Source organism: Abramis brama (assembly GCF_963993115.1).
Source record: "Abramis brama genome assembly, chromosome: 3".
Classification (NCBI taxonomy): Eukaryota; Metazoa; Chordata; class Actinopteri; order Cypriniformes; family Leuciscidae; genus Abramis; species Abramis brama.
Genome location: NC_139965.1, coordinates 26,618,548 through 26,690,636, shown reverse-complemented (window position 1 = coordinate 26,690,636; position 72,089 = coordinate 26,618,548). Strand labels below are relative to the sequence as shown.

The following is a 72,089-nucleotide window of genomic DNA, read 5'->3' as shown; positions in this document are numbered from 1 at the left end:
GAAGTCTTGCACATCAGTTGTTTTGATGCTATAAAATGTCAGTCAGCTACTTTGATTTCTTTGGTGTAAATGCCATGCACTCCTAGAGAACATCAATACTGACAAAGAATCAAAACTGTTCAAGACATGACAGATAAAATCATTATCAGTATGGGTATTATTATAACAATGCAATACTATTTTCTCCTACAGAAATTCAAGACACCTTGGAAGAAATTTTTCACGTCCATGCCTGTCTATGCAATCATTGTGGCCAACTTCTGCAGGAGTTGGACCTTCTACTTGCTGCTCATCAGCCAGCCTGCATACTTTGAGGAGGTGTTTGGCTTTGAGATTAGCAAGGTAATTTCAGTTTACCTTTTAAATTGCATGTATTTAAATTGGTATTTGTATTATACAAAATGCATGATTGATTAAAAAATTAACAATGACTTAATCAGCGATTGGATCAAAATGGCTAGCCTTTGTATCTAAGTTGCATATGATTTTTGACTATAATTCCATTGTATATCAGTAAATGGGTGACCTTTGTCATTCCCTAAGGTCTGAAATAGGTTGATGAATTATTCATTGTGAATAGTTCATGATGAATTATTCATTAATCATTTATTGGTGATTTAAGTCTGTGCTTGCATCTCATTTTGCTCATTTTCTCACTTCCTACAGTTAAACCTGCAATCATGTCTTTGCATTGTAGAATTAACATACTAATTAATAGTGATGCCTTGCATATTACAGTAATGTTGCATGTCAATTTATTGTTTTGTTTTTTTATCCAGTATGCGTAATTGTGTAATGTAATTAACTATTTCATAATGGTTGTGACCATGTAAATTTAAGTAAAATCTAGTCTTTGCTCAATTTGATTGTAGATTAGACTTTGGACTTTTCTCTCTTTTCTGTGGTGGAACCACATCTTTGGTCAGTTGGTCAATGGCTAATGCTTTCATTCTGCAGTGTGTTTTCAATAAGATGCTTCTGAGCCTGACGGCTGCTGTCTTATTCAGGTTGGCATGCTGTCAGCCCTGCCCCATCTGGTGATGACCATTATCGTACCCATTGGAGGACAGTTAGCTGATTACCTTCGCGCCAAAAACATCCTGTCAACTACAACAGTTCGGAAGATCATGAACTGCGGAGGTGAGTGGAGCCTATTGCAGAATTCTTATTGTTCCTATTGCAGCCATATGGCTGAATTTTGGTTAAATCCATGTGAACTAGGAATGTTAAATGAGAATTTTTCATCAACCTAAATATTTCACACTTTTACCCTTTCTGCATTTCCTCTAAATTTATTTTTAATGTCATTTATTTGTCTATTTTAGCTTAGTGAATTGTTTTTATCTTTCACAGGCTTTGGGATGGAGGCCACTCTATTATTGGTTGTTGGTTACTCACACAGTAAAGGGGTGGCCATTTCATTCCTTGTGTTGGCTGTCGGCTTCAGTGGATTTGCAATATCAGGCAAGTCTTTGGGGAAACAATATGTCTGATTTAATAATTTCCCATGCAAACCTGCCGTTTATACACAACAATAACAAGAAAAAGCAGCAATAAAAAGCAACCATACGCAGCCAGGGAAGACTGCAAATAATGCCTTATTTTTAACAAAATACCATTGTTCTCCTTTTATCACTCAAACACACTCTTCCTCCACTGCAGCTTGGAAGGAATAAGTGGTTTTGCTGGACTTTTTAAATAATTCATACACACTGTCCCCTGAGAGCAGCCTCGCAGGCAGCACATCCAGACAGAGCACTCAATGAGGGAGGGCCTCCGCTCTACAAGATGGCGTATCTTTCTATTTTTAGTCTGTATCTCCAACATCATGTTAGAGATACTGAGAAAATGTGCACTCGTCTTGATACAGAACAGTATAGAACAGAAACGGAGTGTTTGAAAATATCTTTCTGTAATGTTGTTTGTTGCAGTGTTATTTTAGTATCACTGATATACTAACCTATTATTGTTTTTTGTTCATATTTCTTTTTAAATGTCTATATAGCTTTATTTAATTGTAGTTATTTTAGTACTTCACAAAAATGAGAAATATTGGAAACTAGCTGAAATAAATTTAATGTTTTTTTTAATTAATTTGATTTCAGTTAATGTTTATTTTAATGTAATGAAAATATTTTTTAATGGTTTTAGTTTTAATGATAATATCCCTGGTTTGTTGTTATTAACGCAGTGCCAAATATAGAAAAAATATAATTATTTACAGTTATTTCACTATTCGTAAGATGTTAATAAAATGTAAACCTCTGTTGTCCATCAGGTTTCAATGTCAATCATTTAGACATCGCTCCTCGCTATGCCAGTATCCTCATGGGAATCTCTAATGGAGTGGGAACTCTGTCAGGAATGGTGTGTCCTCTTATAGTGGGTGCCATGACCAAACACAAGGTAAGACCTCTTTGAATTGTCAGGACTTTCCTTTGAATTCTAGTGTTTGGATATAGTACTGTGAAATATACATGATATTGTGATATTTAAAAAATGATTTTTTAGATCTTTCTCCATATTCATTGTCAAAAATACTCAGATATAACTGCATGTTTATTTCATGTGTTATTCTTGCAGCTCCCAGGATGAGTTTCTTAATGTCAATGAATACTTGACAACTCTTTTATCCTTTCAGACCCGAGAAGAGTGGCAGTATGTGTTCCTTATCGCTTCCATGGTGCATTATGGAGGTGTAATCTTCTATGGCATCTTCGCCTCGGGGGAGAAGCAGTCGTGGGCAGATCCGGAGCAGACCAGTGAAGAGAAGTGTGGTTTCATTGATGAAGATGAGCTGGCTGAGGAAACAGGGGACATCAACCAGAGCTACAGTGCCCTGGGAGGTCCAGCCAAGACCTACGGGGCCACCACGCAGTTGAACGGAGGATGGGCAGAAGGATGGGATAAACGAGAGGTGTTTGTACAGGATGGTGCGGAAGAAGAGGGTTACGGATACAGGCAGGGTGGGGATTACTCCTAGACCTTGCAAATACACACTATGACACACACACACACAGACATACACAAACATAAACATACAGTGGCGCAAAAAAGTATTCAAAAAAACGACGCAAGTCACAGTTGAAAACGTGTAAATTCCATTGCATTAAATTGCAAGATATCGAACCAAGTGCAATCTGCAACAAATCAGTGTCCATTTGAAGTGTCTTCATAAATATATAGATATATGTAGTTATATATAAATAATGTATATGATATATCGTTATATCATCAAACCTAAAAAACTTGTTTTTGTAAGAAAAAATTAGCTAATGTAATGACATTTATACATTTTAACTATGACTTAAACATCCAGATACTTTTTGAGCCACTCTACATACAGCACAGTATAAAAATATATGATAGATTTTGTAGTGTCTGTGAGCCCTGAAAAAAGATTATCGAGTAACATATACAAAACTCTAAGAATTGTTGTTTGCACAAATTGAAATGATCAAATCCTACATTTAAATATGGATTTAAATGTATCAATTATACAAAGGGGAAATTACATATCAAAATTGGCTGACTGTAAATGTTCTATGTATTAAAAAGTAGAGTAACTTCATTTCAAGTGCAATCGTGCGTCACAAGTTTTTCACCCTATTATTCTGAGCCTTTGCAACATAGAGAAGCCTTTAGAGTTAGTCAGCCAATTGGCTTCCAGAACTAAGGCTCAGATAATGAATCTCATCCATGGAGAAAAACTGCTATAGAGAATTCCAACCAAGCAACAGGTTTACACTGTCTTTTTTCTGATTGCACTAAGGGAGCTGTACAATGTCATTTAACAGCACACAAAGTGAGTGTTTATATCTCATGATGTGTTACTTGTCCATCGTATAATTCATGTTTCTGAGAGATTAAAGAGGACTTTGGTCTTTGACACTGCAGAGAAAAAAGCACAGTTGTTTAGATGACATAAAAGCAACAAAAAATGTTTCTCAAGCTCAGCAGGTTGTTTCAATTGGATGGTGCTGTTCTATTTGGTGTAATAGATAAAACTTGGGAAGGGGTTCGATTTTAGATCATTGGAAATGCCTGGGAACATTATCGCAAAAGCTACAAAAAGCGAAAGCACAGGGTGTCAAAACTACGGACTCTTTAAATTCCATTCCATTCTTTTAACTCCATGCCATTTTGACATCTGTGAATGTTAGTTATGCATGGGTTAAAATTGTTTTTGTAAATGTTGTTTTTTATTTTACTATAACTATGTTCTTTTGCTTTACAAAACTGTTACTGACGTGTCAATTTCTTTGCACAATTAACCAAAGGTAACCTGTAGTGTGGGATTTTAGCTGGGATGGGGGAAACGTGTCCATTGGGAAAACAAGGGAGAACCTGTCTAAGGGCTGACACAGTCCTAGCAGCAGGTAATAACCATATTCAATGTACAAAGCAATAAAGCCATGGTAACAGTTACTTAGCAGTCACTTCACCCAAAAATATGTAACAAGTTAGCACTGTAATCATTTTGGTTTAAATGTTTTGTGATGACAATTAAAAAAAAAAAAAAGATTAAACAATTACTTACTGTTAAAGTATATAAATATATATATGAAAATATATTTAGATTTAGTAAGAGTCCAGTGCAACTCTCTTTGAGAGTTTGTGTGCTGGACCCACTCACCAGAAGAGAATGATTCTTAAGTGTCACCTGCAGCTGCTTCCCGGCCGGGCGAAGGTCTTACCGGGGTCCTCAGCTCCGCAGGTGGCCGCACCTCTGTAGTCGTCCTGTATGGTTGCCAGTGGTTGCTTTTTGAGAGTATGTTGTTGTCGGGTATCTTTTACGTTAATCCTCTCTTTTTGTCCTTCCCCATTGTTTCTGGTCTGTGTTTTGTCTGTGGCTAGAGAAGCGCTCCCTTGCTCCCCTCTTCCCTCTTTCTCCTTGCATTTTCCCAATACTGTTGCAATATTCAGTGACACAAGGATTGTGTGTAAAGGTATTCAAATATCTTCAAAAATGACAGTAATTTGCCTGATGATTTTGAGGTACCTTATTCTTGTTTCCTGCCTATTGAGTAAAGTGTGGATATATGGCTTCCTTTTGCTGTGTTACTGTAAATGGAGAGGTTTGTTGATGTGAAATTGAAATGCTCTATATAGCCTTTTTTTATATAAAATTATAACAAAATTGTACTCGCCTGTGTTGTTTTACTGGGATTCCAATAACCTTTGGTGGCCAAAGATTCCCTGTTTAAAACTGGGGACAATTTACTGCCAATATGTTATTGTCTGATTACAGTCATCAAGCACAATGTACTTTGTCCACCTGTTGTGTGTCTGCATGTTGGTAAATCATATCTAAGTTTTTAGCCCCAACATTGGTTATCTGTCACCCATATAGCATCTGTGTCCTTTCCCTGCTCTAGTAAAATCAATGTAAGGGCCCCTCGAGATCAGCAAAACCTATTGAGCACACAAACCTCCTAATGGAGGCTGGAAGGAGGGGCTGCACTTAGAAGCTGTTTAGAGGATGTGTTCAGAAAACCCACTGCCCTCCGAAATACAATGTTGTGTATCGTTAGCAAACAAATAAAAAAGCGTTTGTAAAAAAAAATTAATGAATATTTTTAATAGCATGAATTCATTAAATCTAGAATTTCATAATTTGGAGCATCCAGTGCCAAGTTCAAACATCTGAACTTTAACAAAAGTATGGTCTAAGATTAAGCTGCAGAGCATAGATATGGTCAGTTTAAGTCTGTTTGAGCCTATGCCAGTACTTTCAGCATCATTCCTCTGATTCAGACACATCCGCATCCCTGCAGGACACCACACAGTAAGAGAGGTGCAAATGAGACACTCGCCTGCCAGACACGCGCAGACCATGTCCTTCACACTAGCTTTAGAGGTAGTGACCTTAGCAGTATTTTTTGTCTTGGTGTAGGATATTCATTCTATCTATCTATCTATCTATCTATCTATCTATCTATCTATCTATCTATCTATCTATCTATCTATCTATCTATCTATCTATCTATCTATCTATCTATCTATCTATCTATCTATCTATCTATCTACCTACCTATCTATCTATCTATCTATCTATCTATCTACCTATCTATCTATCATATTGAAGTATGCATTATATTTGTAGACTTACGAGCTTCATATGCTCAGATGTCACAAATATCCTCCACAACCTGGAACACAGCCGAGTGGCCCTGTGCATTCACTACAGCAGTCAAAGCCAAGCTACAGTCCCGCTGGAGGAAACCCTCACAGTCTGGACTATGTCCAGCTTTGCCCTTTCTGGTATACATTGTGTAAATCAGTTACTAATTGGATAACCTTTCTTTCAGCAGCTGATTTACAATATCAGATTGACTGAAGAAACACGTTCACACTCTGGTGAACGTAATTGAAAGCTTGTCAATTGAGTGTGGATGTGTAATTGCTCCGAGTGAGGTTTTGTCCAAATGCCACAAAACAAAGATGCAGAGGTTACTATTTTCACTGAAATATTGATTTAAAGCACGCATTCCAAGGTGAAGACTTTAATAACAGCACAATAGTAATATTTAGTTACTTTTATAATAATATACTGTGTTCATTTATTTTAATACTTCAATAATAATAATATTTCACAATGGTTTAATGAATAATAGTACATTTTTAAAATATGAATGAATCAAATATGAAAATCATACCCAAGAATAAAGTAACTAGTCTTCCTTTTGACAAATCATTTGTAAGCAGGTTTCATGTCGAGCTATTGCTTTTGCTAATTAGACAACCACAATGAGACATCACTTGTGACCCTATTACATGTGTTTACTCTGGTTCTCTCAGCCGTAACCGTCATGGATGTCCAGCACAGATCGCAGTCCACGCCCTCCTCACTTAGTGTTCATTCAAGCTTCTCTGTTCTAATGTCACACTGAGAATAAATACAAGAACGTGCACAGACTGGCATAATATCTTAATATTAGCATTTGTAAATACTTATTTAGAAGTAAACATGAACCCATGTGTGTTTTTGCTTGTGTGTGTGTGTGTGTTTTTGTTGGTGGGTGGGGGCGGGCGTGCATCCACGATTGGGGGGCAGGTGTTACAGTGGTCTCTTGGGATGTGGAGGGGTGGTGTAGTGAGACTGGAATCACTCTTTGATGACAGGGGCCTGTATGAGGACCCTGAAGACTCGCCTCAACCCATAAATATCCCCTGATCCCCTCATGGACCCGGGGCAGGCGACTGGTTGGCGCATACAGTGTTTCGTTCTCCACTGGGAGAAGGAGGGAGAGGTGAGGGTAGATGTCTATGTAATCCATCTCATGTGTGAGGGGGAAAAACAGTGAATGAATGAGCTCTCATATTAAACCGAATAAGTCCCTTCCCCCACTGGCCCAGCTCTCAGTATCCTCATCAATTATTCCACAGTCATTAAAATCTCGTCTATCCCAGCAGAGGAACATATAAGCGAATGGAAAGGAATTTTTATGTAGTTGTTGTTTAAGTGGCAAGTGATATGTGGTGATGTGTACCACTATCTCAAACCCTATAGACAAGTGTAATGTTCAATTCAACATATACATTTTAAAAAGCGGAGGGAGAATCTGGGCTTTCTCCCTCAGCTCCCCCTTTAGAAACCACCTGACTGCAGGAGTGTGTGTGTGTTTGTCTATAGCCTTGGGTGGGTCTTTGCGTCAGTACTGCATACTGACGTCTCATATTCAATTCCTGTGATCAAGATTCACATCATGTTCAGGTGCTGGAAGAGGAAATCTCGTGGGCGGGGGAAGTCTTGATATAGAAAGGGGAAGCCATTACAGTTGCTGAAGGAATTCAGCAGATCATGGACATGAATATCTGCTGCTGTGCATAATTCAACAGATACATCTGTTGAATCCTGTTACAGAATTATCAACATTTTTAACGCACTATTTTTTAAATCATTTTAATGCATCGCATGAGGAGTCTTGTAGCATTAGCAAGACTGAAAGATCATGAATGATCCTGTTTCTATCACTCTATTCCGCAAAGTACATAATCAGGAAATTAGGGATAGTAAAAAAAAAAAAAGGGGGTTTTCTGGGCAATAATGATAAGATGATAAATATATTTTTATATTATGGCTGAAACTGATAAGCAGTCATTTTTTTAATACTATTTCTGTCTAATTAAATAAAAAATAAAGCACTAAAATCAATTGCGATGAGCGGATTTAGGCATTGTAACAACATACAGTTTAAAAAAAGAATATTCATTTTGACAATAATTATTGTTAAAGATTGCATTTAACACTAGTGTTTTTAAAGATTCATTTAAGTGAGTATTAGGTGACTGCAAATGTACAGTAATATAAATGTACAAATAGGGGAAATGACCATGCACAATTAAATATCAAATTTCAATCGTTACCAAAAAACTCCCCCTCTGACTCGATCAGCCATTAACTGATGTGCATCTCTATACGCAGCGGCGCTCCTCGCCAGCATCTGAATGACAGAGAGGAGAGAGAGCGACTGAGGGACTCAGGGGAGAAGCCTGACCTTTAAACAGAGCTGGCTACCAGTCCACAATGAGACATGCGTCCCACAGAGGTGCAAGACACAGTGGAGACAGCGCATAAGAAATGGGCACTGTGTTGTGTATATCAGTTAACTATATTTAATGCAATACTAACACCTTATGTATGTTTTTAAACATTTTGTGGAATTCTTTATTGTTTTGAAGCGCTGTAAAACTGCAAAATGCTCAACAAATATTTTCCCCACTAAAGCAAATATTCATTTTTATTGTTATAGGCCTATTCAAAACATGAGAACTTTTCCTCATACAAATGACAGAATTACAAAAAAATGAACGACAGAGGGAGGGAATTAGCAATCAATTAGTGGAGTCATTCTTTGTGTGTGGTGGTGGGTATGAATGTGTGTGTGTGTGTGTGTGTGTGTGTGTGAGTGTGTGTGTCAATGCTGCCAGACTGGGCTTTATTTACTCAGCTCTCACAATACCCCTTCACCAGATGGGAACCAACAGAGTGAGGGGGGAAAGAGAGAGGAAAAGAGACAGAGAGAGAGAGAGGAAACAGAGGGAAAGAGAGAAGTGGGAGGTGTGTGCCCCATACTCAGAGCCATGAGGACTCCTTTGTTCCTCATCAGACCCCTATTGCAGCATGGCAGGGTGACACGGGCTGGCTGTAAAATCTCATTAAAAGAAAGAGAGAGAGAGACAGGCCTCAAGAGGGCTTGAGATCCCATTAAGACGTCGACACACAGACTTCAGTCATAAAGCGCCGTGGACTCCTGTCAACATGCATGTGCAAAAACATCAGAGAAAAGAGAGTGATTTTTATTAAGAACAAAACACAGAAAAACTGAAAATGATCTCCAAGAGAGAGCAGAGCATTATGAAAGAATGAATAAAGAATTAAATAAATACCTAAATTAATCAAAGAAAAAAACAGAAGATTTGTATATGTTGTAGCTGTGCTAAAGATCTATATACGTATATATGATCTAAATATTTTGAAATAAATAGTTATATTACGTAGATTATATAAATACAAATATTATACCAATCATGTTTCGTATACATATATATATATATATATATATATATGTATACGAAACATGATTGGTACCCACATGTACACATGGTGGCCTGACTCCCCAATGCACCTCATGGGCCTGATTATTGATTTCACTCCTGTTGTGTAGACACCTCCTCTGTAGATTTGATTAGTCACACAGAGGTGACAGAGGGGAAGTAAAGCTCTTAGGTTAGAGAGAGATGACAGAGAGAAAGAAAGAAGATGAGAAGACAGCTTAAAAATGGTGGAGAAACAGGAAAAAAAGGTGCAAACGTTCCTCTGATGGGTGATTTTTGAAATAATGATAATCTGAGATTATTTTTGTGCTTAAATGAATCTCCACATTTTTCTTCATTTGAATATGCCGTCGTAATACATTCAAAGCTTTAATATGTTTTGCGGGAAGTGAGAGATCACATTATGATACCTGCTGGTTTTTCAGGTTTGATGTCATCATTAATTTCTTCATGGCACCTTGCTGTCTAATGCACTGATGAACTGACTAACTGCTTTCTTACTAATGTGTCTTTTAACTGCTGTGATAAAAAACACACACATAAAACATATTTCTTTACATCACATTTTCCCGTGTGTTTGTGCTTATGCAGGTTTCACAGTGAAAGAGTGTTAAATCACACGCGCTGTAAAAAACTAAAAGTGAAAATAAAATCGATTCCTTGTGCGAACACAAATCTTAGAAGGCTCTCGGGAGAGTGCTTGTCCTTAACACTCCTCTTTTAGTTAACAGTCACATGGAATAAAGAAAATTCTGCAGAGACCATCCAGCTATGTTTAGACATTACAATTAAGTAAACTAATTCTACTGTATGATCTGGAGTAAGTGCAGAGGTGTGGGCTGTGTTTGTTTTGCCCTGCACTCCCAGGACAGATATTTAGTCTAAGCAGATTTTAAATAGGTTTAATTGGAAATTACTGTTTATTTTTATAGGCCCATCAATTCCGAATTAATTTCTGGCTTCACATTGATGCTTTAAAATTAAACCATGAAAGTTAACTACTGGTCCATCCAACTAATCAGACCACATTACGCTTTTCGGAAGAAAGGGCTTTATAGAGGCTTTATAAGACTGGGAAGAGAGGTGATGCCACAATGTAAAATATTTGAAAAATAATGTTGTTGTTTTTATTCATTCAAGCATGAAAACCTATTCTAGTAGACCCAAAAAACAAAATCAAAACTTTCAAAAAAGGGCATAATATAGGTCCCTTTTAAAAAAAGGTTTGTCTGTCCAAAATGAATCCTGACAGAGAAAACTGTACCCCTGATGTCCTTTTTGACATTCACATACGCATTTATCCATTCGTCATTTTACCTATAGGTGACTCACACACCGCAGCATGGTCTGATCGAGGTGATGCGGCTGGTGACTCATTAGCACACACATGCTCTCACTCGGTACCCAGCGTTTAATACACTGCTCTACACCTCCGTTCCCGTTTCTACCTTCTATTGTTTTGATCATTGGATAATCATCTTTCCATTCCAATATTGTGTGCACAAATGTTCACAGCACTCTGCCATACTGTCTGTCACTCATTCCTTTGGTCGAAACAGCGCTTTCTAGACAATTATTTCAGTATACAGCAGTCTGGATGAACCAGCTAACTGTCACTCAAGTGGGCAGAACAACAGAAGAGGTAAGGCTATATGAGACAGAATGAGTGATGCAGAAAGACTGGAAGAGAGAGGAGAAGAAGAACTGCTTAACTGATCAGTAGCTGTCCATGTTCCACTGATTTATTTTTAACACGACACACAGGCCCGGATACATACTACTGAGACTTAGACTGACAGACAGGATATGTCTATGCAGGTCTACCTGTATATGCAGGTGCATGTTTGTGTCTTTGTGTGCGTCCTAGATCCTGTTGGTCTTGTGATTCCCAGGACAGAACAGACAGACACACTTCTGAAACAGATACAAAGTATTCAATTGATTGCTGGAATTATTTTAACATCCTTTAAGTCTATTTAAGAAGACATCAAAGGTTTGAATGAACAAGATCATGTATTTGAATGTTTCAAAAAAGGAATAGTTGTCTCTGTATGTCCATGTGATGAGTCATCCTGAACCTGGAGACACTTACACCTGTTTCCTCAGCTACAGCACCCAAGAGATGTAGCCGTCCCCTGCAGATTCAATGAACAAATCAAGGTCAGACAGAGAGCTGTAGTAGAACTCACACACTTGCTTGCATGGACTGGAAGAGAAGTATACAGCTGCTACAATAATGACAGTTCGAGTATGGATGTGTGTGCGCGTGGGTTTGTGTGTGTTAAACTTTGAGTAGTGTTATATCAAATTCATGCAGGAGAGAAATAGTTCCTCCATTTACCCCCTCCCTCAAGGTTACTATTCTGAAATGTGAGATTTTGACGCACATTGTGACGTAGTCGTCACTGGGGCATTCTAGCCCCACCCACCAACTCTACCTGAACCAATGAAATTCCATATGCTCTCTCTTCCTAAATGCGGTCCCATCAACACCACGGAATGGCTGCAGCAACACTGAGCACTATATCGTACCACACAAACATCTATTCCAAAAACCTGCATCGATAGCTAGAGAGAGAGAGAGAGAGAGAGAGACAGACAGAGAGACAGACAGACAGACAGACAGATAGATAGATAGATAGATAGATAGATAGATAGATAGATAGATAGATAGATAGAACTGAAAAAGGGTGAATATGAAAGAGATGGAGAGATAATTTCCATTTGTCATTGTTTGAGATGCTTTATGCTATTTCCAAACAGAACATCCGTCTGGCCTTGGCTCTCTCCTCCTCATTCTTTTCTCTCTGAATCTTTAGAGAGGAGAGAAGGTTGCCATAGTGACAGAGATGCTTATAGTAAAGAAGGAATGTGGTTGTCATGGAATATTCTGTAAAATAGGAGAAAATCAATGAATTATTGAAACTGTGCAAGAACACAAACACGAGGCAATGAAAAGAGAGAAAGAAAGTAGGCAGAGAGAACATTCTGTTCAAATCAATAATAACAAAATGCAAGCATTTGTTTTGTTTAGCTTGAGTGTTTGTTATATTAAAACATTGACCAGCTCCAGTGTTTGGACATTGTTACAGACCTGATGATGTGGATGAGTGAAAGCTGATAACGCACTGATGGATAGTTCTCCATCATGTGTTAATTACATTACAACAGCTACACTTGATCCCATCACCGCTCACAAGTAATCTTATTATTGTACACTACACTTGCAGAGCGAGAGCGAGAGCGTGAGCGAAAGAGAGAGAAAGTCGAGGGATCATAAGAATATGTTCTCGTGTTTCTGTCTTGTAGTTTCCAATGCAGATCTATCTAGCACAAACTAAACTAAAATTAGATCTATCAGATATCATTAGTATTACCATTCACGCTACTGAAATATAAATCTGATAAAAGAGATACGGATTCGCCTCTCAATGGTCTTGAAACCCACAGCCACAGGAATACTGCAGCACCACCTAGTGACGACTTTATGAATAAATCGCGTGAGGCTCCTCTTCTGTACAACTGCTTGATATAGCTACGTCTACTGTATTTATTTCAGAGTATGTCCTAAGGAAAATACAAAAAAAAAAAAATATACAAAAAAAAAAAATATATATATAGCCTATATATACTTTATAGCCTATACAACTTCATGATTTGTATTCTCATAATTATAAAGCAGTAGCTATAACTAGCCTACTACACGCGAAACAAAAACTCAAGTGACAAATATGTGGAAGAAACTGTAAACTACAGTTTCAAGATATGATGTGAACCAAATAAGTGAACTAATGGAACATTTTACAGCAGTCACTCTATTAACTTCACGTCCTCTGCAGCAGTGTACAATATGACAGCTGCAGTACAGTAATTACTGCAGTCTCACCCTGAGGCCATTGACCCGGATGTTGAGTTGACACTTTATGAACAGTGACTGCAAGGAAGCAATAGGCCTACTATAATTAAATCTGTACCTTTTTTTTTAGTAAATTAAGACATAGCACTTACCTGCTGCGCGACTGTCTGTGTGTTGTGTAATTAACTATTTTCCTCTCTTCGTTCTGTTTTCATCCTTGTTTTTAAGGTAGTTTTTGTTCTCCAAAGCACAAATGGAGGAAATGACTGAATTATGGAATTACTGACTTATTCATATGTAGATATGTTGAGAGCATGACACATCATGAATCTTTATCGAGCAGAAAGACTAATGCTGTGGGACAAAGAAAGAACTCCAATTAGTGATGGGCCCATCTGATGCTGAACGGGCCCCACAGACCCCAGGGACCAATTTGGACAGGCACGTGCCTGGTGGTGTTCGCTGGGTTCCCGCGTGTCTATCCAAACACCAGACGCGTTCCTTGGTTGTCCAGGAAACACACAATCCCGCCATCTGTCACGGTCTTGCGCAGTGATCCCTGTCGTGTAACTGCGACGCTCTAACTAGGGAGAACACACATTTATTTATTACCCACCATTAACAACAGAGTGGGCGGAAAACAAAATCTTTGACACGCCCTTTCAGGTCTAAAACACACCTTTCAAAACCTGGGTCCTATCTAATGGATTAGCTATAAATTAATGGTTTAATTTCAAAACATCAACACAGAAATTAATTCGGAATTTATGGGCCTTTCAAAATAAAGGCCTCGCAATTTCGCAATATCAGCATTTCCACAACAAACATTTCAAATTAAACATTATTTAAAATCTGCTTAGACCTGCAAAAACAAGCGCTCTCTGCATTTAATCGATGAATAGAACAGAACTTAAGTGATGCAAACTCATCCTCCATAACATTAGCCTACATTTCTGAAATATGAACATTACTTGGACACAGTCACCTCTGATAACAGATCTAAATTGTAATGTAGACACATACATTTTCTGTAAAGCTGTTTCGAAACGATATGTACAGTATTGTGAAAAGCGATAAATGTGAATTAAATAGCCTACATCATTTTAACATTTTACAGCAAAGATTGTAGATGATAGATGAGTAGCTAGTAACGCCATCTGCTGGTAACGCAAGTAGGCTAAATGAGTGCTCGTGGTTTTGGATACAAGCATATTGGTTTAATCAACCGAGAGTAGGCTATGCTTACAGGGTATGTTTGATGGTAAGATAACCTTGCTTTCTGGAATACACCCCAGGAGATGGAGTTTCCCTGTCTTTTTTATTCAATCAAACATACTGCGTTTGAGAGTAAAACTAATTATTTTATAATTAAAAAAAAATTAAAAGATTGCAAAAAAGTATTCTTAAGGCTCAAAAATAAAGAAGTTGATTATTATTTGCAGTGCATGTAAATCTTTGAAAACCTTTATTTTCTTTGTGCATTTCGAACACTTTTCATCACAAACGCACAAATTTTGCTCTCTTTTCTGCAGTATTTTTTGCGGGTCTAAATCTTTTGCTTGCGAGTTGAAAAGCTTTGCTTGCGAATGAAGCTGTGTCTCAGTGGGCGGTCTCTACCAACCAGGACGAGGAGGCCCTTTTCTATTGGTCATCCTGGATCGAAGTGACAGGTTGACCACGCCCACTATCTTTTTCCCGCTGCTGGCGCGGCGTCGACGACGTCTGGTCTGAGAGAAGAGCGAGCGACTTAACATGGCGAGCAAGAGGTCCTTTACTGGGTAACTGATTCAATATCACTGCGGCGAGCAGGACGAGGCCGGTGGCGTGATTACTGATGAGTGTCACCTGCGCGACGCACCGGTCTCGTACTATCTCACGGAGGAGCAGAAGCATAAAAGGAGGAGCGTTGACAGTGAAGATGGAGAGAGGACAGCCCTGGATTTTTACATTGTTTTGTTTTATTAGCCTAACTTTATGTGTGGCGGCAGTCGTCCGTGAGGGACTGCTGCCTTTACTTTCGTTTTGTATTTGTTTATTTATTAATTAAAGTCTTTGAACGTTCGCCGGTTCCCGCCTCCTTCTTCCCACAGTAACGAACTGTGTTACAATCACAAACTCAGTGACAAGTGAATTATTATCTGCTTATGCTCTCTCCCATTTAAATACTTAACGATGGCTAAACCACTATGTAGTTAGTTTTACTGCTGAATTATTATTAGCCAATACAACAGAGCTAGCAGCCAGAGCCACCAATAGAATACAAAAATGGGTTTTAAGCCAGTTATTTTTATCTTTTGCCGTAGTGTGTCAGTAGGAAATATCAGTTTACATTTCCAAACATTTCAAAATTAGCTGATGTAACAAATTCAAAATAACATTCAGAAGTAGGCTATATAACTGTGTATTTATTTTTTGACTAAATAAAAATTCAGATAATTGGTCACAAAATATAATCACTGTTATATATTTACTTAAATGTAGGCCTACACGATTTAACTTTTGGTGCTCTAGTCTAGAGACATGCAGTTTTGTTAACAGACAGATCTTGCAGACATATTTAAACCAACTCTTTTTTTACAGTCTATGATTTAAACCATTAGCTAACAGTAGCAAGTCATACTGTGACTTTTGATTATTTTCTGACAGTCAGCGTTATTTAAATCTAGTTTAAATATGAATATGAAAAAGTTGAAATGCACTTACATAAAAGCAAAAAGTTAAAAACTGCTGGGAAAAAATATCTAAAACCTGTCTTGCTAAGTAGCAAGGTGTGAAGTAATTTATAAAACTTAATTTATATTATGTATTTTATATTATCATTATCATTATCATTTTTAAGCCTAATTGTTAAAAGTTAATGTAACGTCTCTCCTGCTGCTAGCACAATCACGGTTCCGGGTAAGTTAGTCTAATGAAAAGATTAAGTTATGGCAGATCAGACATGATTAGGCCTAGCCTAAGCCAGACCCTTCGGCCCGACTTCACTGGTTTAGCCAACATGTTTGTGTTTAAATGGGAGAGCATAAAAAGAGAATAATTCAGTTCACTTGTCACTGAGTTTATTGCCTAATATTAAATCAGTAAAGGACCTGTTGCTCGCCATGTTACATGTTCGCTCGCTCTTCTCTCAGACACACAGCCAGCAGCGGGGAAACGTAGAGGGCGTGGTCAACCTGTCACTTCGATCCAGGGTGACCAATAGAAAAGGGCCTCCCATCCTGGTTGGTAGAGACCGCCCACTGAGACACAGCTTCATTCGAAAGCAAAACTTTTCAAGTGTGTGTAGGCTATCTGAACGAAATGGAATGGAATTGGAATTTTCTACTGGTAAAAGTTAAAACTAACCCGTTAGACGTTAGTGAATAAACTGATCAGAGACTTATTCATGCAAATATAATCACACGTGGGTAAACAAACAATAGAGGAAGTTAATCTTCTCATCGGACAGAAATGAGCCCATATGCAAAATCATTCCACTGAAAAGTATAGGCTATATTTCCCCTAAAAATACATCCTGTTTCCTGTAATTCTGTAAACCACCGAAAATGATGTAGATTACGCTCAAATATTATTATTATTATTTTTTGCTAATAATGAAGAACATCAACTGAATATGACATGTTTATAAAACTACAGTAGCCTATACATTATTATCAGCAAAGAATTCGGAGAGACTCCCTAAACGCTGTTTTCATAAACTTGAACCGCATGTGTAAACATTAACAAACTTGAAATTTACAAAACCTACGGTTTACGTTAGCCTATTTGATGGCGAAACATAGATATTTAAGTTTAGATGGCACTAAATGCAAATTAATATAGCCTATTCGTTCTTTATGTTTCGTCTCTGTAAAAAACAAACAAACAAACAAACAAACAAAAAAAAACCTTTCTGCCCCAAACAATTGTTTGTGGGAGCTAGTGTTTGTGTAATATGGCTACACGATTATGAATGATCACAGGCGTGCTGTTAAACACGTCAGTGATACTCCGTGAATTTGCACTGCCAGTGTGTAAATGCAACTTGACACCAAGAGTGTGTATGGAGAGAGTGAAAGTTTTGACAGTGACATTGTTGGCTGATCTGCCCAGAACACAGAGGTAGGCACTGTTTCATGCTTTTTATGTCTTAAGATACACCTATAACGCGATAACATAAAACAGAAATTCAATATGTTATAGGCTATTAAAATTATACATCCGTTTATTTAGATAAGTTAACAAATTAATCGTTTCTTAGCCGATATTTTAAGGCCGGTCTCGAAACTTCGATAGCGGTCATTATAAGTAGTGTAATGTATTTGAGTGCTTTTCTCCGATCTGAGGCCAGATATTTATCGTACAACTCTTTTGTTGAGGTCAGATATAAACAAATCTGTAAATAAATGTATAAAGAAGCTGCTGAAATAGTCTTCATCATGAAGTTAAGTATTAGTTTCATGACAAGTCCTACTTGATGTATGATGTAAATTTATACAGCAATATAATATTGTAGCCAGGGGTGGACTGGCCATCTGAAAATAAATATAATATCTGAAATAAAAGATATCATGTGTTTATCTCTTTCAAGTATAGAAATTAGTACAAAACTAATTATGAAAGTTTCTTTTTCAGTGCATTTGTTTTACAATATATAGCTATTACTGTCATGGGATTAATATTATAACTATTATTATGTAGTAGTGTAATATCGACAGACACTATATCACAAGTTTTGAGTTTTTCTTTGTTCAATTTGCACACTGAATATGGGTTGGAGCTCTTAATTTTGAACTCTCAAAGTGCACCAGATTGATGAATTTAACATTAAAAAGCACAAAATGTATTATGGGGTAGCATGCCCCGAACCTCCCTAGAGGGACAGATACACTCACCACAGATTTACCAAAAATCCTGTGGGAAACACTGGTATTGCTATGCCAATGCAGCTTATACAGTAGCTTGTTTTAGGATTCATCACTGTGGAGTATAGTTCATTTGTATTTTACAATTAGTAGTTATTTCATCTGTTAACTTTTACTCATTCCTACTCACTCATTACATGGCATTAGTGGTTTTAAGGAATAGGAGTTGGTATACATATTCAAGGTTGTACAAAGATCGGTTGTGTTTATGATCATATGTAGTGGGCCGGTCTGGGCCAAAATACCAGGACCGATTTTTTGTCCCAGTCCAGCCCTGATTGTAGCCTAGTGTTTTATGCACCCCAACAAATTATTGCCATACATTTTAGGGCCTGTATAACATCTGTATAACAAATCTTAACTCTGCACTTATAGAAAGTTCATTAAGGCTTTGTATTTTCTAAGAGTGTGAGAAGATGTTTGTTGAAGAGCTTAATCTGGCCCAGATCTCTTACTTCTGGTGCTGCCCAGTACTGCCCAGTAATCTGGACTTAAACTAGGCAAGAATGAGACAACATTTTGCTTAACTATATAGTTCACCCAAAAATTCAATGTAATCATTTATTTGCCCTCATGTCATTCCAAACATGTTTGACTTTCTTTCTTCCGTGGAACACAAGAGAAGTTTTGAAGAATGTTTGTGCTGCTCTCTACCATATACTATTCAACTGAAAGGTGTCCATGGACAAAAATCACCATAAATGTAGTCCATACTGCATTATATTCCAAGTATGTATATATATTCTATATTCTATTCTACACAATCTTCTAGGTGTTGTGTAGTCATATGATAGCTTTTTGTGAGCAACAGATTGAAATTTATGCTGTCATTCCTTGAAAGTCTTCCCTTGAAAATCTTGCTTCATGCACAGCAGTGTTCACCATTCACCTTCATTACATTGAAAAGATCCGTAGTCTGTTGTAAATAATTCCTTATGGGTTCAATGGAGGAAAGAAAGACATGAAAGGGTGAATGTGATGATCACACATTTTAATTCATGAATACATATTCATTTTTTGGGTGAACTGTTCCATACGCAATTGCCGAACTTTCCCTCTGGTTCAGATATGTTGACCTTTACCATGAGGTAAGGTGAGACATATGGGGTAAGACAAATCTGAACATAATTATAAAAGAAATGATTAAAAAAAGAAAAACGTTTAATATTAATCTAATATGTTAACATATTTTTGGCAGATTTTCAGAAACAAGACAACAGTTAACATTCACAGAGAGCTATATCCTTACTAAATATTTGATCACCTAACAAAAATTGTACACAGTTTGCTAAATACAGAGGGTGCTCATCTTTCACTCCAAATCATTTTACCCCACATTCGCAATGGCTTGAATGAATTGCAAGTTTCACTTACACTGTTTGTGTGATCCACTCACTATAAGCAATGTCACTTTTGCTAATGGTGGTTTCTCAAGTTTCACTGAAATGTAGACCTTTGTTGTAGAAAAATATGTTGAGTGTGCTAACATCCTCACTGATATTGTTCAGCTTTACATGCCATTAAAATAAACACAGAGTCTGTTTTCATACATGGATTCACTCCAGAAGTAAATTAGTTGCTGTGGGTGTTGCCCTGTCATGCTTTGAAGCAGAGATCTTTTCTTTACACTCAAATTCCTTGATAGAACAAGTACTCTACATTTTGCCTGTCAACCCAGTATTAGGTATGATAAATGTCAAGCCTTTTCTCTACAGTAACTTATGGATGTAATTTAACAGAGGTAAGAGAAGCCAGACTGCCAGGCCAGCAGAAATGTGATTTATTGTGTTGGACATACCCTGAACCTGACACTTAGATTGGTATGGCAGTTAAAAATCATATTTTGTATCTGTTTTAGCTTGTATTCCCAGACGAGAGCGTTCAGCATTCTTTAAGTTATTAACCAGAACATGAGTGGATGACACAATTACAGCCTGTAAAATTAGACCGATTTCTCTGTTTGATGAGGAGCTTGCACGGAAAATATCATTGGATGAGTGCAGTTGATCCTCTGTATCTCATGTGTAGCCTTGTGTCAGTGTGTATCAATGAATGTTCACACCTATCTGTGAGCGGTGAACTGGAGCGTAAGTCTGTGTGTGTGTGTTTTACCGTTACGTGCATCTTGGTGTGTGTGTATGTGTGAACAAGCCTCTTTTTGTCTGTGGGTTTGGATGAAGACCTCTTCCTCTCCTCCTGTCTGAGTATGGTCAGGTTGCAGTGTAAGTGTGAATGTGGCACCTGTGTGCTGTAATCCTGTTGTGTGGGCTTCCCATGCTCCATCGGTCAAAGAGGCTCAGCCTTGATCACTGACACACACGAGGCCCTGGAGTTTATGCCAACTTCAGCTCTTGCTTTTTTTAAATCATCCATTCTGCCATGCAGTGCATGTCAATTACAGCTGTACATATCTGCATCGTACAAACAGTATGTTAAAAGAATATGTCAGAATTCACAGTATTCATAAAACCGCAAGCAAAAAAGGTACTCGGATGACCTTCCGGTGAGATTCTAAAGTGCACATTCAATGGACACTTTACTATCCCATGAGGCCACAGGAGAGGATTTGTGATTACATCCATACTACACACATTCATGCTATATAGAACTTACTTTTTTAACAGTTGCAAAGTACCTACTCAGACAGTATGCAAATTGGGACACAGCCAGTGATTCATTTGTGAATTTGACTGCAGCAGTCGACAACTCACAGTTGGAGCGAGTCTCAAGTTAACCAACCTCTTATTTGATCTTGTCTGACTCAAAATGAACCTCATAATACTTCATATGTCAGACTGACATATGACCGACCTATCTTTTTGATAATATCTCTATTAAATCATGTTGATGTTATGTTATGTTACTCTTTGTCCCTAGTGGGCCACAAGGCATCAAAGATTTGCTTCCATTTAGCTCGATTATTTGTGGTGTGCTGCATCTCTTCCCATGTTGTTTTAGGTCGACCTTGTTTTCTTCTGCCAGATGGTGTCCTCATCATGGAAATCTTTGCGATTCGATCCCGGTCAATTCTGAGAACATGTCCAAGCCATCGGCTTTGACAACGCTTGATCTCAGGGACCACACTTTGAATCTTTGTTCTCCTGTACAGTTCTTCTTTGATGATTTTCATAGGCCAGGTATATACAACATATCCTCCTGAGGCATCCATTGTGAAAGGCGCTGATCTTGTTCATGTCGCCCTCAGTAACTCGCCAGCATTCTGAGCCATACAACAGGACTTTGTGGTGGTGCTGTATTGACTAGATTTCCAGACCGTCTTTAGTCTGGCGAATGCACCTGTAGCTTTTCCGAGCCTTGCTTGCATATCTTTTTGTGCTGCATTATCCTTTCTGATGAGGCTTCCTAGGTATGTAAAGTTGTTGACATATTCCAGTGGTTCATTATTGACAGTTATTGTTGCATTAGGGATGGAATACATGCATATAACTTTGGCCTTTGATGGGCTGATGTTCAGGCCCACCTGCATGGCAAAGCTATTCAGCCTGTCAGTAGATGAAGTATGTCAAATATCCACAAAAAACCCATTGTTTCTTTTGGCACTTTCATGCAAATAAGTAATATATATTCTCAGGATATCTGTAGATTAACTACAGGATTTGTGTACTCTGTCTACATGGATATATCAGCTTGTCATAGTCCTGGCCATCTTTGTATCCTCTTTTCACTCTCGTGTGTGGTTTCAATGTTTCACCATCTTCTGTTGTGTCACCAAAAACATTGATACAAAAAACTTTAAGCTTGAGCACTTCTGGGAGATAGACTTTCTTCTTTGCCTCCGATTTCTCCCTGCTCTCATGAAACCACTCTTAACATACCATCTCATCACCCCTCACTTTATGCTGTGGAGGACAACATCTAATTGTGTCAGAGTTTATGTGTCTTAATCTCCTCTTCCTCACCATCTCACTCAAGAGCTTCAGGTTATCCAGCTTTAATAAAATAAATGGGGGTTGGGGTGGACTTATATTTACCACTATTTCTCTCTGCGCCTGTTTCAATTGCACACATCTGCCCTGCAGGTGTCTACACTCCTTCCTCTGCCTTACAAGACTGTGGCAGTTATGGGAAACAGGGGCATGTTTCTACACGTGAAAGGCCCCTCTGATGAATAGTTGCCTGGGTAGGGGAGAAATTACAGGACAGATCATTCTTCAGTTGCTAAGGATTGAAGTAAGACTTGAACATTAAATCCTCCCCTGAGAGAGAGTGTGTCTGAGCTGGTATTTGTCTGTTTGTGTTTGCCCGTTTCTCCATCAAGTCTAGCATGACAAATCTTAATTCCATCATTCTAATTCTGTACCTAAAATTGATAAAATTGTGAAATACCTGGCGGCAGTCAGACATGGAAATAGCTGACTGTGAAACAGTATTAAACTGATTCCCATCACTATTTATTATTCCTGTTTGCCTGTTAGCAATGTTAATATTTCCCTTTCATTGTTTCGGTCAGTTTTAGAGAACAGTTGGAATGAGGTAGATATGCATCATTAGGTACAGTGTAAATCCAACAGTGGTTGAGGTAAATTCAGACAGTGGCCCATATACAGAAGCATTGAGAGAACAGATGTTCTGCTATAATTCATATGTACAGCACATTTAATAGTCCATTCAGGACCATTCAGCCTGACCATTGCTGTCGAAGGTATGTATGCTAGATTATTTAAAGAGGTGCTGGATTTTTCATCAAATTTATAGTGTATGATTTGTTTTAAATGATTTGTTTTTTTCTATCCTGCAGTCCACTACTTGAGTCAGTATGAATGGTCCCTTAAGTCCCAGACGGGAACCAGGACCTGACCTCTCCTGTCTGCACCTGTACAACGAGTGGTTGGCATGTAGGCATGAGTCCAGTCTCCTGCCCATGAAAGAAGATCTGGCCATCTGGCTGAACAGGATCCTTGGTAAGAAAATATAAGAATTAGCAATTGCTGATTTGCGAACTGATAACCTAGTTCATCCAGACATGACAGTTCTGTCATTATTTACTCACCCTCATGTCATTTTAAAACTATATGACTTTATTTCTTCTGTGGATCACTAAAAAAATATATTTTGAAGAGTGCTTGTAACCAAACCGATTTGGTCACCATTGACTTCCAGTGTATGGAGAAAAAAAAACGCTGAGACATTTCTCAAAAATACACTGGCTGGGCTTAATCTTTAGGGCAACATTGAGTCTTTTACAACAACCATAAATTGATTTTGGCAGTTCAACACATGGAAACTTCTAACTAGACCTCAAGTGTCAAGGAAAGTTGTAAATGTAAAATTATAGCCATCCCTGGTCACCAATAGGCCCACTTGTTTTATTATTAGTCACAACTCCAGGAGAAGATGGGACTGTACATGTTTTGCATTTCAGCTTTACAGCAGTGTCAGTAATTTAAGTTAGTTTTTCTAATTTGAGTAAAATCTTCTGACTAACAAGGATTCAAGGTTACTCTTTCTCCCATTCCCATTGCTTGGTGTCAGTTCAAAGGATAAAACCTTATTTACACAGTCGGATAAAATCTTGATTAAATCCTGCACAAGTCAACAGATATGGATTATTCTGTATGTGCCCATCAGATCAGGAATATCATGGTGTTTACAGACAGCCATTTTAAATAGAATTCCTTAAATTCCTCTGCATCTTGGATCAATGGGACATGCCCTGATGGGACCCTAAAAGAGGAATTGCCTTTCTCAAACAGAACAGGATATGAGCGTCTTATACGAGTCCCTGCGTGTCTTGACCTTTGTTGTCAGAACCTCATAAGACAACTGAGGGCTGAAGAGGCTTGATAAAAACAAAACACGACATGTAAAGAGATATATAACAAAAAAAAAAACTTTAGCCAACAGGCTGGCGGTACTTAAATATAAGTCAAGACACAACAACCTGAGAAATGAGATTAGAAGGGAGACAACATCAGAGTTGTTGTTTTCACCAAAGAAGCTGATGATGGATTTCTCTGATTAACACACACTTTTCTCCCTCAACTCTTCCTGTTCCTGTTGATCTTAGGGCAAGCATTATGGCTCTGTGGTTGACAGACAGCAGGAGATCTCTTTGTTTCCCTACACACTTCTCTCTCACTCTGAGCTAATGATCATCCCCAGTCATTCTGCACATCAGGATTTCTGTTTTTGTTGTGGTTTCCCTCCGCCGTCACTTCCTGTATTCCCCCTCCCCAGGCCCCCCTCAGGCCCCCCACTCCCCCTTCACCGTGATGGTTGAGCTCCGGTACCACTGCTGTGTCTGAATCTGTATGTACTTAACACCCAGGCCTCAGGAATGTGTCTGCACAGCCGTGAGAATCTCAGAGCAAGTGTACTTAGAGGATTTTTGGGGCGTCTTCGAGTTGCCTAAGGTACTGAAAACTGATAAACAATAGATGGAGAAGAGGATATGTAAGGAAGGTAAAACAACAACCATAAAACTTGTATTGTACTGTGTGTATACCAGTAGCGAACCGTGACTATTGAACCTTGGCCCTCTCACCCCTTTCCGTCGTAGGGAAAAAATTAAACTCAGCCTTAAATCAGCCTTAACTTTTTTCAAAAGTGTGTGTTTTCAGGCCACCAAAACGCTGTTGTCGCATAAATAGTCTTCCGTTTTTAGTTGAAAACGGTGTCATGTAAACGGCCCCTTAAGCTTGACATAAAACAGTAGTAGTGGCAGCCAGAATATAATCATATAACCTATTAGAATTCAAATAACTTACCCAAACAGCAAACAATTCCAGCAATAAAGCTTTAGCTTCTTGATTGATTCTGTCATCCAGTTTTATCGCTTATAATTGCTGGGATCGAAATGGTTTAAATAAAGCTTTGTTAAGATTAAGCTCTGGTGTAGGTCTTCCTCTGCCACTAACTCCAGCTTTTCTTCAAAAGTTAACCTTGAAAACGGCGTGGATGATAAATTAGCAACGATCACCTCCTCATTAATGTTGCTTGCAGTTTCCATAGTGAATAACGATTTTATCAGTGTTTTTTTTTTTTTTTTCATCGAGTTCCTCACAGCGAGCCAAACGCGTCATAAACTTGATCATAGGAATCCCCACCCATTTAGAGGAAAGATATGATTGGTCATTTTTCCTGTCATTTGAAATCAGTCTGTAATTTCACAGCTGGACCACCAATCACAGAGTTGAAAGCAGATTTGAGATGTTTATGATCAAGTTATAAATTCCTAAAATAACATTAGAACGGATGACTTTTTATTAAAAATGTTTTTACTTTTTAAAAGTTATTTAAAAGTTTGTAAATATTATTTTTACAATAGTTTAGGCCCTCTCTGAGGGCCTAGAGGGCCCTGACGGTTCCTCCGCTTTTATAAAAGTGCTTTTATAACCTCACTCTTTATTACTATAAGCCTATTGATCATTCTTTATCTCTCTCCTAATGTTCATTTGTCTCTCTGAATGCGTCCTGTACAGGTTTGGACATAACAGTGGATAACTTCATGGACAGACTAGACACTGGAGTCGTCTTGTGTCAGCTTGCAGAAGCGCTACAGGAGAAAATGATTATGGCCAGCATTGGCAAGGTGCTCATATTATGGGTAGTTTGATCCTAAACTTAATCTGAATATGTGTCCTAAAATCTTTTTTTTCTCTATATATGAATATAGTGTCACCTAACAGAGGGGAAACTATCTGTTGTGCTATTTTAAACTATAAAATATTCAAATGAGCACATAATAAGCTAACCAGAGTTACAATTCAGTTGGTTTCTGTTGTGTTCATAGCCCTTTATTCGGCGCGTGGTTCGCTGGCGGCCTGATGCAACCTCTGGATCGTTCTTTGCTCGGGACAATACAGCTAACTTTCTGTTCTGGTGCCGTAAAATTGGAGTGGAGCCATCACATCTGTTTGAGTCTGAAGATCTTGGTGAGTATTTCAAAGCAGCAGCAGATTTCTCTTATCCTATCAAGGATAGGCTTTTTGTCTGTTTGTTTATGTTTCAGATATTAGCTTGTGAATACTCTTTTCTTTGTGATTAAAGGTGGAGTAAGTCGTTTTTGAAATATGCTGTTGGCCAATGTTGACATTTGAAATTTGACAAACACACCCCTTCTTCATTGCTCCGCCTCCAAAACACACACTCCAATCCTAACAGCCCTGCTCTGAGTCGGTCTCGAAACCCGATCCCCCTGCAAGCGAGTCAAGTGCACTAAACAATGACGCCAAACCCCGCATTCACTAGCAGTCACTGGCCTCCGTTACATACGCAATCCAAGAGTGGATGTTTACAGAAGCGCAACAGAATAATGCTTCATGAAAAATAAAGCGCAGATGATGAACGAATGACAAGGAAGCACAAAAAATGAACGTACAGTACACAATAGTAATTACAAACAAGAGTTGGTTGTTAGTTGCCAACAGCACAGCAGCTCAAGACACACGATGACACTCAAACCCAGTGTTACTCACGTGTGGAGCGAATAAAAAAGCAACCTCTGCGTCTGTTTTCAGGCCTTCCCGCTTCTCTCTCTCCAGCGCTGGACAGCGTTTCTAATATTAATGCGGGTCCAAAAGCTCTTGCCCAGACATAACCCTTAATTTTCCAGTGATTTCTTCTGAGCTTTTCTCTTTTGTATTGTGTTTCATCTCTTTCTGCAGTCTTTCTTCAGTTCAGATCTCCCTCATGCTCGTTCTCTCTCCTCCACCATCATGCGCCCCCCTAATGCTGATTGGCTGACACGTTTGTTGTTGTGTCGGACCGACTAAAATCCAAACAGCATTTTTCAAAAACTACTGATCCCACCTTTAAGCTGACTAGGTTCTTTGGTTTCAATACAAGTGGCAATGTGCTTGTACGTCTGAGACTATTCATCAACAATCCTGAGAACTATGGACACATTTTCAGCACAGAAAGATGCTGTTTGGATTTTAGTCGGTCCGACACAACAACAAATGTGTCAGCCAATCAGCATTAGGGGGGCGCATGATGCTACAAAAGAGAAAATCTCAGAAGAAATCACTGGAAAATTAAGGGTTATGCTTTACCATGACTGTTCCCTGCTGGTGGAATGATCTGCCTAACTCAACCAGAGCTGCTGAGTCCATAGCCACTTTCAAGAAACGGCTGAAGACGCATCTTTTTCGACAGCACTTGATCCAGTAATACTAACACTTTCTCTTCTATTCTATTCTATTATTAAAAAATAAATAAATAATAATTTTAACATGTACTGCGTTAGATTAAACTGAGAAGGGTCAAAGCACTTGCATATTGTTGTCCTACTGTTAGTTTTAACTGCTTGTCTGCTTCAATTGTTCTCATTTGTTAGTCGCTTTGGATAAAAGCGTCTGCTAAATGAATAAATTTAAATGTAGAAAGATCCGTGATGTCCTTGCCCACTTTTACACTTATGAGATCATTAAAGGGTTAATTCACCCAAAAATTAAAATTCTGTCATCATTTACTCACTCTCATGTCGTTCAAAACCTGCAAGACTTATAACATTTTATTAGATTTTTTTTTTTTAAAATGAATTTTGGTTGGACTAACCCTTTAAGTGAGATGTCCAGTTAGAACAGGCCTCAATTCCTCTGTCTCTGTTTCTATGCAGGCTGTCGTTCTGTGGGGCTGTGGCCCTAAAGAACTGCTGAATAGCCAAGCAGTATCAATATCTGTGTCACTCTACTGTTCACAGCGTCACACCCTTGGCCCCTGCTGTCCATCACTGTGTGATGAATAATGGAGAGAAAGAGAAGGAAATAGAAATGAAAGGACAGTATGTCAGGGGGAAAATGGGGAATGAAAAAATAGGGTCAAAGATAGATAGAGAATACAATACAATAATTGTGAAGATGAAAAAGAGTGCACATTGAAAGGTTTTGAGAGGATAGATAAAATAATGCAGCATGAGCTAGTGTTCAATAACTGCTATAAACGCAACAAAACCCTTTTCTCTGTCTTTAAGCTCTGGTTGTTTTACAGGTTTATAGGTCATATTACATGAAGAGAGGGCTGATAAAAACTTAAAACCTGAGGGACATTTGCAGTGACAGAAGTTGAACCAGTGTGTCGATCTAACTTTGTGTCTGTGCTTTTCAAAGAGTCCCGCAGTTGACTTTTGTATGTGCACATGCCTGTCTGTTTAAATGCATTTCACTGTTTAAAACTAAAATTAATGTGCATTTTCCAAATTCAGAAAAATAACATTCTGTTTGTTTTAAACCTCAAATTAGTGTATATTGATACCCAATTATTAGGACTGTAAATCTAGCCAAGATTTATCATAGGTTTAAAAACGAGGCTATTTTGGATTTAGCTATTGTTACTTTGTTTTCATAAGGATTCACAGATTCAAACCTTGTCAGAATGTAAGGGAGACATATTTCTAATTTCGTTCTTGTTGATACAAGTTTCAACACCCTTTTACCACAAAATTAGCACCTAGTTTTTTCCCCCAACTTTTTCCACTGTACAACAAAGATAACACTAATGTCACTGCAAACACTACAAAGTTTGTTTTGTGTCTGCATGGCAAAGGCTCAAAAATGGGTTGGGAAGCTCATGCAAACATCTTTGAATGACTTGCTTACTTAGAGGATGAAAATGATCTGCAGTGTTTAGTATGGCTATTGTTTCATTAAGACATGACAAAGTCTTTTTACTCAGTATTTTAGTCTTATTTTCCAGGAAAAATATCAAAACATCCTTAAAGCAAGATACATTTTCTTGAAGCAAAATGACACAAGATATAAAGGCTTTTTTTCAGAGAAATCAAACTCAAATTTAGTGAGATGAAGAGAAAATTATTTGCCAATGGGGTAAGAAATAATAATTTAATACATTTAGAAATAATAAAAGTGTTTTTTATTATAAGTTTAATTGGAAAATATATATTTTTTGTTTTCTTAAACTTTTTTAGATTTTATATATTATGCTACTCAAATACATTTATCTTGTTTTAAGGGTGGATGGATATTTTTAAATAAAATATTGAATAAGATATCTTTTTCTTACTCAAAAATACTGAGTAAACAAAAGATTGTTCTCAGTGAAATACAAAACTGAGGCTTCTTTCAGTCATCGTCATTCTCTTTGCAGGGATATGATAATGTTATTTGAGAGTGTATAATGTTATTTAGCTGAATAGATGTATCAGATGTATTTTCGCTTCAAGAATCTTTGTATGTGACTATCAAAGCTCGGTCTTGTCCATTGTTACCCCCAGGGTAAAGTATATGTTTGTTTTAAACATGCTGATATCATTAGTCTCTGAGGATTTTGCTGTGTGTATAAGATAATGTATGTGTTTCACCAGTTCTTCAGAGGCATCCGAGGGATGTGTGCTTGTGTCTCATGCAACTTGGCAGAATTGCTTCAAGGTGAGCTCCTTTGATCCTTTACAGTCGTTTACTATCACGTCATCATCATATTTTCATCTCTCAGTCACAGCTGAATAAACGTTCTCCCTCAGGTATGGCGTTGAGCCGCCTGCGTTGGTCAAGCTTGAGAGAGAGATTGAGAAAGAGGAAGATGAGTCTCTGTCACCATCCATGTTCTTTGCCTCACCTCTGCCGTCTCCCTCCACCCCACCTGTTTTTTTCACTCCTGATCCAGAGCCCCCTGCAATCTCAACCCCCTCATCCATCTCTCCTCCTTCCCCTCCTCTGGCCCCTACCCCTCCCCCTGAGTCCACGTCCATCTTCTCTGACTCAAACCCCCAGTCAGAACCTCAGCAAACTTCACCAACTACACCATCACCCATCGGAACACCCGTCAAATCAAAGCCACCCTCTCTGACAAACGGCCTTGCAAAGACTAATGGGAAAAAGAGCAGCGGTAACCTGCTGGATGAGATTGTGAGTACTTTTAGGGTCATATACTGTATGCGGTTTCCCAATCCTGAGACTTCGTACTCATTATCAAAAGCATGTTTTCTTTGTTTCAGATGAGGGAGATATCAGAGGATCCACCATGCAAATGTCCAGTCAAATTCTGCATTGAGAAGCAGCCAAAAGGCCATTATCGTGTCGGAGACAAAGTTCTCTATGTCAGGGTATGTGCCATGTACCGCTCTTTCCACCACAATTGTTACTCGATATTTTATTATTGCAGGTTTCCATTTATTTCTGTGGAAGTATATGAAGCGATATGAAAACTCATGTCTCATTATTTGTTATAAGCATGGACTTTGCTGTGCTTTCACTGTTTCTTTAGAAGCACAAATATTAGTTTTGAACCTGAAAGAACACAGGACTCAGTCAAGACAAAGCCTCATGGGAGCTGGTGTTGCCTGGCAACATGAAGAAAAGGTTCACACCTTTGAATAGGGAAAAAGGAGGTTCAGACTAACAAATATCTAGGATCAGGGCTGGAAAGTCGGTTCATATATATACCAGAAAAGAACACAAATATTGCACAATAAACAATAATAAAATGCTCAGTCAAACTGAAAATACACAGAATTTAGATTATGTTAAAACTCAAAATGCCTAAAAGGTCATGTATGGTTTTTTGAGTCTTTAAATGAGACAATGCATCTAAACCCTTCAGGGAATAGTTGAATTCTTAACAGAATTGTCACTTTGTTCATTTGGGGTCATATACAAACTCATTACATGCTTAATTAAACATATTGGAATACACTTATGTAACACTGTCACATTAATAGCCATCAATACATCAAGCTGTTTGTGAACGTTAATGAGAACTTCCCTTGCTTTTGTCATTTTGAAATGTATCTAGCAATATAAAGTTCTGTCATGAAACTCTGGATGGCGCAGGCTAATAGGTCCTTAACTCAATCTGCTTGCAATCACATCATTCTCTATAGGGCACAGCTGATTGGTTCCTGCTTTAGAAGTAGCCAATGTGCTGCTGCTCAACCTTCAAATACTTGGTCAATTGCTGTAGCATTTGCAGCGCACTTTCAGAATACCTCCACCTTCCCCAGCTCCACCTGTATAGATCTGCTACAGGTAATTCATGTATTCTCTATTATACAACAGCTGTATGTCTTACTTGCTCACAGCAACGTGTTGTGTATGTATTGGCAGTAGCAAGTCCCGTACACAGCAGCAGCAATAAGAGCTGCAGCAGCGTAGCAGATCTATTCCGCCAAGACCAAACATATCATATCCACTGTCATATCCATTACCACCATGCCAAATACTCAGAGAGTTGTCATGACAGATCTTACTTTCTTCCTAGAAACACAAACCAGACATTGAAATCTACTTTTATATATCAAGTATAAGTCAGAAACTTGTGTATAGTCTCTCAACTGGAGGGGAGAATTGAAATAAATATTTTTTTCATTTTCTCCTATGCTACTATTCAACAACCAATGATTGACACTCTGGGGTCATTTGAAGAAACAAGAGACAAGTTACTTAGAAGGCACTGTTGTTAGACTATAGATCTGCACTTTTTTGATTGCAAAAGTTGCCATAAAAGTAGAATTAATTTATACGTTGGTTACTGATCGAGTGATTAGTAGTGTGATTGTATTCAGAGACTTAAAGCTTTCGCTCCACCACTCCCTTTTATGATTTTTCAATCAGACAAATCCTTCAGGGCAACAGAATGTGGTAGTGGGAGAAAAGCAGCTGCTTTCTGTCAGAGATCCAATTAGAGAGAAAGGCTTACTGTAGCACTCAAAGAGAAAGGGAGCTTTTAATATCATTTCTCAACCTTCTTTTCAGTGGAAGGGAGTGGGACAAGGTTTTTTTTCTTTTTTGTGACATCCTGGGCTAAAATGAAAGAGAAGGAAGATCCATTAGATCATCACAATGGCTGAGCTGTATAACAGAAGGGGTGAAGAATCGGTGAATCATTAAGAAATACGATTCGTGCCATGTCTGTCATTAGCAGGGATGTTAATGGGTTCATGAATACTTCTCTCTTTAGATCTGACTGGAAAGCATAATGCCATTTAAACACAGACTGTTGAAAACTGTTTACCTTTATCTGGCAAAACTCTCCTTTCACGGACACCTCATTTACATGAACATGGCTAACACATCTTCTCAGCCTTTTAGCACTTTTTGTACGTTTGTGTATTTTTGCTATATATGTTCCACTAAGTTTATCTTGCTTTGTGATCTGTTCAGTAATTAAGGACATATTCATTATTCATTCTTTTTACACAAAAGGCAGATTAAGGGTCAGATATGAATCTCATCCAGGTGCGTTGAGGACAGAGGTAGACAGCAAAACAGCCCAGGCCCTGGTGGTCTTGTTTTTGTGTCTATAGCAGCTTGATGTGCTTTAAAGAGCTTTTCCTGTGTGTACAAACTACAGCTAATCTGTTTTTTTTTTTTTTTAAGTGGGTTACTACTGTTTGCCATCTCAGCCATTTCTTCTACTATTGGCTACAATACATCCTTCGAATGAGACGTTAAACCGAGGTCCTGACTCTCTGTGGTCATTAAAAATCCCAGGATGTCCTTCGAAAAAGAGTAGGGGTGTAACCCTGGCATCCTGGCCACATTTGCCCATTGGCCTCTGTCCATCATGGCCTCCTAATCATCCCCATATACTGATTGGCTTCATCACTGTCTCCTCTCCACCAATAAGCTGGTGTGTGGTGGGTGTTCTGGCGCAATATGGCTGCCGTCGCATCATCCAGGTGGATGCTGCACACTGGTGGTGGTTGAGGAGATTCCCCCTTCCATGTAAAGCGCTTTGAGTACCTAGAAAAGCACTATATAAATGTAACGAATTATTATTATTATTACAAGCTGCACTTCACTAATATAAATGTGTGTATAATATACAGCCCCTTTTAAGAACACATTCTGGCTATTTGAACTCTATCCTGGATGTGTACTCAATCGGGTCCTGTTCAAACAAGGATATAAAAGCTACAATCTGCCATCTAGTGGTCAGTGTATTAACAACAGCGCGGTCGCTCTAGTCTCTTTCCCATTTATTTTTCAGTGGAGAAAAAAAGACGAGCGAAAAAGACTAAAAATCAATTTTGCTGTCATTATATATAATAGAGAATGAGATGAGAGGCTAAAGGAAGGTTGTAAATGCGAATAATGCGAGGTTGGAGTTTGACTTTGACCACACAAGCTTTCAGAATAGCATGTAAATTATTTGTAATGGAACACACTGTTCGTCCCACTCTGCATTCCCATTCCATTTTTGCATCACTGAATTAATGCGTAGAGCCTAACATTATTCTTTCATTCTACACTGTCGTCGACTGATTTTATTTACGTAGGCCTACAGGTCAGAAGCGCTAAAGGTTTGACTGAGGGGTTGGGCAAAAGGATGGAGGGACAGTGGGCAGTGCTCGGGGTGGTGGTGACTGAAGGCGGTGACTGAATAGTTCTGACATCACATTTATACGGAAGTCACAATGGCTCGTGAAAAGGCACAGCTACTTTATGCAGGGTGTGTGCATTTGTCTGTGGATTGACTGTTTTGAAACTTATATGGTAGTTTTCATAGCCCCTAGACCTCTGCTATCATGAAAAAAGCCAGGAAATTTCATTTTTGATAATATAGGACCTTTAAACAGACTCCCCCTCCTCCCTTGCGGCTTTCTGTGTGTTTGTTAATTCTCGCTCGCCCTTACCTCTTCTGTCAACCCTGACATTTTAATCTGCTTGGGAACAGCTGAGACTGATCAAACCGCATGGTAATTAGAATTATCCTGCTTGGCAAACGTGCGCGCGCGTGAATAGGCTATAGCCTATCCCTCTATTAGGATGCATCAAGCTAAAAGGGTTTGGAGGGGTGGGAGGTGCAAAACATATAAATCTGGTTGTATTACCAACAGCTTAACAGCTTTGTAATGAGAGGGTCAAGACTGATAAGGTGGAGGGGAGGAGGAAATAGATGACTGTCGTGCCTCAAGGGACAGAGACACATTTCTCAGGAGACATGACCCTTACTAGTTTCAGAGCATTTCTATTTTGTGTGTCTTGTTCATGCTCGGGAGCGGTTGCCGTGGCAGCAAGTGAGCTTCACGCCACGCGCCGTAGGTGTATGTTGGAAATGCCTGTGTGTGTGTGTGTGTGTTTCCTGCGATGGTGCTCAGCTGGTGCTGTGAGAGGTGGTGTTTCATTAGGCTTAATGAGATTTTAACTGCACAGCCTCTCTCTCTCTCTCTCTCTCTCTCTCTCCCTCTCTCTCTCTCTCTCTCTCCCTCTCTCTCTCTCTCTCTCTCCCTCTCTCTCTCTCTCTCTCTCTCTCTCTGGGATCATTTGCCTTTCATCGGATCTGTTGCATATTAGATGTAGACTTTGAATATTTTATGAAGGAGGAGGGGGTATTAGGGAGATAATTTTAAAGAAACACACACACACACACACACACACACACACACACACACACACACACACACACACACACACACACACACACACAGCAGAAATGGCAGTTGTTTTATACACACAAGTGTTTCTTGACTTTCGTCTCAAGGGTAATAACAGATTTAAACAGATTTTTTTTATGAAGATCACATAAATGCCATTAATGTGTAGATTTTGGTTTATGCTTTCCCCCAATTTTCAATCTTAAACTAAAATTCATAAAATATTAATTATTACATAATTTCAGTATTTGTTTTGTGGAAATTATTTATATAAGTTAAAATAATAGGCTTAAAAAACATTACTGTCCCACAGCCATGGCATCATTGTAATCACAATGAACAATCTTGCCACTAATAAAGTTTTTGCGTAATTGTTAGCCAACAACAGTATCGGCGAGTATCATGTTTCAGATGTAATATGTGATGTGTGAAGAAACCAATAAAAAAAAAATCAAGGTATAGGCTATAGGTTGTGAGCATCATATTGTGTGTCATTGCCAATAATTGTTAAGATATATAAATGGTAGCATTAAACAGAAAGACAATAGAGTTGGATATTGATAGAGTTCTATCACCACAATTTCCACATTAGGAATGCTGAACACAACACATGCTTTGAGATGTGTTGGAAATAACAGTGTGGTGAGAAAAAAGACTGTATACCTACTAACTCTATTGGACATTGTTAGATGAGAGTTTTAAGAGATTTTATTTTCAAAAAATGCCAATAGTTGAAGAAACATCAGTGAAATGGTTTTATTGAACAAATCATGTTTTCTCACTTTTACAGATGTTGAATGATAAACATGCCATGGTGCGTGTTGGTGGTGGATGGGAGACCTTTGGTACTTACTTATTAAAGCATGACCCGTGCAGGATGACCATGATCGCCCGGCCTGGAACCAAAACATGCAAGCCTAGTGGCAGGTCCCCAGTCAAGAGAGAGCTGTCCCGGGACAGTTATATGGTCGTGGGTACTCACTCCCGCTTTAAGAAGTGATGTGACCTCTGTTAAATCAACAGCAGGCTGATTTTGTTTTTCTAGGAGGGAAGCAGCCCAGGTGGCTTAATCTTTTCATTTTGTAATTCATCTTTTTGTAGGACAGTGGTCCTTTTGGGTCATCATGACTCACAAATTTGTCACAGGTATGTTCTGATAGAATCGCAGACAGCTTATCAACTTATTCAGAGGATGCAGTATATTCAGCCCAAGGTATGCCAATGTTGCTTATTGATCAATCTACACTTCATGATTATATTAATGAATTTCTGAGTTTTTGGAACATTCTGTTTGCTTTTGTACGACACACAATTTTGGTACTGGGCTTGGGTCACCATTTGAAGTCCAATGTAAAATCTGGCATGATGCAAAGGAATATTGACCTTTGTTGTCTTATACAGAGTCTTATAAACATCTGTTCTTTTTGTTCACAGATATTAAGAAATTGTAATACTTTTTTTCCTTTAAATATTAAAAGCATAAAGGGTGGGATCTCTAATATTGAATCATTTACTGGGAAGCAATATTGATTTACTTTATTTTTTATTTTATTGTAACTTTTCATTTTGAATCGATTTATGGCTGTTATGCTGTATTCTGAAGTTTAAGTTTACAAAGACACTTCTGTAATTTCTTTTGAATGAGGGTTTAAAATGAACTTGTTCCACAAAGATCCTCTAGGTGGTGCCCTATATCAAGTGATGAGCTGTATTTCAGTACTATATAGAATTACTGCAACATTAACTTTTTGTGTAGAAATTTGTTGGACTGTGAAAAGATAACTATGCAATATTGGTAACACTTTACAATGAGGACCGATTAGTTAACGTTAGCAAATATTAACTAATGAGCAATACGTTTGTTACAGTATTTATAGATCTGTGTTAACGTTAGTTCAAAAAAATACAACTGTTTATTGTTAGTTCATGTTAGTTCAGGTCCATTTCATATTAACAGTTACAACTTTTGATTTTAATAATGTATTAGTAAATGTTGAAATTAACATTAACTAAGACTAACAAATGCTTTAGATTTTTTTTTTTAAATGTTAGTTCATGTTAACTAATGTATTTAACTAGTTAACAAACGAAACCTTATTGTAAAGTGTTACCGAATATATTAAACCAGACTCACCTGCCCCATATACTTCCCTTCATGTACTCAGGATTATTATTATTATTAATTGTTTTACACAAGCATGTACTCTTGTATATGTACTCATGTAACAAGCCAAACCGAAGCCCAGGGGGGACTATTACATTAAAAAGTATTTTAATAAAAAAAAAAGAATGAAATATAAATGAAAAGTACCTCTTGATGAAATGCTACTCACATTTTATTTCATAAAATAAAAGTCATTTAAAAAAAAATGACACAATCTAAATACACTGAAATTAATCAATATGACGGCATGCGAGACAATGACACCTGTTTTCTCCTTATGAAATGAACCAGTAAAACAGTTCATACCCAAAAATAAATAAAAAAGTGGTGCTACTTCCGCTGCCAAAGAAAATGACAGCATTTGTACAAATGTCTCTCACATCTCCCCAAAAGTGACAAAACACCTGAAGCTGCTTTTATTTGAGAAGCTTTTTTTTTTTTTTTTACACGTTGTTCTTGTGCTCTTTTTATCCTCTCCAAAACATTCACATTTTCATCTTTTCTAAGTGCCATTTATTACTTCTTTGCCACTTTGTTTCCAGTCAATACATGATCGGCAGTTCATCAGAAAGCTCACACTCAATAAAACACTTTCCTATCTACCTAAAGGGCTTTGTTCATTTTATGTCTATGACATAAATGTTTGTGCCAATCAGCTGTATAGGGGACTACCATAAAGGGGACTGGACTCCCCTGTTTCCCTCAAATGTTGTAATTTACAAACACATTCCAATTTCCCAAAATACACACTCAGAATACTTCCACAGTATTTGCCGTCTTACGTTAACTATTGCATGTACCTATCCCCACTGTGAATACCAACATCAGTACGTTACTCTCAAGAATTGATCTGGATTTTGTGGAGGTCTATGAGACTATGAATGTACATTTGACAAAGACATGTGCGGCATTGTTAAACGATTTATGTTAACTGTGCTTTTCACAGTAGCGTCCGCAATAAATAATATCCATTGGTGAGAGAAGAATCAATATGAATTATTCATGATAATGTGGAGGCACACTCACTCTTAAAAAAAGACATTACTATATTATTACTATTAAAGCCTCCAGACCTGTTGGGGTTGTTTAAAATATTGTTTGGTTGGAGTTGGTCGTACAAACATTACATGATGTAAACATTAATAGCTTGTTGCGTGTCATGTAGCTATTGCAGCAAACTAAACACCCCACTCCTGCAATCCATCATCTTGATTTCAATTCTGTGCATTATGTTTTCTGTATTTAGACCTCATATATCACTTTTTGTGACTAAACATAACACTGAAATCCCTTAGAAATCCTCAACTTGCATGTGCACCAAGAGCTTTAATTGTATCTTGACTATTCAACAACATTCAGGTTGGAAGGTGCGGAGCTCTCGTATAACTCCAAGCATGTTGTGCTTATAACAGCAATAAGGCTTCATGAGAAATGACGTTCAGAAATAACCTCCACAAACATTTTTGAAAACAAATTAGGTTCACATGCCATTAAGTAGTAAATTTGGTCAGATTCCTCAAAACAGCTATACCACAGACCAAGCCAGGTCACCGATCGTTACAATCATATAACAGAGAGAAAAGTCTCCATTTGTATCCGTAAGTGTAATTTCATACAAATGTAGACCTGAAATCTAGACAAAATGAAGTATTTTTACACATACAGACTCTTTGAGGCCTTAGGAAATGTGCTTTTCAAAGCTTGAATGACAGAAATACTTCTCTCTCTCCTTTCTGATGCTTCATTCTGGGCTTACACTCCTCCACACCATCAGTCATCTATAAGAAAACCTGTGGATTTATTTGTTCTCTTGATGTGCAGTTGTGAAATTTTGAACAGAGAGCACCATTTTATTATGAATCCTCTTGGAGAGAAAACAGTCGCCTCCAGCTCACTTCTCTTTCATGAAACAGAGCAGTGAAACATTTCATTGGTTTTTGTGTGTGTGTATGTGTGTGTGTTTGTGTGTGTGTCACAAAAGACCAGAGTGAGACATGTGAGGGGGTGGAAGATGCTCGGTGGTCTGTGCATGTGTGACTCTCAGCAGTGTCCAGACCATTTACAGATTTTAATCTTTTATCAAATTGTACGGTGTATACAAGTTGTGTTGACATCGGTGATCAACAAGAGCCCGAAAGTCATTTGAAAATGATCCAGTCAGTATAATGCATGATGATGAATAGGCCAGATGCTTTGTCCTTATGTAGACGCTGTATACATGTTGTGAAAATGTTGCTGCAACGTTGCTCCAGAAGTCTCTGCTCACACAGTCCCATTTTCGTGCCTGGACTTGTGGACTGTGGTGCGGGCCAAGGGGCTGCTTAAAGAAGGGGCCAGCGTACATAAGAAACCGGCCAGCAGGGTGAGACCCAGTCCGCCCCAGGCACAGAACATGGACCAGCCGTACCCATGACTGATGTCCTCTGGAAGGCCGTAAAGGTAACGTGGGTAACGGGACAGCTCAAAGTTAATGCCCGCCACACACGTACACAGGGAGATAATACAGCAGGTTCCTGTCAGAGAGAGGAAATTACTCAAGATGTATCATCAGACATTCATAAAACACACTTTCCTTTTAAGATCACAAATATAGGATGCAAAGAGTTCATGCTTTTGATCTATTTTCAAAGCACTTCTGTGTATTTACATAATGTTGTATGAGAAACCAGCCACTAGATGGCGATATAATTGAGCAGTCAAGTTACATTCCGTCACTTTTCTCTCTCTCTCTCTCTCTCTCTCGCACGCACACAAAAACACTCTCTGTCTCTTACCGCCCATGAGGAAGAGTAGTCCAGCTACATACTGCATGAGATCATGTTGTTGACAGCATCCAAGAACTCCGATGATCCAGCCAAAAAGAATGATAGAGACAGCCATGCCCACAAAACCTGCTGTCATCCTCCGCAGATCTGCAGCACAAAACACAATCACAATTTTGTTGCTATTCAGGGCTTTATAAGCATCTAGTGATGACTTATATACTGCATGTTAAATATTTACGTTTTGCTTTTATTATATATATACATTCATATACTATATACTACAAAGGTAATACCATTGCATCAAGAAAGCAACCAATTCCTACAATGCTATTATTATCCCCATAAAAAATAAAATAAAAATATGGCCATACAGGGCCAGTTAAATTATTGATTCGAAATACGAAGAGGGAAATATTATAATCCATGATAAAAGATAAGTTTACTATGCATATTATTTCATATTATTATATCATATCTTGAGCAAACTATTTTGTCTATTCACTCATTTAAAAATAACATTTCTTATTAATATCACAGCTGAAAACAGTTGCTGCTGCTTAATATTTCTGTAAAAACCGTGATACTTTTTTTCAGGATTCTTTGATGAATTGGAAGTTCAAAATAACAGCGTTTGTTTGAAATATATATATATATATATATATATATATATATATATATATATATATTTGAAATGTCTTTACTGTCACTTTAATTGATCCTTGCTGAATAAAAGTATTTATTTAAAAAAAGGGTAACTATTACCACTATTAACTAGTTATTACTAGGATATTGGCTGTTTATTAGTACTTATAAACCACATATTTAAACCACGCCTTATTCTGCATGACCATATTCTACATCCCCTAATCCTAACCAATAATACCTAAACTTAACAACTACCTTACTAACTATTAATAAGCAGTAATTAGGAGTTTATTGGGGCAAAGTTGGAGGTAATAGTGAGAACTGGACACTAGTCTAAAGTGTGACCAAAAAAAGGTAGAGGTAAATCAGTAAATCTAATTAAGAGGAGGGAAATATTCACATCAGTGAATATTCTGTATTTGTCAGTACAGGCTGGCATGCAGTATAAAATATTTGACCTTTTTGGTGAAATAGTGAATCTTTTTTAGTGCTTTAATGTGCTTTCATTTAAAGTAAACAATATAAGATGCCTTGGAACATTACAAAGTATCATCCATACATTCATTCTCCAAACCATTAATCCTCTATAGTGTCAGAAAAAAAAAGTATCATATTTTACAAACATATTGCTACAACTGGGGATTGGAGAAGGATCAGTTACAATCACTTTATAAGTAAAAACAAAGTGTGTATACACAGACTCACAAATATTGTCTTGAAATATGCACATCACAGACAGAACTGTTTATGAATTAATGAACTGATCAACCCCACAGGCATGAATTTTGTATATCTGACACAAGTAAAAGAGCGTCTGTCAGACTCACGCAGAGCATGCCACTCATCTTGTCGGATGGTCTTGGTGATATTGACGGGAAGGTTTCGAGGCAGGATTGAAGAGGTGTAATGATACTTTACAGGGGTGCATCTCTGAATCAAACCTATTTGAACAAAACAGTGAATCAAGAAGTATACTCTTTCATGACATTTACAGCATTTACTGTTTAGGAAAAGCAAATCAGTCCGAGGCTTTAATCTCCTGAGGAACAGCAGGTCTGTTGTGATCATAAAATGCAAAAAGCGGCCCATGCTTGTATTCACTTTAATTAAAGCATTTCCTGGAGAGCAATTAGGCACAGGATCAAATGCACAGGCTCATAAATGTCATAGTTACATATTGATTTTATTTGCATGTAAAATTAGAGAAACAAACCTACTTCATTCAGTTGTAGAATTGTAATACTATAAACCCATCAGTATTTAAGAATACCTAAACTGCAATGACAATCACTAATGTCTGTGAAATATAGCCTATGCAAGCAAAACTGCTATTTTTGAAGGGAAGAGTTATGTTATATGGATAGTCATTCCTAAACAGTAGCATGTATACCATTACAAATAATTTTTATAAAAAAAAATTGAGACATTTGTTTGGCACTTTAAGGTCTTGAATGACACAAGTGTGTTGTGTATCAGACAAGATGTGTATAGCGCTGATTGCCTTCCTCCCTGATGAGAACCTTATGAATCCTGAACAGGCGAGTGTGTGAACCTTAGAATAATTAACTTGCACTTTATGAAGCCGAAACAGTAATTTTCATTCATAAGGTTTCCTTTGTCTGGACATAAAACAGACTTAATCTGGTAGAAATTCAAATATTTATCAGAGAAACCTCAAATGTAAATCAGATAACATGAAATGTTGTGACTTTCACAGTTTGCTGCGTTGTATCAATACGTTTCAGTCCCCACAGGCTATGCAGGGTTTTTCAAGGTACAGTTTCTGTTCTTTTCACCCACATCAGCATTATTTTTAGCATTTCTCAAGCTGATGATTTGGTCTGGGATTGATTTGCATAAATCAGAGCAGGCTTTCATGTTCTATTCATAAGTGTTGCAAAGTGCGTGGTATGGTTTGACACTCTTCCAGTTGTTAGACTAGGTGATGGTGATGCAAGATCTGGGGCCTCGTTTATAAAATGTTGCGTAGAAATCATCCTACATTTGATCTTACGATTATTTCACAAATGTACGTATACATTGTGATTCAAAGAACGAACGTACGCACAAAAAAAAACAGTGTACGCCTCTCATCCAGATGGGAAATTTATCAATCTCAAATGATCTAGAAATTGTGGCAGCTGAATAGTTTTAGATCTCTGCCTAATGAATGTCATTCGCATCTAAAAGAGCACCAGTCAACGTCCAAATCCTTTACCTGAGAAGTGCTTAGATTTCCAAACACCTGCAATACTCTGACTCTCTGGCACAAGGAAAAGTGTGTACTTCTGCTTAGACACTCACGTGGCACTATGCACTTTTCCACGTCAAAGACCGTTTTGTATAAATATAAACGTTGGTGTAGATTTTAGCGTACGCACACTCTAAGTTCAAATCTGTGCATAAGCACGTTTTATAAATGAGGGCCACAGAGTGGTTTTCTGATTGGATGCCTCAATATCTCTTGGTGTTTTAGCTGTGTTACAGTATATAGCTATATGATTGCATCTTATGGAATCTTTTTCTGCCTGCATGCAACATTTATTTCAGATACCCAACATTAAAGTTTTGCTTTATTTTCAATATTTTCAAATTTTCTATACATTGACACATGTAAAACCTTAACTTAACTTAATACTGGAAGTTAAAGGGGCAGTTCACTCAAAAATGAAAATTCTGTTATCATTTACTCCTTGTAAACCCTAACGCTCAAAATAATTAATTAGTAGGACAAATTTAAATTAAACGAATTAGTTCAGTCAAATTAACTTTTATGAATATTTAGCACTTTCTTTTTCTTTCAAGTTCACAGAACTGATATATTTTAAGTAAACTGAACTGTTTCATTGTTTTGAGTTTTATGAAATTATTTATTTTAATTTAGACGAACTTAAGTTTAACTGAAACGGCTGGGATGTCTATTTCCCAGCATGCTTTGACGATGGCACTCGAAAGGGAGAGTAAATGCTAAAATTAAGTGTAATATAATGTTTTTTGGTGTGTAAGATTAATGTTAAGTGTGAGATTTAGTAGTGATTAATGTTTTGTTATGCTAATTTAGAAGAATATCTGTTAATGTTGGCTTTAGGATAGTTACCATCATGGTGACAAGTGGTGCATGCAGCTTGATTTGAGAGCAAATAATCCCTTTATATTGTTGCGCTCATACAGCAAGTGCTTTAACATATTATTGCTAATATGTTAGCAAATTAGTATGTTAGCAGGTTAGCATACTAAGTTTATACTAATAAAAGTGTTTACATTGAGATTACATGAAACTTAATTAAGTTAATTGTATGAATTAATGTACTCATACATTTTAATTGTTCTTAACTTGAAATTTTTAAGTACAAAATAAAAATCTGCTAGTTCTGCTTACTTAAACTTTGAATTTCAGAACTTAAAAAATTTGAGGCAATTGATTGCCTTAAATGTTTTGAGTTCTGCCAACTTATTCGGGTTTACAGTATACATGTCTTTGTTCTGCTGAACACAAAGGAAAATATTTTGAAGATTGTTTGTAACCAAACAGTTGTGGGGCACCATTGACTTCCATAGTATTTTTTTTCTCCATACTAAGTCAATGGTGCCCCACAATGTTTTGGTTACCCATATTCTTCAAAATATCTTCCTTTGTGTTCAGCAGAAGAATGAAACTAATACAGCTTACTTTAAGTAAGTTTTAGAGCACATAGTCAACAAAACCAGAAAATGTCAAATGAACGTCAACAATAAAATCAAACCGTACCTCTAAGCAATAATGACATTTCTCATATTATATGTAACCTGAAAAATATTGAGAAACTTCTGTTGGAAGCTAACCTAGGATGATATTAAGCACAAAAACAAATACTTTCATACAGCAGTGATTTTCTTCAGAGAGATTTCATGATGCAGATATAGTCAACTGTATTACTAAAACACACACATCAAATTGGTTCTCAATAGCCAATCGAAATATGACCACATCTTGCTGCATCAAAAAGCCTAGTTTAGATGTTCTTTTTCTACCACAGAATGTGATTTTGTTCTGTCATAAACAACAATATAAAACACAAATGCCGCACAACTGGTTCACTGGATTCTCAGATGATTCTCAGTCATCAGAAACGTGTTGGGTCAAAGGGTGAGACAGACATATTGTGGATTAGACAAAACAAGAGATGAGAGGTGAAGTCAAGGATAGAGAGGACGTGCTGCCATTTAATTAGTCTTTACAGAAATTAGACTGTTCAATTCATTAATCAAAGTGTTTTCTAAGGCACAAAAACACATTGAGTTTGCTGCTATACAGATCTGTGATGAAATGACGAGTACAGACCTCATGCGTGAGCTGAGCAGATTGTGTCATGTTTATCATATCTATGTATCAAATATATTGTGACAGCTTGTTCTGTCACAATCCCAAACTGACACATCAAAGGAACCAGGAATCTCTTACAAAGACACTTTGCACATTCTGTTCAATTCTCTGCTGAAGAAAATGCATTCTTGTACTCTTATTTGTGTAAACAAGGAAAAACATGTCTGTGAAATCTGATGGAAACTCTACAAAGAGACTTCAGTTTAATTGGTGAACCAAAGTTATAACAAAAGAAACAAAAATCAATACCCTGCGCAGATCAGATTTTTAGGATAATATTCAAATTTGCATAGCACATTTTATTAGCTTTTTAAATGTATTGCTACTGAAAATTACAGTATTAAGCATGACATGTGATCTTGTCTTATTCAGTTTCTAAAACATTCTGATATGTTTAAAATATTTTACATTTGGAGAACACATGGAGTACTATAATGATTCGATTTAGTCTGAACTGCTCCAGTTCTCTAAATATCACTTTGTTTGTTTTGGTGCTCCGATATTTTTTAACCATTAGGACAAGTAAACATCTATAGTATGTTTTACTGTTTGTATATTTAGAACCAATTACGTTAATTCTGCTCAGGAGAGGAACAATGTTTTGCCTGCTTTATCTGAACACAAAGATTACTGGGCTGACACGGGTTGCTGAATAAACTGGACTATAAATCTGGAAGAAATGTTTTCCTGGGTGTTGGCTCACAGTCTAACTAGAGTGGTTGCACACCATCACTACTTCATCATTCATGACATCTACAGAGCCACTTAGGCTGACCTGGGAAAATCAATGAACAAATTATTGATGAAGATATGGCCAAGTGAGCAGAGTTCCTTCTCTTTGCAACCCAGCAAGAGAAATGGCTGCTGTAAGAGCTCACACTTAATATTTAAGGCCTGAACATAATGTGGAATGAGATCTTTATCAAAGAAGAGGAGGGTGCTGTAAGCCTCTTATGGATATTGTTATCTGATATAGTCTAGGCATTCTTTAACAGTGTTATTAAAGAAGGTAATTTATTTTACAAAACAAATACTTATGTTCACTAGTAGGCTACTACATGTATATGCCACAGTGTATATATATTTTGAATAAATAAAGTTCACAACATACACTTCAGCCCACATTGTCACAGGGTGCTTTGGTTTTGTGTACACGATGCAGCATCAGAGCTGCCTTGAACTTTATTGTTGCTATTGTTATCCCATTATAAATATTAGTCAAAGACAAGAATAGAAGAAAAGAAATAGAAAATGTGGTTTGGCATAATCCATTCTTTATTTAAATAGTTTTGTTATAAAATATTATCAATAGGCCTTTAAAAAAACAACAACAACAACAACAACAGTTTTGTCTGTCAAATCAGTGTGTAACAAAAAGCAGGTTTCAATGTGACGTTTTCTACTCTAGGTTATCAAAGAAATTATCCTATATATCATCTCAGACATCCTTATTTATCACAGATCAATATCACTCTTTTTTTTTTTTTTGTAATGCTTTTAATTTCATATTTAGAATAATCATTTCATATTTTTTCTATATTCGTAATTTAAAATATACAATTGTAATTGCTATATAAATACACGTATGCTCTGTGTAGCATTATGTAAATCCACCTTTTTTCTGTTCCGCCTTTACAGATGGCACAGGTAGGCTGATTTCAGCACCTCGGATAGCGACATGGATCAGATTCAGGCCTTCCACATTCCCCTTCACTGTTGACATCGCTTTACAAATAAACTTAATAAAGGAAGTGCCACTAAGCGAAGGCTAGTGCCACGTAGGTACAGAGACAACGGGAAGAACCAGCCTATCCGAATGGCATTGATAACAGTCAGGCAAAATGTTCGAGTGAGATTTACCGCTGGAGGAACGTCCACATCCGTTCGCTTCCAAACAAAACGGCCTGGACCGAGGCTCTAGTGCTTGACAAAGGCACATCAAAACAGAAAGCAACTCACCTTTGTAAATGAGATCCTCGGTCTCCAGGTCAAAGCCCTCGCGATGACACTTTCTCCACAGACCGGAGATCGTGGAGTTGAACTGGCGGCTGCAGTGAGACTCCATGGCCGTCGCCGATGCCGGAGCGTGCCGCTTCACGCGCGCCTCCATCGCTTTCCTCTCAAAGCCCTTAGGAGGCATCTGGAGTGGCAAGTTGTGATTTGAGATGTAAATGTATCCGGGATCGTTCCGCTTGTTTGCGTAGTTCTTACAGCGTTCGCGGTGCCGCCGAGCATCCGTCTCGTACCAATAATCGGTGCAGATGGCCATAGCCAACAAGACCAGAGAGGAAAACGCCAAGAAAAGCCCCGCGCTGGTTAAAATCTTAATGGCGGCCATCTTCTCCGCTCGTTGGAGAGCCCAGACAGACGCTCGGTCCTCCCTCGGCAGCCGTTGTGAAAGGCAAAGCAAGAAAACTCACCGAATCTCTAGCAGCTCTCGGACGCTGACATGACCAGGCTCGATTCCAGCTCGATGCGATCTATTGTTGCAGAGCGCCCGGACAGATGTGCTGGTTTTCCACCATCTATTTTGATTTTGAGTTAAGGAGAGGGGGATAGATGGGAAGAGGAGAGGCGATGCGAGAACCAGGACTGAGTGAGTGGTGGTTTGGTTTGAGTGCAATGCTCTCTCTTTCCTCTTGGGCCTCAGCGAACTGAGTGAGAAGAGACCAATTAGGTTCGCGGAGAATAGTGATAAACATGAGATGAGAGGGTCATTTATTGATTACAAACTCCAGCACAGCATTACAGATGTAAGCAGCTGTTCAATGATTACAAAACCAGTCACAAGTAGCACGGGTATATTTGTGGCAAAAGCCAACAATACATTGTATGGGTCAGAATTATCTTTTTTTTATATTTTTTTTTATGCCAAACATCAATAGGATATTAAGTAAAGACCAGCCATTAAGATATTTTGTACATTTCCTACCGTAAATATATAAAACATTTATTTTTGTGAGTGAATGCAGCACAATCGCGAACATAAATAAACAACTTTAAAGGCGACTTTTCTCAATATTTCGTTTTTCTTTTCTTTTTTTGGCACCCTCACATTCCAGATTTTCAAATAGTTGTATCTCGGCCAAATATTGTCCTATCTTAACAGCTTTCAGGTGATGTATAAATCTCAATTTCAAAAAATTTACCCATGTGACTGGTTTTGTGGTCCAGGTTCACATTTCTTCAAGACTGTACTGTATCATTTTTTAGCTCTCTTGCTCTCCTTGATGTTTACTAATTACTAATTACTAATTATTGGGGCATTCCAATGGATGCCTTTTTCATTAAACAACTATGTTTTACAGTAGGCTATAAAAAGTGAACATCTATAGCCTCTTAAATGCATCAGTTATTTACTGTAAAAATGATTTAAAAAATTGCATATACAGTATAAATGTCCATTTTTCAGGACACTGTATTTTAAAGATAATTTTGTAAAATCCAAGGAAGCTGTACAGACCTTTATTATAAAGGGTTTAAACTTTAAACAATGTTTTTCATGATCGTTCAAATGAACCATCCACAATTATTAAACATGCACCTGTGGAACAGTCCTTAAAGGGTTAGTTATATACACATATATACACACATATTATATATATATATATATACACACACACACACGCATATACATACACTCACTTAAAGGATTATTAGGAACACCATACTAATACTGTGTTTGACCCCCTTTCGCCTTCAGAACTACCTTAATTCTACGTGGCATTGATTCAACAAGGTGCTGAAAGCATTCTTTAGAAATGTTGGCCCATATTGATAGGATAGCATCTTGCAGTTGATGGAGATTTGTGGGATGCACATCCAGGGCACGAAGCTCCCGTTCCACCACATCCCAAAGATGCTCTATTGGGTTGAGATCTGGTGACTGTGGGGGCCATTTTAGTACAGTGAACTCATTGTCATGTTCAAGAAACCAATTTGAAATGATTCGAGCTTTGTGACATGGTGCATTATCCTGCTGGAAGTAGCCATCAGAGGATGGGTACATGGTGGTCATAAAGGGATGGACATGGTCAGAAACAATGCTCAGGTAGGCCGTGGCATTTAAACGATGCCCAATTGGCACTAAGGGGCCTAAAGTGTGCCAAGAAAAAATCCCCAACACCATTACACCACCACCACCAGCCTGCACAGTGGTAACAAGGCATGATGGATCCATGTTCTCATTCTGTTTACGCCAAATTCTGACTCTACCATCTGAATGTCTCAACAGAAATCGAGACTCATCAGACCAGGCAACATTTTTCCAGTCTTCAAATGTCCAATTTTGGTGAGCTTGTGCAAATTGTAGCCTCTTTTTCCTATTTGTAGTGGAGATGAGTGGTACCCGGTGGGGTCTTCTGCTGTTGTAGCCCATCCGCCTCAAGGTTGTGCGTGTTGTGGCTTCACAAATGCTTTGCTGCATACCTCGGTTGTAATGAGTGGTTATTTCAGTCAAAGTTGCTCTTCTATCAGCTTGAATCAGTCGGCCCATTCTCCTCTGACCTCTAGCATCAACAAGGCATTTTCGCCCACAGGACTGCCGCATACTGGATGTTTTTCCCTTTTCACACCATTCTTTGTAAACCCTAGAAATGGTTGTGCGTGAAAATCCCAGTAACTGAGCAGATTGTGAAATACTCAGACCGGCCCGTCTGGCACCAACAACCATGCCACGCTCAAAATTGCTTAAATCACTTTTCTTTCCCATTCTGACATTCAGTTTGGAGTTCAGGAGATTGTCTTGACCAGGACCACAGCCCTAAATGCATTGAAGCAACTGCCATGTGATTGGTTGATTAGATAATTGCATTAATGAGAAATTGAACAGGTGTTCCTAATAATCCTTTAGGTGAGTGTATACACATATATACATACATATACATATATACACACACACACACACACACACACACATATACATATATACATATATATATATATATATATATATATATATATATATATATATATATATATACAGTGAAGAAAATAAGTATTTGAACACCCTGCTATTTTGCAAGTTCTCCCACTTAGAAATCATGGAGGGGTCTGAAATTGTCATCGTAGGTGCATGTCCACTGTGAGAGACATAATCTAAAAAAAAAAAATCCAGAAATCACAATGTATGATTTTTTAACTATTTATTTGTATGATACAGCTGCAAATAAGTATTTGAACACCTGAGAAAATCAATGTTAATATTTGGTACAGTAGCCTTTGTTTGCAATTACAGAGGTCAAACGTTTCCTGTAGTTTTTCACCAGGTTTGCACACACTGCAGGAGGGATTTTGGCCCACTCCTCCACACAGATCTTCTCTAGATCAGTCAGGTTTCTGGGCTGTTGCTGAGAAACACGGAGTTTGAGCTCCCTCCAAAGATTCTCTATTGGGTTTAGGTCTGGAGACTGGCTAGGCCACGCCAGAACCTTGATATGCTTCTTACAGAGCCACTCCTTGGTTATCCTGGCTATGTGCTTCGGGTCATTGTCATGTTGGAAGACCCAGCCTCGACCCATCTTCAATGCTCTAACTGAGGGAAGGAGGTTGTTCCCAAAATCTCGCATTACATGGCCCCGGTCATCCTCTCCTTAATACAGTGCAGTCGCCCTGTCCCATGTGCAGAAAAACACCCCCAAAGCATGATGCTACCACCCCCATGCTTCACAGTAGGGATGGTGTTCTTGGGATGGTACTCATCATTCTTCTTCCTCCAAACACGTTTAGTGGAATTATGACCAAAAAGTTCTATTTTGGTCTCATCTGACCACATGACTTTCTCCCATGACTCCTCTGGATCATCCAAATGGTCATTGGCAAACTTAAGACGGGCCTTGACATGTGCTGGTTTAAGCAGGGGAACCTTCCGTGCCATGCATGATTTCAAACCATGATGTCTTAGTGTATTACCAACAGTAACCTTGGAAACGGTGGTCCCAGCTCTTTTCAGGTCATTTACCAGCTCCTCCCGTGTAGTTCTGGGCTGATTTCTCACCTTTCTTAGGATCATTGAGACCCCACGAGGTGAGATCTTGCATGGAGCCCCAGTCCGAGGGAGATTGACAGTCATGTTTAGCTTCTTCCATTTTCTAATGATTGCTCCAACAGTGGACCTTTTTTCAAGCTGCTTGGCAATTTCCCCGTAGCCCTTTCCAGCCTTGTGGAGGTGTACAATTTTGTCTCTAGTGTCTTTGGACAGCTCTTTGGTCTTGGCCATGTTAGTAGTTGGATTCTTACTGATTGTATGGGGTGGACAGGTGTCTTTATGCAGCTAACGACCTCAAACAGGTGCATCTAATTTAGGATAATAAATGGAGTGGAGGTGGACATTTTAAAGGCAGACTAACAGGTCTTTGAGGGTCAGAATTCTAGCTGATAGACAGGTGTTCAAATACTTATTTGCAGCTGTATCATACAAATAAATAGTTAAAAAATCATATATTGTGATTTCTGGATTTTTTTTTTTAGATCATGTCTCTCACAGTGGACATGCACCTACGATGACAATTTCAGACCCCTCCATGATTTCCAAGTGGGAGAACTTGCAAAATAGCAGGGTGTTCAAATACTTATTTTCCTCACTGTATATAACACACACACCACACATATAATACATATATATACAGTACATATGTATACATATACACATACACATACATATACATATATATATATATATATATATATGAAGAGTTCAGATGCAAAAGCCTCTAAGTGCCATCTGAAATTTTCTTCTAGAATGGTCATTTTTATCAAGCTCGTACATTTAAGTTCAGTAATTTCACTTAAATGACAATTAATAGGTAATTTTCATTGCCATTTAAGTGAAATTACTGAACTTAAATGTACAAGCTTGATAAAAATGACCATTCTAGAAGAAAATTTCAGATGGCACTTAGAGGCTTTTGCATCTGAACTCTTCATATATACACATACATACATATACATACATACATACATACATTTCAGCAATGTTTTTGTGTGGGGTCACACATCTCACACATTTTTTAAAACACATTATTATAGACAAAAAGGCATCTTGTTGAAAGATAAAACATTTATAACTTAATATCTTAAGAACTAATGCCTAATGCCTTTTTTTTTTTTTTTTTTTTTTAGATTAGTGAGACACACAATTTTGCTTCTCAGAGTTAAATATCACCAAACAGGGAAAAGAAAATCCTTGTCATTTGGATTTGCTGGAATAAATTGAAATATTAGCACACTGAGAAAGTAAACAAACCCTGAACAGAAAACTGCTCAAGGGAAACTCTCAGAATGCAGCACTGTGTCCTGCCCACGTATGGTAGACTTCGTCTTCGGAAACATTCCCAGCAGCAGTAAAAAAAAAAAAAAAAAAACTGTAGGCCTACAAATCTAACCCATTTTATGAGACCTGAGAAAGTATGTGTGTTATTGTGCTATATTAAAACACGTATTTAGCCTGAAATATCAAATATGATGCACAATTGGCCTTACACATCACATACAGTGTGTGAAATGTTTTACTGTCTAACTTTTGCATCTGTCCTTTCCTTTGACTCCTTTCAAGACTTTTTTTTCTTCTAGTTTCTCCCCCACTCTTGTTATGTCAGCATTATTTTACTTCCCTGCTCCTCTCTTTCTCCCAATTTTCAACATGATCAGGTATACTCAAATCTTTTATTAATATACTTGGTGTGAACTACAGCAGCACTAACTTGCCACCTGTCATCCATGGAGGCTGCCCACAGAGAGGAGTTTCAGAAGCGTGGGAGGTTCAGGTCAAGATACAGGAGAATAAATCATGTTAGTACAAGCAGCCACGTTTTAGGTGCCCATCGGAAGCCGTTTTGAAGGACAAGGCATAAAGGCTTTCGAAAAAATTAAATTAAATAAAGTGGCACCTCATTGTCCAAAGTTCCAGGCAGTTTCCCACACACTGGGCTCTGTCAGGGCAGATGACAAAGGAAGACAACCCACAGGCTAGTCGTTATGGCAACGGTCCCTTGCCAAACAGACTGTGTTGAAATAGGACAAGTGTGAACACAAAATCAATACCACCCCCTGATTCCCATATGACATTTCAGACCCAGACTGTGCAGGAAAATGTGCTTGTGGCACGCATCTTGGCATATCCGACACCGTTGCAGAACTACTACTTTGAACATACAGGACTTGGAGTGGCAGGCAATTCGAGCCATTTGTTTGACATCTCACATTGAAAAATGCAAAGACAAAATAGACTCCAAAGATGTGCAAATAAACTCCACACAGTTGTCAAGCCAAACTGCATCAGCATAGAACAGTAGTGAAAAGTCAAAGCTCATGGATGGGTATAGCTTGCTAACGGTTAAATGTGGTAGGGGATCCATAATAGTAAGGGTAGCCATCTCATAAGAGTCATTAGGAAAAATAGTTCCTCCACATGGGGGGCATAACAGCCAAGAGGTATAGCTGTTAATTCAGCAGGTCATGAGAAACCTATGCGCCCTCACGATTAAATGCATCTTCCGGAAGGTACTGCATAATCCTGAAAAGTCGTTCTGATATGCAAACCAGAACTGCTAAATGTCATTTAGGATCCATTAACGCTAATACAATAGAAAAGACCCGTTTTGATGCAGGAAAGACACTCTCACTCAACATGCATCAATTCAATTGGTGGATATTTACCACAGACAGTACATGAAGCAATAGAGAATTGTTCTGCATCTAAAAAAATAAAATAAAAAAATAATAATCACAAACCTGTTAGCAATTTAGAAAAACCTAAAATAGAAAAGGCAGTTAATGTTAAATGTTGATTAAAACATGGTCCTGAAATGTTTCTTTTTTTTGGTGAGCTATCCCTTTAATTGACACAATAACATTTTTAAAATTTTTAGTGTGAATACGAGTTATTAGAAATTTCAATCATCCATTATTAAGTCTTAAGTCTTAAACTGAATAGGCATTTGGTAAGAAGGTTAGCAAATGATTGAGATTTTAACGGTCAGCTGAACTACCAAATACATTTCTAAAGAGTTTCTACAGTGCTGGATTGCAGTGGTGATTCTACAAGTGAAAGCTGCACATAGTTCAATCATTAAAAACAAAAAAACAGCCACAACAACAGGTTTAAATCAAACAGTAACATATCTTTATTTCAACTATACAATGGGAGGACAAGTCTTAAAAGTTATACATTTTTCTTTCAACATGACATTGTTAATAGAATAAATATATATAATCTCTTTTCAAATATTTACATTTTGGCAAAGACCGTTCTGACCTGCCAAGTGATGCATTCCATGTACAAAACTGGCAAAACAGACAATCCATTTATCAACTATTTCATTATCGTCATTAAAATTTGATCGAAATGTATGAAATGGCACCAAGTCATTCGAGTAAAAGAACTGTCTGCTTATGAATCTGTCAACCCTCTAGACTAAATCACTCAAAACTCTGAATCGCAATGCCAGGACCACAGCGAACAGAAAATCAGAGAATTAAAATGAAAATGCAGCAATGTAGTGGCTATCAGGATATAATCAATAACAAGAGTAAATACTGCAAGAAAATAAGGCCTGTTGAGTATTTTCAAAAGTGTTTGACAGAAGGAGTGTGTTCAATGATGTATGTGCAAGAGGAATATGTACTCATGCAAAGCGTGGATATCTTGAGCAAATGAAGTGTGAAATGAGCTTTAATAGATTTAACTTCCACAGAATAATTGATAAAAGTGAAGCAATATTAGCTTTTTAAAAAAGAAATGATGATGACCATCAAAAATTGGATTATGTAAGTGTATGTGCCTGTACACTGTTTCTTATTAAAGAATGTGTTGACCTGTTGTGAAACTGCACGTGCAGTATGTTGACTTACAAATAAAGCAAATCACAGTGATGAAACCTACTGACAATGGAAAGTAACAGGTTCTTCTTACTGAGCATAAGTCGTTGACACCAGGCTGGAACATGATTATGAACAAGACTGCAAAATAGAAGCAGCTTAGTTATTTGATATTTGGTATTTGAACCAAAACAACTACTGTTTATTCTGAGCACCGTTTGCACAAACCTGTATTTCCCTTCAGTTTCAGCTGGTGCCTATAAGGCATCATGAGTCAAGTCTAAATTTAATCTGGACACAGATGGTTCCCGGTGTTTGAAAGATAAGGCTAAAATCACACCTGATTGTCAAGGCTGTTTCTTTATTTGGTCTTTCCTCACACGGTCTTTGGGGTGACAAAAATGTGTAAATTATTTAAAGCTGAAACAGTGAAGTGAATAGTCCATAAGTCCATGCTAGGTGACACTCTAAACGTCCCTTGAAAAAAGCAGTGCTCGCCTGTGGCTAGTCCATGACGACTGAGAGAAGAGCCATGACTGCAATCCCACAAAACAACAGCAGAACCTGCAGAAAGGAGTTCCTGTGGGAACAGGGGACATGGTCATGGACATGGACATTCAGTCATTTAATATGTGAAGTATGAGAGGAATTTTACATGTGGGAGGTTAAAAAAAAAGGTGGACGTGGACCTTACCTAGGGTTGGTCTCCTCTAGCAGATCAGGTACCACATTGACCAAGGCGATGTAGATAAAGCCACCTGAGGTGAAGGGTAGGATCCAGGCAGTGGCATTCTCTATAAAGATGCAAATGAGCAGAATCAACACTGAATAATGTTTGATAAGGATCTTATATTAAGCACACTGACCCACATATAAAGTCCAGAATGGGATGAACAAATGTTTATTTTGTGGAAAACCCAAACAAAGACAATGATTATTTATTAAGCATCAGTAGCTGCTAAAAATCATGTTAGGAATGGGAACAAACACTGACATAAGAAGAAAGATGATCCACTACCATCCAAAAGTTTGGGCTAGGTAAGATTTTTCAATAAGATGTAATAAAAAAAGAAAAGAAAAAAAAGCCTCTAATTGACCCCAAACTTTTGAATGGTAATGCATATAATGTATAGTCTGAGACTACGAGATGTCTCACCTGCCCCATGATGTGATTGGGAGCAAAGAGCAAAACACGCCCCCAGGACTCCTCCTAATGCTGTAGAGAGCTGCATACGGGTGGCTTTCCAACGGTCAAAGCCTGCTCGCAGCAAAATGGCAAAATCGCCCACCTTTCCATCAAGACAAATGAATGTACAGCAACAGAAACTGGTAAGTACTGGGACAATTCATGTACAGTAACTGTTGGAATGACTATAAATTATTATCGATCAGCTAAAAATGAAATGCATTGCTTCCTTATAATAATTACATGGCTGAAACTCGAGAGACTCAAGATATTGAGATGCGTACCTCATGAGGGATCTCATGAAGCAAAATAGCGAACGTTGTTAAGAAACCAACCTGTTAGGAGAGGTAAAGTAAGACATTGTAAAGTTCTCAGAATAAACGAATTATTATTTAGTAAGCCAAGCCCTTGTTTTCTAATAGAATCATGGCAGGGCAGTGAAGCCATATTCTGTTTCGTAATTTGGCACATATGTTTAACTGAAATGTCAACAGAGGCTATGGGGGAGGTAGAGAAAACCGTAAAATGGCAGTTTTCCATCAGTACTCTGCCTTGCATTTATGCAGCCAAATATGTATGTCCAGGCCAGTGAGAAAATGTGTAAAAGTGTGTTTTTATGTGCAAGTATGTTGCACCAAGTCCATTTCCTCTGAAACTCCCTCCCCACGCATGCTGGGAGCCTTATGCTTCTCCACCTGGACTTCAACTTCACATAAGCCATATAAATACTGCTGCACTATAAATATTACCACACATCACATAAACATCACTATCTCACGGTTTGCAATGGTCCAAAAGAATCATGGGAGAACCCTTAAATGCTTTAAAATAGAAGTTTTAAAATGCTTAAAAGTGGCCAAAGCATACTATGTTATATAAATAGATTCAGTTACTGTATAAATATAAGTACTGCCGAATCACTTTTATATGGAATTGGTCTGTTTGCTCTTACCTTTCGGCTTACTAAGAAGCTTCCTGCCACTGCCAGCCCATGAGTGAAGTTATCAATGCAGTTAGCAAGAAGGTTTAGATAACCACTTGTCTGAAGAAATAAAGAAACATTGCATATACAGTAAATGGAAGAGAAAGATAATAGATGAGACTTTTCAAATGCTGTATGATTGGTTAGAAGGAAACAGTCCCAGATTTAGATGTACTTGTCTATAATAATAATATAATGACCACTTAGACCTTTTATTGTGCACAAGGCATGATTAGTGTGTGCATCTTACCTTTATTTTCTCTGGCTCTGTGTAAGGGCTGATGTCAGTCTTTGGCTTGGAGTCGGAGTTGTTGTTTGAGCAGATGCCATTTGTTTGTGGGGACACAGAGACCTCGCTGCTCGTATCTGTTGAAGACTAATATGGGGAGAGAAAACGCCACAATAAGCCATTCTAATCTGGGATCATCGTTTCACAGCATTCAAGAGCAAAAAGACAATTTCCCCACCTTCAAATAAACCTGGGATTTAAAAACCATTCAACAGAAATCAATACTTATATTCAGCATGGATGTATTAAATTGATCAAAAGTTACAGTGACATTTTACACAAAAAAATTACGCAGCACAACTGCTTTCAACATTGATAAGAAATGTTTCTTGAGCAGGAAATCAGCATATTAGAATGATTTCTGAATGATCATGTGATAACTGAAGTAAAGCCTGGAGTAATGATGCTGAAAATTCAGCTTTACCATCATAGGAATAAATTACATTTTAAAATAGATTTCACAATATTACTCTTTTTACTGTATTTTCATCAAATCAGCCTTGGCAAACATAAGAGACTTGTATCAAAAAAAAAAAAGAAACTTTTTCTTCAACAATTTTACTCCCACTGCTGCCTGTTTGTCTGCTCCATTACAAGGACACTGCTATAAACATTTTCCATTCATTTTTATCACCTGAGGAAAATATCGAACTTGTCTGTGGGAATGCACAGCACTCTGTACATAGATAATAAGCTGTAAATGACTACAAGTAATCCTTTAATTCTCAAATTAAACAGACTAAATCCTCAGCAGACTGATAACACTCAGTTTAGCTCCATTTCAACCAAACATTAGCTCACACTCAAAGCCTAAATATTTAAGTATTTCAGTTGTCAATTCTTTCCACATCTGGGCTGGCTGGCAAAAGCTGACTGTGAGAAAAGAATCGGTCTCTACAGCAACGAGCCTTTCAGAATGTAATAACAGAAGATGACGTTTCCCCCCTGTTCTAGCCTCTCAGCTGTGGTTTCTGTGCACCGTGGCAGACTTCTGTGGCCCGTCTGTCTGCTGATGGAATGCTGGTGGCAGCTGCTTCCTGCTAGACACTATTTATAGCTACCTAAACAGAGCAGAGGCTATCAATCAAACTCATAGGTCTCCCGCAAGCTAGAGAGAAGACTCAAACGTAGACATTTACAAACAGATAAAAGTCATAATCCAAGTCAAATTAAAAGTTATAATTAGAAGGGCAGGCAGAGAGTGGGTGAAAAATGGACATCTACATCACAGGCACTGCAAGCTCCTCTGTTTTGTGTGATTTGAGTGACCAAGGCACCCAAGACTCCCTCTAAAAAAAGCGAGAGTAGATCCATCCAAGCACATTTCTCTTGTCGCACATGCAGTGCACAAAGCTTCAATTGTGCAGCCCTGCCACCAAACCAAAATCCACAAAATTAGAAAAAGGAACCAGACTAAAAGAAACAAACATGGAGGTGTAAAGATAGACACTATAACTTTATTTGTAAATGGGTGTTTATTTGTTGACAAAGCAAGCCATGCCATGTCTACAATTGAAAGTAAGCAGAACAAATATGTTATTCATTTGTCTTAGGAAGCATCTAAGAGCAAATATTTTAAGGCCTTAAGTTGTTATCTCCCTTGGGGTGGAGCTCGCAAAGTGAAAACTTGTGTGTGTGTGTGTGTGTGTGTTTAACTGGCACTGATGCAATATACTGAAACGAGCCCAGAATAAAGAGGTTTGGGTTCCTCTTGAATGCCAGGAATGGTCCTGTTGGTATCTGAATAGGACATGAATTGGGATTTTGAATATCTGTTATGAATGAACAGCTCGTTTTAAAATCTTCCCGGTTTATTGACATTTGTTAAGACATGTGTTTTAAACATTACAATCCTCATGATAACTTTCGTTAACTTTACATTAAGTAAATCCACTTCAAAAGCTAATTACTCCTGGACAGCAATGCCAGAGATCTACAAAGCGACCGCAAAAACGGAAGTTCAAAGACAATATTTTAAAGATGGCTGCGCGCTTGTTTCTCTGGTGCATAAGGTCTATAGCATTAATTATTCCGTCAGTACTATTCCTTCCCTATGTGTGCTCACCAAAACATTTTAATCTTAATAACATGTTTAAACAATTATTTATATAAGTCTGGTAAAAGCTAATAGCAGTTGGCATTAAGAGCTGAAATGAACAAGAGAGAAGCTCAGACTCAGGTTTGCCCAAACATTCAAAGCCTGTCAAGCTTTTCCCAGAGACTCAAAGATAAAACAATTATGTTCTATAAATATTTATGACACTTGGGACATTGTTAACAAAACAGGAAGAAAGCAGACACAACAAACTATGACTCATTTTTTAGCCAGTCCTCAAAAGGAAAATGTGCCCGTATAATTTTTTTTTAATAGTTGTACCTTTGACTTTTGTAGTTAAATAACGGGAAAAAATTAAGAAATAAAATAAAATAAAATAAAATAAAACAGATTTATAAATATTCCAACTGCATTCTGATTGTTTACTACATGATGCTTGGTGGAGTTTGAGTGGATGCATAATAAATGTATGTGATTCTGTTGAGTGCATAACTCCACCATCGTTCTTTTGGCTCCCCCATGAGGTTCAGAATCGCAATGTTCCACTTTATCAATTAAACTGATTCAAAGTGCTGGAATATGTAGTGTATAAACTATTGCCATATAACATGCATGGAACTACATTATTGGCTAAAAGGTTGTTAAATAGTTAAAAACGGCAGGTGAGGAAATGAAGTGACAGGGCAAAAGCACATGTAACTTACTTTGGCGTTTTGGCAGGTAGCTCTGCTCTCTGGATCACTGTCTTCATCAGGGAACATCTTCTCCAAGATCAGAAAAGACAGCAGACCCCCTATCACCCACAAACCCTGCGTACGATAGTGTCTGTGGGACCCATCTATCCAGCATATACACACAAAAAGGGGAGAGAAAGAGAAATGTTCCTTTTCTATATAAATCTAAGAATAAAAAATTAAACTTCACTAAGCTTCATCTATTAACTAAAACTATTAAAAAGCATTTAAGTAATTGAAAAATAAAAATAAATAAACAGATGAAAAACGTAAACTTAAGTTAATACGTTTAAGTATTAACATTACTAAAAAATGAAAGAAAAAATAAAGAAAAAATATATATATATTAAATCTAACATATATAAAACTATAAAATTGTATGTAAACTATAATTTAAATAAAATGAAAATATAAAAGTAAATAATTCAAATGATTAATTATATTATTCTATAAAAGTATACTGTCAACACTAAAAAACAACAAAGAAAATCAATGGCTCTGCCTTAAAAACTGCAGGCTACTGTATATGGAGTGGACCAATCCTGCCTTTATTCAAAATATATGACAAGCTTTTGGTCTTATCTATTTATTGAATACTATATCTAGTTTATTGAAGTTCTGTGTGTTTCTATTTTTAATGTCGATGGAAACGGTGAATTGGACTGTGTGAGCCATTTTTTTTTTCATATCGATTCCAGTACCAAAGTGAATATAAGAGACTGAGCCAGAGTTACCAAGGGGACGGGGTTTAGTGAAGGGTCAATTACTGGACTAGACTATTGATGGTAAAATGTTAAAAATGCATAGTTCCCTAAGAGATTCCCAATCCAAAGACTGTGAAAGAAAAAGAGCACACAGATGATGATTAATGCATGAACAACAGCAAATGTTATATATAATGTGAGATTTCTCACCAGGACTGGAAGTGTAAGCCCAGGCTTCAGGAAGGAGGTGGAGAAACACGTCTCCTAGGAGACCACCAATGGCAAAACTCAGCAGCTTCTTCAGCTTCTGACACCCAGCTGCAATCAGTGTGAAAGCATCAGCGCCACTTCATAACCATGACAAGAAATGCTTGATGTGCATCTTGCTGTGTTAAAAAAACTGAGCAAATCCTTCACACATAGCAGATGGCAGATGAAGAAACACAATCATTCTACAAATTCTTACATATCTTTAACAATTATTTTGTTTTTCCATTCAGTTTAGGTTTTGAAGCTGCAAAGCTGTAATAAGATAGTTTTGCAACCCTAAAGTGTGGGAATATAACAGGCCTAAAATATCTAACACCATTATTCACCACTGCTTTGAGAATCATGTGGTGAGTCTCTGTGGTACAGTAACAGGACACACCTAAATTGCTTATAATTCCATCTAAACCTCTACTGTCCTGCCCACTACACCCTACACTGGTAGGTCAGAACAGACCTTCTCTTAAGCCGGTCTACTTCCTGAGTGGGATCCACTGCCAGACTCTGATCTATTTCTGCATGACTGATATCATCACAGACAAAAGTTTCACTGCAGCAGTGCCCTCGGCAAAGGTCTTTAGAGACCAACCTGTTCACCATATAATGTTACTGTGCAGCACACTTTTTTGCATTTCCTATTATGGTTCTGTTAGCTCTTCTCTTGAACGACCACTACATCAAGAATTATTAGGACAAGCCATGACAGGTGTAGCTGAAGATGTGATTGCTCAACAAATTCTTTAAGGTCAAGCATGTTCACACAACATTTTTCTCAGTGTCGGTTTGATAAGGTCTCTGCATTTATATCATATAATGAATACAGTGGAAAATTCAGACTTTTTTTCTCAGAATCAAGAGATGTAAACTCGCAATTGCAAGTTATAAAGTCATAATCACGAGATATAAACTCGTAATTGCGATTAAAAAGTCAGAATTGGACTTTATTATAACTCGCAATAGAGAATTTATCTCTCACAATTCTGAGAAAAGTCAGAATTGCAAGATGTAAACTAGCAACTGTGAGATAAAAAGAATTATCTTTTAAAATGGTTTATTCTGTGGTGGAAACAAGCTTCCATGAGTAACTGAGTAAGCTATGAAATATTTTAGCTTTGCTTACACATTGTCAGCTAACTAACAGGGAACTGTAGTATAAGCAGGATGAACCTGTATTATTTCAAATAAAATAAAACAAATAACACACAAACAAAAATTAAATAAACACTGCTTTTTACAGATTCATTTCAGGATTGGACTTGATGCCATATTAGTCTCCTTTAAAACATTTTTATATTATAAATGTGGCTTATTTAGTGGCTGGGAAATACTTTAACATGGTACGAAAAACAAAAGACTGAGGAACTGGTCAAAAGGAGCAAAGAGAAAAATCCCACAGAGAACATGATCTTGAATTAAAAGGAGGAAGTGCCACAAAAGCCTTGCCTTATATTAACCAGACAACTGTGTGAAGACCTGCATCAATCTACAAGCCGATTCTCTCTTGTTTGTATTAATAACGAACACATGTCCGTTTGTCACACTAGGCCTGATGTGTGACCAGAGTCATATAATTTTTTCCATTCTGCTCAAATTATAGATGACCTGCGCAGGGCAAGAAAAGAAAACCTTTTCAACCTAAAGGAAGGAACAAAGAAAAGACACACAAAAACAGATCCCTGTCCAATAGTCAGCACCGGGACACAGCTGCGAATATCTGGATCAGCTCTAACTGTAACACAATCAACCTAACCTGGTTAGTATGTAACCTGATGCTAGAATAGTTGTTACAATGAGCTGGTTACATACACAGGCCTAGATCACAAATGGCACGCAAGCATATAAATGTGACTTACCCTCAGTTTTTAAAGTTGTTCCAGCTTCAATGGGTATCACTAAAAGCGGAAAGATACCACTAAGTCCGATGGCAATCGATCCCAAGAGGGAGCAGAACCAAACATCTAGGTTGTCGACGGAGAACAGCTCATCCAGGTACTGGATGTCTAGAAGGTCCTTAATGCTCCATGGTCCTGGTCCTGCAGCTGCAGTCTTTGCCTGGGCCACAGCGGTCTGAGCCATCATCTTCCCGTCAAAGGATGACGCCAGTAGGGCGGCGCCAAGGAGCAGCACAGCAAATGCCCAAACGGGCCTCTCGGGTCCTGCGCTCATCAGCCCAGACCTCCGCAATGCACGTGGAAGAAACATGTAGGGTGCTGTAAGGAATAGAGGAGCCTTCAAACAGAATTTCATGAAGTGGAAAGATTAGTTTTAATAAGGTTCTGGGTTTCTTAGTCCCGAATGAAATAAACAGTTATTTTTTCATATCAGTGTTTGAGCAACTTTGAGTTGCAATTTAACAAGAGCGTCACAAGCAGGAATATGTACTATTCTGTATACACTACGGTTCAAAGTTTGGGGTCAGTAAGATTAAGATTAAATTAATACTATTATTCAGCAAGGCCACATTAAATTGATCAAATGTGACAGTCACACTATAAATGCTCTTGTTTTGAACTTAAAGACAGTTTCCACAAAAACAAAAAGCAGCACAAGCACAATTGTTCACTGTGGATAAGAAATGCACAAAATCAGCATATTAGAATAATTTCTGAAATATAATGAAATAGAAAAGTTATTTCCAATTTACTCGATTTTAATCAATTAAATGCATTACACGGTGAGCATCAGAGACTGCTTTCAAAACTCTTCTAGAACCTAAACTTTTTGAACGGTTGAGTGAAATCTGTGAAATTACCATTGCATGCAATTTTTTATTACAATTTTTTTTTGTCTCTTTAGAACCATTATTTATTTATTTTTTTCTCACGGCACCTATAAAAATGATACAAATACCTTTACAAATGTGACATCTGTTGTAGTTCTTATATAGCAATCTGTTAACCACAGCTTCAAAATTCAAAATTTATGTTTTAAAATATGAAAGACATTTTATTCATAATTCGAAAACTGCAATTCTAAAAAGCCACTTGGAATATGGAAGTCATGGTGAATTAGCCCTTTGGCTTTACCTACAAATTGAAATGTCTGGATATGGTGACTAAGTGCCTCCACTTCTATCCACATCCCAAAAAAAAAAAAAAACCCACAGTAAACAGAAGACACCACACAAAAAGACCAAGGCCATGTGAGTCATAACCCAGACAAAACACCACACATTTACTGTCAACACAGGGAAACAATCTATAAGCAATAGAAATGAAACAATTAAAACATGATAGATATTAGAGGCAGGCCTAACACAATATCTTCCAACAGTAGGCTAACCGTATCTAACAACAGTATCACCCAATAATAATGAGGCTAAATTAGTTCAGCTGTCTCCAGCAGGTGATCTTTATACAATGCTGAAACTTAACATAAGAGTTAAATGGCCTTTATTATGTATTATATACAAAAACAAAATAAAACAATGAATTTAAGTTTTAACCGATGTAAATGACACCAATAATGCACGTTATGGGTGGACAAAAATGCTGTACAATCAGTATGCTAACATTCACACAGGATCAGCACGCTTGAACAGTGTGTGGACGTGCACGAGTTCAGGGAGCGGTGAGATTCCCGAGAAATTCCAGACCGTTTTCCGACCGTTTTCACTCTATAGTTTGCAAAGTTTCAGCGTTTCGCTGCTAAACTAATTAAAAAAAGCAAAGAATGCCCGAATGCAAAACCAGCAGTGTTTATCTGATACTTATTGGCAATGAACAAAAATTCGCAAAAGCCAACGTTGCTGCAATATTGTTTCCGATAAAAGCAACTGAACTTGCAAACTACCTCGATACAAAGTTGCGTGTCTTGAAAAACAATCACTGCCTACCAGATTTGCAGCGATAAATAAAAACGTTTTATCTTACCCTGCTGAAATTCCTACAGTTTTCACTCCGGGTTGACCCTGCCATCCAGGCACTGCTGAGTAGAAGAGATGGAGCTGTTGGAACACTCCAGCAGACTCCCGATTTCTCTGCTGGAAGATTTTCCACTGTCAGCCACGTCTCACCGACCGGAAGTGCATTTCCAGACTGCGCTCGCGCACTAACCGGAGGAGGAGACAACAACAAACGTGGAGAACGTGCTAGAAGATGATTGTTTAAGCCGCAGCAGTTATAATGGCAAAGGGTACAAACTATTACTTTCTTAAGAGTATCTTACTTTCTTAAGTTAATCTTAAGAGTATTTCTTGAAAAGTGTTTTCATTAAGATATGTATTACAGCCTCAGGACACAGAGTGTCTCACTTCAGCAGACACCCAGCACAGCTGTACCAACCACAGTGGAACATCAGATGTTTTAATATGAATATCTGTATACCAGTACCAACCACACTGATGCAAATGGCAGTTTTCTATATGTTGCTTTGATGATAAACCAGGTGATGTCTCTCCACTATTAGGAATCGATCTATCTACAGCATCATCTTGTCACATACAATATCCACATATGCATAAGCAAACACCTTTTAATTTGAAGTACTTTTATATTGGTATACACTTTAAAACAAGGCCTTTCCAAAGTCTTGATGAACTTTTCTTTTCAAGGTCATCTTGGTATTGTTCTCTGTTGTTAGGAGTAGGTATGGGATGATTGTTGTAACGTATTTTGTTTAATGACTAATCAATCACTCTGGGAGTTTTGCATCTATGGACATCTCACATTTTTTTTTAAATCTGGAGTCTCTCCAGATGTCTGACTAAACTTGTGGTTATAATGCAGACAACAATTGTTGAAGTAATTATGGTAATTTGTAACAATAAGAGGAACGCACAAATGAAGTGCACATTATATGTTTTTATAGTTTGTAGTATCCTTAATGAACAGTCATGAAAAACAATGTGAGATTATGAGTTAGTGTTTGGGAACTAAACAAGTTAAGGTTGGAGTGGTGCAGTGGTTTTATAGTTAAAAATGATGGATGGAAAGTGAAGATCATTTTCTAGCTCTAATGTTGCTGAGGATTGTATGCTTTTCTGTCAAATTCTGTCATTTATTCACCTTCATGTTGTTCTGAACATGTACAGTCCGAGTTTCGTTCTTCTGCAGAACACATCTTGACCACAAGATGGCGCGGTTGATTGAGGTGTAGGCTATTGTCTGAAACACAGATAGAACAAACATTTAGCCTACCAGGCCATCTCCCTGTGTTATTTCCAAAAGCATGTTTTTTGTAAAATTGTAAAAGTCTTTAAATTTTATGGAGAAAGTAAGAAATTATAAAAACAATTTTAATGAAGAATTCTAATTCCCGCCTCACCGTCAATTGTTGGACAAATCTAATAAAACTAATTTCAAATGTGCAAATAAGAGAAAATGGCTTCCACTGCACTTTGTCAAATAATCAGTCATTGCTGAATCACTTAACACAACACATATATTCATAAAACATTAACAATATCATCAACTCTTTTACTCAACAAGAGTATCTATTCTTGAACAAATTTATATATGTATATATTGCCTTGTTAAAATTAATGTGTTCTTTATATAGAGATAGGAAATATCTACCATATACTGACTCACACCAAAATTCACTGCGGTTAATCATTCAGAGTATCCCTCACTAAACCATTGCTATATAAGTCCTTTTTTCCATGAGTGACATTTTATTGGCAAGGACTAAAAGCGGGTTAAGACTCCATGCTCCAGTCCAGATGATACATGGTGTCTGAGTCATCCTGGCTTGACTTGAGCAATACATTTAGAAAGAGGAAGCGTTTTGGGGCCCACAAAACTAGAATGACAGGGACACTTGTGCGTCTACAAGTTTTTACATTATTGTTGCTCATTCATTCTTTCTCAGAACAAAAACACACTCTTGCATTGCAGGAACTTTAAGATAATTCAGCCTAGAGTGCCATGTGACTCTTAGTCATCCACAAGCAAATGTATCTCAGCTTCAGTTGTATTCATCCTGATCATTATTCATCCAGACAGGCAAATTGCATCTATTCACTCCAAATGAACAGGGAAAATGAAAATAAATCTTAGCGCTATGTAGCACATGATGAACTTGTGGACAGGCAGCCCAATAAATGCACAAGACACCATCATAGTCATATGATATTCATCTCAGTAAATAAAACATCAACAGTAAATTAGTCCCGTGTAAAGCGTTCTTTATGATATTGTGTTAAATATTTTATCCCTCAAGAAACTTGACTTCACTTAATCAGAGGAACTAAGTTAAATGGCACATATAAGAACACTAGACTCTGACTAGCATCAGTGTATAAAGTCAGCTGAAACAATGCAGCAAGATATGAAGCATTATATTTTTCCTAAGTAGACAATATTATTTAATTTTCTTTTTTTGAGTGAATTTGAGTTTCTCATTTATCATACAACCGTCTCGTACAGCTTGTTACATAATGATACAGATAAATCTTCAAATTGTAGCAAGCAGTGATCTCCTTAGATCAATGTGGTTGGATGTCCTGTTGAGTCAACATGAAATAGCATTCTCACACATTTTACTTGTGTAATGTGTTATTTTCCAAACAGGAAAGTCAAAGAGAACAACAAATGTGGGTAAAAATGTTATGCACTGAAATTAATGGATTGTGAAAACATTAAATGATGGAATTTGGAAAGGATGCATTGAAATGAGGGATATGAACAGTAAATGGGGTCAGTTTTGATTCCATGATGACTTTAACAGTCTGTGTTCTTCGTAAGCGACAGAGGTGCAGTCGGGTCCATCTCCAGCTGGCTTTGCTCAAGAGGAAGACCATGTAGATCATTTGGTTGTCTGTAGATTGTTTCCTTTTGAATAGTCAACACAATCTCGAGGCAATTCGTCACGTTTTACATTTTGACGAATTGTTGGCTAATTCGTGTGAATTTGTCCGATCTCATTTGTATGTTTTCGTACAATCTGCTTACGCACCAGTGATGGTTATGTTTAAGGATGGAGCCTATTTAAGATGAATAACAGCATCAGATGTCGCATCAGGTCAGTTGTCGCAATTGTCTTTAAGAGCAGCATTGAGGGTTTTTTGGGTCAGTTCTGTCTTGTCCCATTTCATTCTTCATGTAGCACTGCCATATAGTAATCCATGGACTTACCAACAGCTTTCTGCCCACTGCCATAAACTGGACTGCTCAATGGCATCAATAAATTGAACCATTTTCTCTTCTAATTTCATACCAAACACTGTTCCTACCTCTATGAGCTTATATAGTATAGTACGTAGTAATGAACAACAATAGTATTCCTTGTATAGTATGTTTACAGTGTATTCTGATGATTTTTTTTTCCTGGATCACAGCCTACAGTGACCATTGGTTGGTGTGTGGTTCTAGGTGTCTGTTAGTGCAGGTGTGACCACTTGGGCTGGACCCTGGAAGGAAGTATTGAACCTTACAGGAAGTCTGCTTTGTTAAGATAAAACATGCAGCCAGCCTCAGGTCAACCGCCCCCTCCACAAGTACATGCACTCACACAAATTCAAACACACCTTACTGTTTGATGTGGCTAATTTTGCACACCAAAACCACAGAGATAAAGATCAGAGAATGTATTTTTTATCCTCAGTGTTTGAAACCCTCCACTGGAAGTACAGTTCCATTCATTTTTAACCTGTTGACCTTTATCAAAGACATATTTGAGAAAAAAAAAAAAAAAAGACTTTGGCTAAAAAGACTCAGTAAGGACTGAATAAATAGAGATTCCACTGAAGAATATATGTGACCCTGGATCACAAAATAATGGTCTTATGTTGCACGGGTATATTTCTGGCAATAGCCAACAAAACATTGTATGGGTCAAAATTATAGCTTTTTCTTTTATGCCAAAAATCATTAGGATATTAAGTAAAAATCATGTTCCATGAAGATATTTTGTAAATTTCCCACCTTAAATATATAAAACATTTATTTTTGTGAATGGATGCAGCACTATCGCCAATATAAATGGACAACTTTAAAGGCGATTTTCTCAATATTTCGATTTTTCTGTACCCTCAGATTCCAGATTTTCAAATAGTTGTATTTCGGCCAAATATTGTCCTATCCTAACAAACCATACATCAATGGAAAGATTATGTATTCAGCTTTCAGATGATGTATAAATCTCAATTTAAAAAAAATTACCCATAAGTCTGGTTTTGTGGTCCAGGGTCACATATTTCAAATATATTATTTTATTTATAATATGTGACCATGGATGACAAAGCTTTCCATTGATGTATGGTTTGTTATGATAGGGCAGTATTTGGCCGAGATACAATTATTTGAAAATCTGGAATCTGAGGGTGCAAAAAAATCGAAACATTGAGAAAATTGCCTTTAAAGTTGTCCATTTATGTTCGCGATTGTGCTGCATTCACTCACAAAAATAAATGTTTTATATATTTACGGTAGGAAATTTACAAAATATCTTCATGGAACATGATCTTTACTTAATATCCTAATGATTTTTGGCATAAAAGAAAAATCGATAATTTGACACATACAATGCATTGTTGGCTATTTTTGTGCAACTTGTGACTGGTTTTGTGATCCAGGGTCACATATCTTCATGAATATCTTCTCTTTTTTTATGGGCAATTGACTCAAAATGGCAAATCCCTTTTAGTCATACAGCATAAAGTGTATGATGAATTAGTTGACCTTGTTTTTGATTGAACATAGTCCCTGTTAAGATCATATTTGCTACAAAAGCTACACTAAAATCACACTTACCATAAAAATAGCCTACCTACATTTTCCTTTTATGAACTCATGCACTATAGAGCAGAGCTCTACAATATACTACAGTAGGTTGACTGTATGTATGTGTGTGTATGTGTTTCTGCATCCATCGATGTGTGATAAAACATCTATAGTTATTTGAACATAATCTGCTGGTGGATTGTTCATTCTGCAATCAAAGTTAAGAGGAAAATGAGGAATTGGGAATAAGAAGTGAGAGGGTTGGATGTTCCCCTGCTGGCCGGGTCCGAGGCTTGGTTTGTGTCATTGTGAAAGACGAGGAGGCCACCAAAACCTCCTCCTACTTGCAGACAGGAAATTAAGGCTACTATGTGGCAGGTCCACTGCATGGTGTTAGAAATCTTTCACATTCCCAACAGGTGCTCCCTTTTCGAGAAAGTTTTTAGAGATCTGAGAATTTGTGTTTTCGTAGGCATCCGTACCCACAACACATATATAAATTTGACCCTGTATGGCACAGGCGGTTTGATATGCTTTCTTTCAGTTCTGTGATTTCAGTAATGTTGGGCCCAAAAAACGAATACTCTTAGAAATTGAATTTTTGGATTTTAAGTGACCCATTTCATGTACTCTATCCCTTTTATGAACTCTTACCGTCTGATGAAGTATATAACTCTCCGTTATAAACAGAACAGGTTTAAAAACTCTTATGTGCCAGTATCAATTAGACTGTTCAGCATGGATTAGCAACGTCTAACTATTCTTATATGTGTATGGTGTGTATGAATATTTTGTGTAATTTATTAATGTATCAGGTTCTACCGAAATGCTGGCTATTGAGTCCATTACTAATTTCCCTATCAGGGTCAATAAAATGTATTTCATTTCAAATGATACGCTCATTTTGTGGCTGTAAATAAATAAAAACAAAAGAATATGGCTGAGAAAAATCTGGAGAAGAACCTCAAAGTGCTAGACTGCATGTAGAATAAGGGAAGTTTCAAGTTCCCCAAAGAATTATGTGATTTAAAAGACTTTCCTTAAAAAGTCTATGCAACCAGACCTAAATATATTATGAAGTAATTGCCAAAAACATGTTATGACATTTTGAGTGTTTTTGTAAGAGTCCTTACCTACTGTCCAGCAGCGCTGTTCTGCCAGTATACTTTGCCAGCCCTGTTTTGTCTGAGGCTCTGTTTCGGTCAGTTATTTTTTTTTTTTATGGTTTTGACTTTTACAATCGGGTATGTTATTGTTGACCCAACAATGAGGTATATAACAATTATTTTCTTTGATATTTAATTGATCGTTTTGATTTTCATATTCTGATGTTTTAACACAACACAACACAACACAACACACATATGAGCTTAATTAGAAATTTAAGTTTCAGTACTTTAAACTAATTTCCCCTAATTTTTTTACAATTCTCCAAATACAGCTAATCAATCAGTAAAAATACACACTGTTGAACATTTCAGCTGCTTAATATTATTAGAACTAGAATGAGCAAGTTGTGAAGTTGTGCTGTTGGGTTTAGGTGATCTCATAACGGATTTTGATACAGCTCCTTGATGTCAACATGAGCATGTGGACATCATCTGGTGAAACTTCAGCCTAGGCAGGTCATTATTTAACAACATGCCCTTTTGCAATCTACCACATGGCTTCCTGTTTTCTTAATATACTGTGTGGTCATCAGAACAGAAAATGCCGGCTGAACTAGTCTGCCCTGTGAAAGAGAACTTAGTATCTGGGGTCATCCAGGTCTTTACTTTTCATGTTGCAGCATTTTGAACACTCTGGTGTTCTGTTATATGAAGCTAGGAGTCATGATTGGATTTATCATATCATTTCTTGTCTTTCAATGAATAATCATTTGCTACAGTCTACACATTTTACTCTACCCATCTAATTTAATGATGTTTTATCATCAATGTTGGGGACGAGCATGTTCTGACAGTCTACCCATTAGCACAAGAGGAGGCTTAAATATAGAGCCGACTGTTCCACGACCGTTTTTCCAGTATCCCTCCTCCACCCCAACTCCTCACTCTCGATTATTCCTTTCCCAGCCAGGGACGGGGAGGGGATGGGTTGAGTGCTCTGGGTCGGGCCAAATTCCGAGCTCGGAGCCAAATGCGCATATTTTATGCTATATCTAATTATATGTAGGCTAAGTGTGAATTTGTGAAACTATGCTAAATAAGTGCTATGTAAGACATATTTTAACTGCACAGTCACTTAAGTATTTTTATTGTTTCCAAGTTTCGGCAGACAATCAGCCTTTGTCAAGGTATTTTCTTGCAATTGCACAGCTGTCACAATATTTGCACAGCTAGGGAAACCTGGAACCTCAGTAACCTCAGATGAGTCAGTACTGAACATTTTAACCTGTGGATTGACATTAGAAGCTGCAATATTAGCACTGAACATATTAAAATTTATGGTTTTGTTTTTGTTGTGGACTGTCACAATGGCCTGGTCTGTTGCAGCAGATTTTTTATCGAACTTGCAATGTTAGTCAATCAACTGAAAAAAAGTTGACAGTGTCAAATTAAAACTCCTTGTGCTTACTAAATGTTCATACGGTTAGCTGCTGAAATTCAAGAAAATATGACACAAGCATAAATTTACAGAATAAAGTAGGACAGCAGACAAATGTGTCAAAAATGTGTCATTAACACCCCATGGTGCGGTATGGCCACAGTGTGCTGCAAACATGAAATGGCAATAGTGTTTCCTGTGCTTCTTTGCAACTGTCTTATATTCAGAAATAACTAGTTCTGGTTATTTTTGCTTGGCAAAATCTATATTTTTATATGCCTTTAAATTAATAT

At 37.6% G+C, this 72,089-nt stretch overlaps 4 protein-coding genes across 5 annotated transcripts in view; 2 read left to right on the top strand and 2 right to left on the bottom strand.

The window, feature by feature from the left end:
- slc17a6b (solute carrier family 17 member 6b) overlaps nucleotides 1-4,508 on the top strand; it is a 12,587-nt gene extending 8,079 nt beyond the window's left edge. The window contains exons 8-12 of the mRNA XM_084109366.1: nucleotides 193-342; nucleotides 1,008-1,140; nucleotides 1,354-1,464; nucleotides 2,279-2,406; nucleotides 2,642-4,508. Coding sequence (XP_083965492.1) covers nucleotides 193-342; nucleotides 1,008-1,140; nucleotides 1,354-1,464; nucleotides 2,279-2,406; nucleotides 2,642-2,983 — 864 coding nt within the window. The 3' untranslated portion in view covers nucleotides 2,984-4,508. The remainder of the gene's footprint in view (nucleotides 1-192; nucleotides 343-1,007; nucleotides 1,141-1,353; nucleotides 1,465-2,278; nucleotides 2,407-2,641) is intronic.
- A 12,896-nt stretch (nucleotides 4,509-17,404) lies between these two features.
- gas2b (growth arrest-specific 2b) lies at nucleotides 17,405-36,889 on the top strand. Its single transcript, XM_084108041.1, has 8 exons — nucleotides 17,405-17,518; nucleotides 23,081-23,243; nucleotides 25,764-25,873; nucleotides 26,075-26,216; nucleotides 29,606-29,669; nucleotides 29,762-30,146; nucleotides 30,236-30,343; nucleotides 35,406-36,889. The coding sequence occupies exons 2-8, from the start codon at nucleotides 23,099-23,101 to the stop codon at nucleotides 35,613-35,615; spliced, it is 1,164 nt and encodes a 387-aa protein (XP_083964167.1). The 5' UTR covers nucleotides 17,405-17,518; nucleotides 23,081-23,098; the 3' UTR covers nucleotides 35,616-36,889.
- A 45-nt stretch (nucleotides 36,890-36,934) lies between these two features.
- On the bottom strand, nucleotides 36,935-47,167 carry tmem276b (transmembrane protein 276b). The gene is made up of 4 exons (XM_084108045.1): nucleotides 46,512-47,167; nucleotides 41,017-41,130; nucleotides 39,554-39,691; nucleotides 36,935-39,292 (listed from the first exon to the last, which is right to left on the bottom strand). The coding sequence occupies exons 1-4, from the start codon at nucleotides 46,888-46,890 to the stop codon at nucleotides 39,042-39,044; spliced, it is 882 nt and encodes a 293-aa protein (XP_083964171.1). The 5' UTR covers nucleotides 46,891-47,167; the 3' UTR covers nucleotides 36,935-39,041.
- Nucleotides 47,168-53,650: 6,483 nt separating this feature from the next.
- Nucleotides 53,651-65,691, bottom strand: slc39a13 (solute carrier family 39 member 13). 2 transcript variants are annotated; one of them, XM_084108091.1, is made up of 11 exons: nucleotides 65,593-65,691; nucleotides 64,459-64,636; nucleotides 62,440-62,796; nucleotides 60,530-60,637; nucleotides 59,586-59,719; nucleotides 56,787-56,912; nucleotides 56,507-56,596; nucleotides 55,839-55,889; nucleotides 55,525-55,657; nucleotides 55,063-55,162; nucleotides 53,651-54,948 (listed from the first exon to the last, which is right to left on the bottom strand). In XM_084108091.1, the coding sequence occupies exons 3-11, from the start codon at nucleotides 62,786-62,788 to the stop codon at nucleotides 54,873-54,875; spliced, it is 1,167 nt and encodes a 388-aa protein (XP_083964217.1). In that variant the 5' UTR covers nucleotides 62,789-62,796; nucleotides 64,459-64,636; nucleotides 65,593-65,691; the 3' UTR covers nucleotides 53,651-54,872. The 2 variants fall into 2 exon arrangements, with proteins under 2 accessions (XP_083964217.1, XP_083964216.1); XM_084108090.1 differs by lacking the exon at nucleotides 65,593-65,691 and having other exon boundaries at nucleotides 62,440-62,815; nucleotides 64,459-64,615.
- Nucleotides 65,692-72,089: the final 6,398 nt, after the last annotated feature.

Bases quoted from the DNA above. Each gene is read 5' to 3' on its own strand.
- tmem276b (XM_084108045.1), bottom strand. From the start codon at position 46,890: ATGGCCGCCATTAAGATTTTAACCAGCGCGGGGCTTTTCTTGGCGTTT. The intron at 41,131-46,511 runs GTGAGTTGCTTT...TTGTTCAAATAG, and splicing joins CGAGGATCTCATTTACAAAG to GTTTGATTCAGAGATGCACC. The intron at 39,692-41,016 runs GTGAGTCTGACA...TTTGTGCTGCAG, and splicing joins AGATGAGTGGCATGCTCTGC to ATCTGCGGAGGATGACAGCA.
- slc39a13 (XM_084108090.1), bottom strand. From the start codon at position 64,503: ATGGCAGGGTCAACCCGGAGTGAAAACTGTAGGAATTTCAGCAGG. The intron at 56,597-56,786 runs GTAAGATGCACA...TTATTTCTTCAG, and splicing joins CAGAGCCAGAGAAAATAAAG to ACAAGTGGTTATCTAAACCT. The intron at 55,658-55,838 runs GTACGCATCTCA...CTTGATGGAAAG, and splicing joins TTCATGAGATCCCTCATGAG to GTGGGCGATTTTGCCATTTT.
- gas2b (XM_084108041.1), top strand. From the start codon at position 23,099: ATGAATGGTCCCTTAAGTCCCAGACGGGAACCAGGACCTGACCTCTCC. The intron at 30,147-30,235 runs GTGAGTACTTTT...TCTTTGTTTCAG, and splicing joins GTAACCTGCTGGATGAGATT to ATGAGGGAGATATCAGAGGA. The intron at 30,344-35,405 runs GTATGTGCCATG...TCACTTTTACAG, and splicing joins ACAAAGTTCTCTATGTCAGG to ATGTTGAATGATAAACATGC.